We start from the raw sequence: 67,439 nt of genomic DNA on the forward strand, positions 1-67,439 counted from the left end.
AATATGCTTTAGTACAATGGTTGAACGATGGTAGTTTTCAAAAGAAGATTTTATGACATGTTTAAGTTACAAGTATTTGTATTATGTTTTAAAGCATATGTGATCTTAATGTTGTTGAGCATGCGTTAGCAAATGATATTCTTATGAAAACTATGATTTATGAGATCAAGCTTTCAGTAAGCATGTTTTATGAAAATGTTTTCCTATCAGGTATTTTCAGCTCAATACTAAAGTACAAGGAAAAGGTATCCGAGCTGTACTACCTAGTTTCAGTTATGTTATGATTCTGATGCTGAAGTACATAGAGAAGGTATTAGAATAATTCACTCAGTTCAGTGATAAGCAGTGGTACCCTGCCTTAGTTATGATCCTTGACGTCAGGATCCAGTTTGCTCTACGTGCACATATGACAGTTAATCTGTTCAGAAGGATTAAACAAAAGGTTTCTTTCCTAGCATTGCCTGTAAGGTGCTGAACAAAAGGGTTTTCACCCCAATCTAGGTTTATGTTTGAGAGATCGAACAAAAGTGTTCTCTCTTAAACATGATACCCAACGATAAGATTGAACCACGAGGGTTCTTTCCTGGTATTGGCTAAAAGGTATTGAACAGAAGGGTTCTCACCCCAGGCCAGGCTAATGTTTGGGAGATTGAACAAAAAGGTTCTCTCTTAAATAGGATAGTCGATGTTGAGAAATCGAGCAAAAGGGTTCTCTCTCAACCGGGAATTAGTTTAGCTATGTTTTCAAATACAATGGTTTTAAAAGTTTTATGTACACGTTGCTTGGCATGTTTTAGTTCCAGTATTATGTTTTCTAGCTTTCAGTTTAAGCATGAGATTTATGTTTTTATTAAGTCACTCACTAGGCGAGTAGCTCATTCTTTCAAATGTTTTTCTTTTCCCAAGTAGTGGTCATCTCCCTAGAGGTTAGCTGTCATCCTATTTTGCCACTCAAGGACTCCAGTTAAAAGTCCAAAGTCTAGAGAGAAGTTTTAAGTGTTTACTCTGTAAATGTCTGTACATATGTGTTGCTCATATTAGGGACTAGTAAAGTTTATTAGGACCGTTGAACATTGCATGTGTTAATATGATGTAATTATGTTGTTGTTGATCCCTGGTGTTCTGAGGTTATTTTTCAAGTTTCATTAGTTTGGTGAATGTCATATATGTATTCCAAGGATCTAAGAAGGTTAAGGATGTTAGTTAGGCAGTAAGTTCCATAAAAGGGTTGGTAAATACTGTCGTCACATTCACTTCTGGATTAAGAAGGGTAACCTAAGAGGGGGTGTGACACGATCGTTTAGTCAGTTACTAAGCGATAAAGCTTGTAGACCTAAATGATCGTCTAGCACGCTTTAAAGGATATGCAAGCGTATGATCGTCTAGCACGCTTTAAAGGATATGCAAGCGTATGATCGTCTATCTGATGCGTGCAACTTGGTAACCGATTTACCTTACGATGCTAAGCGATCGTTTAGTCAGTTACTAAGCGATGAAGCTTGCTGATCTAAACGATCATCTAGCTCGTGTGCACATTAAATGATACTCAACAATCGTGTGCCCGATCGTCTTCTCTTCTCGATACGACAAACTCATGATCGCGTACCCTATCGTTCAACCGATGTGTTCAACCATGATCTCATAGTCCTTCATCTTCACGATGCGATGGACAGCGATCACATAGAACCTTTTCTGCACGATGCGATCAACTCTAGATCATCTCCTTCCTCGAAGAGCCACAACTTTTGCCCAGAACTTCGACGAACGACTAAATACATCAAACACTTTGAATAGAGACTCGATTACGATTATATATGCCCAAAAATGCAGGGGCCTTTACATACAACCGCAAATGTAAAAGGAATTTAAACAGACCGAGCCAATTCATCCCGAAAACATCCATTAATCTGGCACATCCACAACAGTATTAACACTTTAAAATAGCGTAGAAATGCACCCACCATGAATAAAAACGTTATTTCGTTGCAACAAATGAAATTGGAGTATCAGAAACCTGGCTCTGATACCAATTGAAGGATCTCATACCGAGAGTTCCATTAGTGGGTTTAGATCGCTTCGATTTCACAGTGACCAGAACCTAAACGATATACATTCTATACTAACAGTTATGCATATTAAACTCATCAACAGCATGCCTAGAATACGATAAAACATAGAGAAAGGTGTTCATACCAAAGGAAGACGGTCTTCGTTTGTATGAACCCATAGCAGCGGAAAACTCCCATCGCTCTACCAGCACCCGACGAGTTTCTCAACTGTTACTGCACGATCAGAACATACACGAACAAGGCTTCAGGGACAACACCACTACAAGGGAAACCCGGGTATCCTCGACATCAAAAATCCAAAGAGTGGGCTCTGGTGAATTTGGTATAGGACGGAGGAGAAGATTTCGTGTAGACGATAAGCGCGTACGAGAAGAACTCTGCTATTGTATACCGGGGACGTTTATCGTATAGTAGAACTACACAATCATTTAGGAAAAACTGGTCGATCGTTTAGGAAAGTGTTATACGATCGTTTAGGGAATGCATGAACTAGATGATCGTTTAGACGAATGAGATTCTATCGGCCCTCGGCGATCGCTCTTTCACAGTTTCTTTTTGGGCGCGGGATATCGAATGCACGAATGAATTAATTCTCAAAATGAAAACGATTTTCATACTTCAACCCGCCGGTTACCTTAACCTTCACGGCCCTATGTTCCCACGTTCAAAAGTGAATTAATTGGTTAATTATTAAACAATTAATCAATTAATTTAATTAATAAATATAATCATATTATATTTATATCCTATAGTTTGATATCATATATCTACTATAGTATTTTTCCTCTACTTGATATAAATCATATTTATATCTAATTTCTTCCAAAATAATGTATTTCATACATTTAGCCAATTATATCATATATAATTAAAAATTCCAATTATATCATATATAATTGAACTTCCTCTTGTCAATTTGAACATTTCAAATTAACCCAAACACTGGTTCTCGACTTTATCCAAGCTACCCAGGTGACCTAAAGAACCTGTGGCTCGAAGCTCCAATGGTACGTAAATAGCTGACCAAACTCTTTAGCCACGAGATTCACCATCCGTTAACTGTCAATGATTCCACTAAAAACCAACAGCTGAACTCTTTCTACCACAAATATATTTCTGTGTCCATTGGATATAACCAATCATGAGTACGATGACCCTTCACAGATGCTCGTAAGCACAACTGGATTAATTTACCATTTTGCCTCTGTAGTTACATCTCACTCCTTAAGTACCATTGATTCCTCTAATGAACAATACAACATAGTCCACTATATGTGAACACCTCTTGGGCTAGGAGAAAGTGTGTGGCACCACAACGTGCAAGCCCCGAAATCAACCCTTAAGGGAGACATCTATCTACTTACCCCTGCCTCGGGAAAGCAGTGAATTCCATCTTGTGTAGTTAAGTTCCCAGCTCCCAAATCAGACAAATCTTCAAAATGGTAGGTTTGAATCGGCGACTTGGCCACTCGCACCCATACAAATCAAAGGACCGCCCTCAATGACAAAAGTTCCCAACTCACTCAGGATTGAGGTCATCTTACCTATGGTCATCCTAGTGAAGTGAAGTCTCTGTCATGAACGGTGTTATATAACGAGACATTAACACTTTGTGGTCAAGTCTCATACAAACTCTTTGTATAGGATGCCCCCACTCGCATGTCCCCAACACGAATGATCAGAATCAGACCATCTGTTGCAAGTCGCAACACTTATGACCATTCCACAAAGCGGGTCACGTCCGTAGCATTACCAGGATAAGGTTTCCCTCCTATATCCATATACTACAGACCATTTTGGTTATCACTCAAGACATGATCCACTTATATGTCATCACATACATGCTTGAGTCACATACAGATAACAAGAGATTTTATGTTTATTGGTTTGTGGTAAAGCAAATAAAACACGTAAATGAGCAAAACAACAAGATGTGAAGTAAACATAATATATTAACAATCACATGTGTTCATATATACTGTTGACAAACTACAGGACACGAGACTTTAAGGCATCAACCCCAACAGAATTGTCTTACTTCAGTGAAGGAATTGTTGACTGCCCCACGGTAGCAACTATTCTAAATCACTAAAGTATTATTGAAAATAAATAAAGATTTTTTGTACTTTATTATTTTTGCTAAATTAGGATTTAGATGCATAAAGGTTAATAAAATTTGTTAAAATTTTTCAGCAGTGTCAAATTCAATCATACAACTTCTAGCTTTCGATAAGTTTAACGATGAATGATATTCAAACTGAATGTCCAACATCAATACGATATTAGTTGTGGATGATTTGAGGTTTGTGTTGACATAAAAATATCCTTCGATTCTCAATACAACAGCGAATTGAAATATTCGGGACATCTATGATCGATGGGTTAGGGCTAACGAAAAAGTCTGGGCTTATATCTTAGCAAGTATATCTGATGTACTTAATAAGAAACATGAGGTAATGCGCACCGCCCATGAGATAATGGCGTCGCTTCAAGAGATGTTTGGGCAACCGTCATCCTCTGTTCGACATGAAGCCATTAAGTATGTCTATAGTACTCGCATGAAAGATGGTTCCAACACGTTCTTGATATGATAGTCTATTTTAATATTGCTAAGGCTCATGGGCCGATGATAGATGAGATAAGTCAAGTAAGTATGATATTGGAATCTCTCCCGATGATTTATCTGCTTTTCAAAACCAATATTATTATGAACAAAATCAATTATAATTTGAACGAGTTATAGACATATCGGTCTATGGTGAAACTTAAGGACAAAGAAGTAAATGTTATTTCTCGATCAAAAAAGTTTTTTAAGGGGTCGACGTCTGGACCAAGACCCACTGATAACAAGAAGTCTGCTCTTTCTTCTTCAAAAGAAAATCTGTACAAATGAAGAAGAAAGGTAAAGGGAATAAGAAAACCATTGCTAAGAAAAACAAAAATTGCTAAGAAAAACAAAAACAAAAACAAATACAAGACTCCCAAAGGAAAGTGTTTCCATTGCGAAGAGGATAGGTACCGGAAACGTAACTGTCCAAAATATTTGGCGGAAAAGAAAGTAGAAAAGGCGAAACAAGATAAATCAGATTTACCAGTAGTTTAAACATGTCTAGTGGAGAATACTCACCTAACCTGGATATTAGATTCAGATGTCGCTAATCATGTTTGCACTTTTCTACAGGAAACTAGTTCTTGGATAGAACTTTCTGAACAGGAAATGACTTTCAAGGTGGGAACTAAAGGAAATCGAATCCAAGATTTCCATGAGCAGTGAAAAATAGATCATTCCAAATTACAATCATAAATGAACATTACAAATTACAATCGTAAACAAAACATATAGTTATGCAATCAATACAAAAATTACAGCATGAACAATCAAATCAACAAAGAGAATGCTACGAATGATTGTCGACTCGTTCCCACGCTCTTTGCTCACAAACGCTCAAACACAGCAACCTCGAACGCTCGAACAACACGACCGCAACCCTGACGAACACTTCATGCTCGTCCTCAGCGATCGCCTCGATCACAAACTTCCCAAGAACACGAACGGCCTCCACAGAACCTCGACGGTGTCTAGTTGAGTACGACACCATCAAGAAGGTTACCTTGATATTCTCGGTGTGAGAATCTAGAAGGTGAGCTCTGTGTGGACTTGGAATGAGGCAGACGAATGAGGAATGAACAATCATGTACACGATTGGGCAAGTGGGAGAAAACAGAAACCTATCGCATAGGTTGATGCCCAATCGTTTAGCTAAAGCTAAGCGATCGTCTAAAAAAAGCTAAGCAATCAGTAACTCATCGTTTAGCTCAGTGTCTATCACCTGCAAAACACTACACAATCGTTTACTTCGCTCAAGCTGTCGCTTAGTAAATCTGTATTTACTTGACAAGCTTCCGTAAGATGCTTTTTTTTAGAGAGAGAATACTCAAAACAATTTTTCAACCTTTTGCAAAAACTTACTAAAATTAGGAAAACAATTTTTCTTTTATCTCACAATTACCATGAACCACCAATAACCTCCCACTCAATTGGATATTAGAGAAAAAGATTTTCCAAATAAAAGATTTGGGTGATGCTCAATATGTTCTAGGAATACAGATCTTTCGGAATCAAAAGAATAGAACCCTAGCATTATCTCAGGCATCTTATATTTACAAGATGTTGTCAAGATATAATATGCAAAATTCCAAAAAAAAAAAAAAAAAGTATGTTACCTTTTAGACATGGAATTCGTTTGTCAAATGAATTGTGTCCTAAGACACCTCAATATGTTGAGGAAATGACAAGAATTCTATATGATCTGCAGTTGGGAGTTTGATATACACAATGTTATGTACATGTCCTGATATATGCTTTGCAGTTGGAATCGTTAGCAAGTTCCCGTCCAATCCAATACACCCAGTCATTGGACTATTGTAAAAACCATCCTCAAGTATCTAAGGAGAACGAGGGACTATGTGCTTGTGTATGGACCTAAGGATTTGATCCTTACTGGATACACTGATTCTGATTTTCAAACTGGCGTGGATTCAAGGAAATCTACTTCAGGATCAGTTTTCACTCTCAATGGAGGAGCTATAGTTTGGAGAAGCATTAAGCAAAGTTGTATCGCTGACTCCACAATGGAAGCAGAATATGTAGCCGCATGTGAAGCCGCTAAAGAAGCAGTATGGCTATGTAAATTCTGGGTTGACTTGGAAGTAGTTTCAGATATGCACCTACCTATCACACTGTATTGTGACAATACTGGTGCAGTTGCCAACTCAAAAGAACCAAGGAGTCACAAACGTGGAAAACATATTGAAAGAAAGTACCATCTCATCAGAGAAATAGCACCGAGGAGACGTGATCGTCAGAAAGATAGCCTCTGAAGACAACCTTGTTGATCCATTTAGAAGGCCCTCTTGGTTAAAGTGTTTGAGGGCCACCTGGTTGGACTAGGACTTCGAGCAACGTAATCTAGGGCAAGTGGGAGAATATCTATGGTATTAGAGATGCCCTAGTTTATTGTATTTTCCCTTTATGTTTCTCAATATTGTATTGTGTATATTTATTCTCACTGGAGTCTTAGTCCAAGTGGAAGATTGTTGGGAATGTCCTAAAACTCGCAGTTCGTAAATTTTGTGTTAAACATTATATTTATCAATAAAATATTATCAAGTATCTTATTCAATAAAGTTGTTGATTTTGCATTCTATTATGAAAATCCAATAACATATCCATAGTTATAGTAGGAATACTTTAATTTTATGTGGTGACATAAACAGGATCAAGTTAATAGTATATAGCCTAAATGGTCTATAAGTATATGGATGAAATTGGGTATCTCATCCTGGTAACGCTATTGGATGCGGTCCATTTTGTATAGGTAATACAGATGACGTGATCTACGGATCATTCATGTTGAGACATGTGAGTGGAGGCATCCTATGCAATGAGTTTGCATATAGACTGGGCCACGAAATAGACACTTTTCTTTATAACGATCGTTTTCTGTTAAAACTGACTATTTTATACTTAAGTAACCTAGGATAACTCGATCTTAATCCTGAGTTAGCTATGAACTCCTGTTTATTCAGGATTATCCTTTGATCTACATGGGTGAGAGTAGTCCAACAGCACCATTCAATAAGCCTTCCATTTTGAAGATAAGACCGGATAGATAGTTGGGGACATAGCCCTGCAAGATGGAATTCACTTCTACCCATTTTAGGGTTAGTAGATAGGTTGTTATCTTAAGTGTTGATTCCAGGTCTTGAACAATCGGGGCCCCGCCTTCTCATGATAGAGAAGGACATGATTTATAAGTAGTATTATGAATCAAATTGTTCATTGGATGGTCAATGGGAACTTAAGGAACAAGATGTATTTATAGGGGTAAAACGGTAATTTTGACCCAGCTGTAATTACGAACAACCTGTGAAGGATCGACTTACTAATTATGATTTATATGGACAGAAATATATCTATAGTGAAGAGAGTGCAACTATCGAGCTACATTGGTGTGTCTTGATAGTTAACGAATAGTAATTAATTCGGTTAAAGAGTTTTAACGAATTAATTACAGATCATTGGAGCTCATCATCCGTAGGTTTATTAGGTCCCTCTACTAGCGCATTAAATTGCAATAACAAATTGAGTATTGATGTATGAAATTAGGGTTATGAATTTGAAATGTTCAAAATCATTTTTAGGGTTTTCGATTGATTGTATATGATACAATTAAAAACGTTTAGTTTAATTAAAATTAGATGGAATTGGAAAATAAATTAATAGTTAAATTATGATTTAAATATAAAATTGATTTATTGGTGAATTTTATACTTTATTAATTTAATATTTAGATATTAAATTAATATTATTTTAATTAAAAAGTTTAATTAAAAATCAATTAAAATTAGTTTTATTTAAATTAATTATTTTGAATTAATTTTATAAAACTGATTTAAAATAATTAAATAAAATGATTTAGAAATCATATTAAGTTAATGGGTTTTTCCAACTTTTGGGAAAAATCGACTAACTGCATTTGATAGAATAACACCAAAATCCAATTGAATTTGTGATAATATTCAAGGAGGAGTTCCCTTTCATGCAACCTTGTATATTTGCATGAATTCTACCTATATATAGAAGCTCCATGCATGAAGACCATTAAGCATTCTGAGTTTTACTTGCTGAAGTAAAAATCTGAAAACCCTACACATCCCTCACTTGTTCTTCATCAGTTCAACTTGATTTAAGTGTTTCCAACACACGTTCCAACTTGAGCATAGTAGAGAAGATCTCGATGGTAGTCCTCTTGAAGTTTCAATCTCTATCTTGGTGGATTTCAGCTAAATTTGTAAAGGAAATCTTCAAAGGTAATATGTGTTTCAAACCCTCTTCTGAATAACATATGAACAACATGCTTAAAACTCAAACTAAATGTAGTTTAAGTGCTTATTGATTCTAAAGTCTTTCATTGCATGATATTTCATTCCTTCAGATGTTAGCACTACGGTTAGAAGATATAGAACCTAGAAGAAGTAAGAGACAAAGAACTGAGAAAAATTTTGTTCCAAATTTTTTAACTACTTTTTTAGTTGAGATGCCAAATGATATTGATTGTTAGTTTTATATATGTATCTAATAGATGAGGATCCTAAAACTTACCAAGAAGCCTTAAGTTCTATAGACTCTAGCTTATGGAAGGAAGCCATTAAGAGTGAACTGGATTCTCTAATCATCAACCAAACTTGGAACTTAGTAGATCTTCCAAAAGAAAGTAAACCTGTTAAGTGAAAGTGAATTTTCAAAAGGAAAACAAGACCAGATGGTTCAGTTGAAAGATACAAGGCTAGATTGGTAGTAGTAAGGTATACACAAAAATAAGATATTTACTACTTTGACACGTATTCCCCTGTAACAAAAATAGTTACAATTAGATCCTTGATTGGACTAGCTACTATCCATAGACCTATAATTCACCAAATGGATGTAACAACAGCATTCCTCAATGGTGATCTAGAAGAAGAAATCTATATGGTACAATCTGAAGGCTTTACAGTTGCTAATCAGGAAAACGAAGTATGTAAACTGGAAAAATCTCTCTTAACCAAGCTCCCAAACTATGGTATGAAAAATTCAATGATACTTTGATAAATAGTAGGTTTAAAGTTAACTCCTCATATATGTGTGTTTATTCAAAGTTGTTTGGAGCTGAGTGTGTGATTATATGTTCATATGTTGATGATATGCTCATCTTTAGAACAAACACAGAGATGATACGTAATACCAATTTGTTACTATCGTCACATTTCAAAATGAAGATTTAGGGGAAGCTGACATAATATTTGGTGTTAAAATAAGAAAAACTGAAAACAATTTTTCTCTATGTCATTCATACTACATTGAAAAATTACTAAATAAATTTGACTTTTTTAATGATCCTCCTATAAGAACTCCATATGATGCTAGTGTAAGTCTTAAGAAAAATAAAGGAGATAATGTATTTCAGTCTGAATATGCAAAGATCATAGGTAGTGTTAGTTACTAATGAACTATACTAGACCTAATGTTGCATATGCTGTGAGTAGATTGAGTAGATATGCACATAATCCTGATAAGGATCATTTGAGTTCTTTTCATCATTTGCTAAGATATCTTAAGGGCACCATAGACTATTGTTTGCATTTTAACAAATTCTCTTATGTATTAGAAGGTTAGGTATCTGATAATGACGAGGCCAGTTCTACAAATGGATATGTATTCTTACTCAAAAAAGGAGCAATATCGTGAAAATCTGCAAAACAGACTTGTATAGCTAGATCAACCATGGAATCTGAATTTATTGTTCTATAACATGCAGGACAAGAGGTTGAATGGCTTAGAAGCCTACTAGGGGATGTACCATTGTAAGGGCATCAATAATAGTCTTTATACACTGTGGTTCACAGGCTGCCATAGGTATTGCCAAGAATAGTGTATATAATGGCAAATGAAGACATATACGTCTTAGATATGGAGTTCTGAAATAATTGCTAAAGGAAGGAGTTATTTCCTCGGAATATGTGAAATTTGAGAAAATTTTGGCTGATCCTTTAACCAAAGGCCTAACAAGGAAAATAATTTTAAAATCCTTAATAAACATGAGGCTTAAACCCTTATAGAGTTCCATAACCCTTTGTCTGGGTGGTCTATTGTGATAGAGTTGATGGTCCATAGCCCTTTGTTTGGACAGTCTGTTGTGATAGCCTTGATGGTTCATAGTCCATTATGTGGGTGGTCCTAGGATGGACTTGACAGATAATATTAAAACTTTTTAATGATCCAGAGCCCTTTCTTTGGGTGGTCTTGATGTGGACTTGATGGATAATGATGAAATCTTCATAGCTTAGTATTTGGGTGGTTTTTCTTTGAATGACTTGATGAAGATGGTCCTGACAAAGGCTAGATGATGAAGTCTTCATAGCTCAGTTTGAGTGGTTTGTTTCTAATAAACTTGAAGAAGCATCTAACGTGATAGTGAAGGTTTGGCCGTCTTCTATGATAGAGTTTAAAGGTTTCTTTCTAACGCTTTCACGATGACGAGGTCTATGTGTATGGCCATAATAAGCACACTCTATATCGTAGAATCAAGAGAACTAGGAGTATAACGTGTTATGGGGATCTCAACCAGTGTTGTTAAAAGTTCAAGAGGTATCTAACTATCTCCAAAAAGATTGTTGCCCTACTTCACTATGCATCAATTCAAATCGTTAGATATTGATGTTTAAGTTTGATCTCCTTTACTTGCTCAGAACAGTTTTTTTTCAAAATAATCTCTTATATTGTTTACTTGTTAACTTTTCTTTAACAGTCATTTGTAGGGGATTGTTGGAAATCACTTTTAGGTTAGGCCCATAGAAAAAGTTAAGAGGAGTAGGAGAGCTTTGTCCTACATGGGAAAATTGGCAATGTTTAGAGAATATAAATACCAAGGCATTCTAAACGTGAGTCAAAAGTGCATGCCTAGAAGATTTAAATTTAATCTTTAATTGTTCATGAAGTTTAAAAATAGTTTTTTTTCTTCAAGTATATTTAATGCTTGATTGTAATAGGGGAAGTTGCATGAATAATTATTTTATGATAAATAGTAGAGTTTATGTAAGAAGATAAAAGTATTTGCAATATAGATTTTTTATATTAAAGATTTAGGCCCAGAAAAGGAAAAGACTAAAATAGACATGGCTCATATAAAACCGTTTGGTCCACCTTATTTCGACCCTTCATCTTCTTCCGTGAAAAACAATGGAAAACACTTCTAACCCTTATTTCGAGCTCTATAATCGCGGAAAACACTTCTAACCCTTATTTCGAGCTCTATAATCGCGGAAAACACTTCCAACCTTTCGATTTCGACAGTACCGTCTTCTTCCGCTCCGACAGTGTCATCTTCTTCCCCATCGGTTCTGCTCCAAACTTCAAAAGGTACGTTGTTCTTCTTCGTTTCTTCGTTTCTTCTTTTTCCTTTCTTCATCTCTTCATCATTGATAGCAAAAATTCGAAAACGTATGGCTTCGATCTTCTTCCATTGACAGTTTATATAAGAAGATAAATAGTTATTTCAAATTAAGGCTACATGCATTCTCCATCTTTTTTAGGTGTCATTCAGTGTTTTATTATGCATTTTGGTCAGAGTGCAGTCATCACAGCGTAGTCATCATAGACTAATAGTCATCAAAATGTTGATTATGTGAAGATTATTTGTTGATATTTGTTGATAGTTGTTGATATGCTGATTGTGATTTGCTGATTTTTCAAGGAATATGTTAATAGTTTATTATTGACTGTGTTTGATTGATAATTATGTGAAGATTATTGTACTATGCTTCGTTGTGATTTGCTTATGTTTTAGTGAATATTATGCTAATTTAGTTATTTATTAGTGATAGAAGTTATTACTGATGCTTAAAGGAATATGTTGATAATTCATTGATAGTTTATTGATAGAATGTGAAGTTTATTTCTTGATATTTGTTGATATGCTGATTGGGATTTGCTAATTTTTCAGTGAATATATTGATAGTTTATTGTACTGTGTTTGATTGTGATTTGTTGATGTTTCAGTAAATATTATGCTAATTTAGTTATTTATTAGTGATAGAAGTTATCACTGATGCTTAAAGGAATATGTTGATAATTCATTGATAGTTTATTGATAGAATGTGAAATTTATTTCTTGATATTTGTTGATATGCTGATTGGGATTTGCTAATTTTTCAGTGAATATATTGATAGTTTATTGTACTGTGTTTGATTGTGATTTGTTGATGTTTCAGTAAATATTATGCTAATTTAGTTATTTATTAGTGATAGAAGTTATCACTGATGCTTAAAGGAATATGTTGATAATTCATTGATAGTTTATTGATAGAATGTGAAATTTATTTCTTGATATTTGTTGATATGCTGATTGGGATTTGCTAATTTTTCAGTGAATATATTGATAGTTTATTGTACTGTGTTTGATTGTGATTTGTTGATGTTTAAGTAAATATTATGCTAATTTAGTTATTTATTAGTGATAGAAGTTATTACTGATGCTTCAAGAATATGTTGACGGTTCATTGATAGTTTGTTGATGGATTTATCTATCAATAAACTATCATTGATGGTATCATTGATGATAATTTAGTTTCCTGTACTATGATTTGATGATTGTTTATTTATAGGAAAACTATCTATCACTTTTATTGCTATTAGTGACACTCTTTTATTGCTATTACTAATAGTGTCTATCACCGATAGTATCACTAGAGTATAACATTAAGAGAATGTAATTGATAGCATCTTTTAAGTGATATCTCTAATAGGGTACTATCAATGATATGAATGTAATTGTTCCATATGTTTTTTTTTAGGATAAATGGAGAAAGAAAATAGAAAATCATTGGAAGGATCAACATCTGGAAAAAAAACACAAGAAGATTAAGATCCACAATCTAATGATATTTTATAACTTTATTTAGAATTGTGGTTGCTTTTTTCTTACATTCAGGTTATTGTTATATATACAGGAAAATGTATTAATTGTTCTAGAAAGTGAATGGACAAACCCATTAAAAGTCAGCTCCTTCATAAGTTTAGAAGTTCTGTCTAACATAGGAAAATTAGATGAGTCATCATTCCAACTATTTAGAGAAGGTCCTTTTGGGCACTTCTTAGATATGAAAATGAAAAGGGTGTCCAACCAACTCATATCACACCTAATTAGAAGGCAATGCACAACTACCAAACAAAATATCTTGGCCTTTAATTTAAAAGGATATATTTCAGAATTCAGCCTCAAGGATTTTTGTTTAGTAACAGGTTTAAATTGTGATGATTACCCTATAGATGGTATCTATCGTGAATAGGAATCAATGGACAACACAATTAGGAACTTCTTTTTCAAGAAAAATACAAAAATTATAAGAAGAGAGCACCAACTTACTTTTAATTTGTTAGGTTCTGATGTCAATATACCCATTGATATAAAGGTCAAACTTGCACACTTGTATTTTCTAGAAGCTTCCTAATTCCTACACGAGGACATAACAAAGTTAGTTGGAAGCATCTTAAAATGTTGGATGATGAAGAAAAGTTTAGATCTTATCCATGGGGTAGGGCTTCCTTTGACATAACTGTAGAGTTTTTTAAGAAGGCTGTCATCAATAAGTCATCTTCAATTTTCCTCCAAGGATTTTCACTTGCTTTGGTACATTGGGCTTTTGAAATTATACCAAGATTATCCAACTCCACTATTGGATTTGCACGAAGAATAAAAAGTGATAGATCTAGACTTACTCAATGGGAATCTCAAGAATCTAATGATTGGCAACACATCAACAGTAATATTTTCAAAGCCACTGGTGTAAGTCTTTTATCACTGTTATTTCATTTATTTATATATATTATTAGCATGCTATCAAATGATAGAAACTATAACTGATATTTCAGCTTTTATGACATAGAAGATACCACTATCAGTGATAGCTTCTATCAATCATTTGGAACTATTGTGATTTCTTCTATCATTGATAGCATGTTATTGTAGATAGAAGCAATCAGTGATTGTTTCTATAAACATGATGTATCACTAACATCTTTATTAAACTTTTATTTTACCGTTGCTTCATTGGTTTCAACTGAACAAGAATTACAATCAAACTATTATGGTTATTTTGCGGAGCTAGAAACAAGGGAGATGGATATTGAAAAAGAAAAAGAAGGAAAACAAATGTCAACTGGGAGAAGAATTGCATCATTACAAGAAGGAATTGAATAATTAAAAAGAGGACAATAAGATATTAAGAAGGACATCCATGAAAAGCACAAGGAGATTCTTGATATGTTGGGCACATAAAAGAAGCTATCGGTAATAAACTTCCAAAAAAAGATGAAGGTGGTAAAAAGCAATCTCAAGAATCTTTTGAGAAGAACAAAGCGCCATCATCTAGTTTGGAGCTTTTAGATGCAAGTTTGGAAGTTCTAGAGGTAAAACTTGTGATTTTCTTTTTCTGTAAAGAAGTACAATAACATAAATGATATATGCATGCAGGCTAAAGTTGAAACTGCTAAGAACAAGGAGGCTCAAGAAAAGGGTGTTCAAGAGAATGACTTGCAAGAACAATTGCAAGATGATCCTGAAGATAAAGAGAAAGATCAAGAAGAAAAGGGGGATAAAGATAAAGAAGAGGAAGAGAATGTAGATAAAGAAGATATGACGAAAAAGAAGGTAAGTATTGATTGATTGATGATTTTAATTATCAGATTAGCATGCTATCAGTGATATCTGAAATCACTGATAACCAACTATCAGTGATAACACACTATCATTGATAGTTTGTTATCAGTGATAGTATAAATAATAGGAAGCTTTATTTACTTGACTGATACTTATAGCACATTGAAAGATGTCATGTTATATTTGATTCCATGATTTCAGGTTATTGAAAATACTCTTAAAAAGAATCCCAAAAAATATAGGCCAAAGGTTGTCGACAAAAATATGGAGGACAACAAGAGATAAAAAAGACAAGCAAAACCAACCAAGAAAATTTTGGAGAACGCAAAAAAACAAAAGAAAGACAAAAAGAAGGTTTCTCCAAATGTGTCAGCCAAGGTGTCTCCAAGCAAAGCTACAAGGCATTCTCCAAGGTGGAATGACGACGCTCCAAGCTTTGATCTCAAAATATCACAACTTTGATTGACAATAGATAGACTTGTTTATTGATAATAGATAGACTTCTATTTGACAATGATGATTGCTTTTTTTTTTACAATAGATAGGTTTATGTGATAGTTAGACAACGATTGTTATGGCTTTGAAAATTAGATTGCTATGGCTTTGGAAATTAGATTGTTATTGTACAAGATCAGTGATAGTTAGATTCGAAATTAGATTGAAAATTATTTTGGACAATAGACAATGATTGTTATGCTTTTGGAAATTACATTGTTATTTTACAAGATCAATGATAGTTAGATTGAATCAATATGAATCCTTCATAAATGTGATTGATATAGTTGTAACTTTCAATTTATTTTAGTGTTATTCAATAGGTTGTTCAGTTTTCTTCTATAGGTTGTTGGGTTGATCAAACTTTAAACACAAGCTGCACAGCTTCTATCACTAATAGTATAGTATCAATAATAGACATGCTACAGTGATAGAAACTATCATTAATGAATTTTCTGCAAAAATTCTTATCTTTTAGTATAGTTATTAACAAAAGAAGTTTTGATGCTTTTGAATTCATTGTATTAATTACTGACAAAAGCTATTTTGGAGCTATTTAACTACAAGTTGTTGGGTTGATCAAACTTTAAACACAAGCTGCACAGCTTCTATCACTGATAGTATGGTATCAGTAATAGGCATGCTATCAGTGATAGAATCTATCGTTGATGGATTTTCTGCAAAAATGCTTATCTTTTAGTATAGTTATTTAACAAAATAAGTTTTGATGTTTTTTAATTCATTATATTAATTGCTGACAGAAGCTATTACATATAGCTTGATATCATTTATTTTAATTGTTGTGGCTAAAAAAAAACGAAAGCTTCATTAATAAAAGCATCATATTGACTAAAGAATGGATATATCAACAACAAAGTCTGTTCCACTGACAAAACATTAGTAACGAGGTCTCTAATATATTTATGACAAACATCAATAACAAATTGTCTCACTATCTAATGGTTAAATTGATGACAACAAGAAACAACTACAATCTAATTGATAAATTGGTGAAAAACATCGACTTTCTCACTATCATTGATAAATTGATGACAAACATCAATTACAAAACAAGCTTCTTCATTAAACAACTGGTGGCAATTTGCATGTCCTACAATTATGGCCACGGCGATGACATCGACTACACTTCAAGCTTCTTTTCTTTTCACCAATTGATAATATTATTTGTTTACATGGTCGTCCAGCCAGACGTTTAACTATTGGAGGTAATACATTCACACCAACATCAATAGATCTCCAATCAGAATGATTTTCAATAGGATAAACTGATCCTTTATAAGTTGATAACAATGTACTGGAAAAATAGTAATCCGACACAAAAGCATATATATCTAAATTTAGCCCACGAATAATAGCACAAGCATGAGCACATGGAATCTCTACCAAATCCCAAACACGACAACTGCACGATTTATAGGCCAAATTTTCCAAAAAGTGATTATCTCCATCAACTACTTTGTATTCTTCATTGTTAATAGGATCAACCTGAAAAATAAAATAGTCAATGAAATGTAATCAACTAGGTGAAGTAATGGAATGTCAATGAAACTGTCAATGAAAACTAAAATATAAACGAAAATGTAAGTGATACTATCCCTACCTGATTAAATATTTCCAAGCTATCAATGAAAACAAAAAATATCAGTGAAAACAAAAACTGTCAGTGATAGCTTTTATCACTGATAACATGTTATCAATGATATTTTCTAATAGTTAAGGTATTTGTACCTTGAACCTTCTTGACTGACTGTGTTGCTCTCGCAACTCAGACTCTACCCAACTAGTCAAAACAGTCCTCATGGATAATGTTGATTGACCTTTTTCATAAAACCAATTTTGAAGTGTTTCTCTAATATAATCAAGTAATGATGCAACAGGGAACTCCCTAGGCTCTTTCAAAATATTATTCAAGCACTCTGAAATATTAGTAGCCATCATATTATATCTTCTTCTCCTAGAATGCGCACGTGCCCACTTCTCAAAATCAACTTTACTGAGATATTCTCAAATTGTAGGATATATTGATTCCATCCATTTCATATAAAACTCGAACTTATCAATTGTATAAGCTTTTGCACAACTATAATATATGTCATCAATTAAAGAATCCTTATAAATCAACTTCATATTTTGCAAAAGGTGTCGTAGACAAACACAATACTCAACATTTGGAAAAACATTCATAACACCTTTTGGAATACTAAAATGTCGATTAGAAATAATGACTAATCATTCTCATTCACCAAAAATTTTCTTTAAATTCTCAAAAAATCATCTCCAGGATGCATCATTTTCATAGTCAACAATACTAAAAGCAAGAGGAAAAATCGGATTGTTACCATCAATTGTTGAAGCCGTCAAAAGAGTCCCAACATATTTACATTTCAAGAACGTCCCATCAACTGATATATTAGGACTACAATGCTTCCAACCCTCAATTGATGCTCTAATAGCCATATAATAATACTTAAAATGCTCATTTATGTCAGCTTCATAGGCAGTGAATGTACCTAAAAGAAGAAAATAAATAACTAAGCCAGATTACAAAAGATATATAATTGATTGATGTCTACCACCAATAACTTCTATTACTGGGTGCAGTCCATCACCAATAGCTTCCATTATTTTCATGTTATGGAAGATATCAGTGATAGACTCCAATCAGTGATAGAAGCTATCATTGATAGATCAAACAAGAAACCTGGATTCTTTTCTTTTAACTTCATCAAAAACTTTGGAATCAAAGCATATGATTCGCGTGCATCGCCTTTCAAAGACTTCATTATTTGCTCTTTTACCCTTCATGCTTTATAATAGCTAATAGTTACTCCAAATTCCTTATGGACTTTATTCACAATATCACTAGGAGTTGAGGTATGAGAAGAACTAAATCTAAAATCATTTCTCAAACATTCAACTATTAAGGACGAAGAAGCTTGCCTATAACAAGTTTGAATACTTTTTATAGAACAATCATGAATATCAATAAACTTCCTAAGCATCCACAAAACACTCCGCTTGTAACAGGATGCCCTCACATACTACTGACAACCATCTTGAACACATCGAAACACAATTGCTCTTGAATTTGACGTTATAGTCTTAAATTCAAAATTCTTCTTAACCGCTATCAAGTAAAAATAATTTGATAAAATCTCTTTACTAGCAAACACATCTTTTTCTTTCAAATCACGAGTAATATGTATATCCATAATCACTTGGAAATCACCATCATCAATCATAGGTTTAAAAGAAGGAACAGTAGACAAATAATTCTCAGCTCCACTAGAAACAACATTAGAAGACACTTCCAAACATGAACTACTGGCATGAGCAACCAAAAGATGTCGTGTATTGTGTTCCTTAACTAAAGCCAAAAACCAAGTTATATCCTTATCTTTACGAATTTGAACTACATTTTGAACCTCATTCATAACAAAATCTAATAAAACTGAAAGTTCTATAGAAGAAGTAGACACATCCAAACAAATCTCCTTAACTATTAAACCCATAAAATCTTCAAAAACTATTATATTATCTACTAAAACTCCAGTAGATTTGTAATTCACATAACAGTGTTTTCATTCCATATTCCACTATGAAAAACAATTATTGGAATAACCATGTTTTAAAATTCCTGCAAAAGTAAAACAAAAACTCTTTAACAACAATATCAATAGTTCTAATATCTATCAAAAGCAAATATAAATCTATCAATATAGTTGATACCAGTCTAAAACTAGGCATGTCTTTCAATGGATATCAATAAAAAAAATAATGAACGAATAAAAAATTATAGCAATCACATATATTCTATCAGTGATAGACATTATCAATGATAGCCACTGATATCTTCCAATTGATTACAGTAGCTTTTAAACCCTAAGTTAATACATTGTAGCAGAAAAATCATAAATGATAAACAAAAAGCCAAGGTAGCTGTAATATCAAACATCAAAATACACTGATATATTTATAGAAAGAATATACAGTATCAAATGAGACAGTGAAGAATGCAAGCCCTAACTTAATTAATCAATCAAAACTCAAAATATCAAAGAAAAAGTAAACAACACAATGAACAAAGCAAAGTTTCATGAAAGCACACAAACTCCGCTCACAATCCTTTATGTTCACAGTGAGCTGAAGAAATCATTAGATTCTTGAGAAAAAGAGAAAGAAAAGACTAAATGACTTGAAGAAATCGAGGGGAAAATTGAAAAACAGAATCGAAAAAACAATAACGCTAAAAGAAAAAAAAAACTCTCAATCAAAGATAAAAAAGAAAAACGAACTCACGAATTGGAATTGATCGAAGTATCACGAATCTTCACGAATGGGATTTTATGGAGACTAATTCATCGACTGATGTTTCACCGTGAAAGAAAAAGGAAAGTATTCACGAATGACAATGTGAAAAAGGAAATTTAATAAAGGGAAAGAGAAGGTAAATTTGGAATTCCAAAAAAAATAATAGCTTGACTGGTCAATATTTGCTATATTAGCAAATATTTGAAATGTGGTATATATGATCGTTTTTTTTTTTCATTAGTATTATTCGATACAAATTTCCATTGTAATATAATAGAAAATGACGTTCGCTCTTAAAATATTATTGAAATTTTTTCGTACAAACCACCGATTCCAAAGAAGAATTTTTGGATGTATCCGTTTAAAGAAAATACTTTCACAATTTTTTTTTTTTTTTTTTTTTTTTTTTTTTTGGAATCGAAGAGAAAAGCGTATATTTCTAGCAACTTATTCCAGATGTGTATAAAAATTAGAGAGTAATATTGAGGTGCAATCCAAACTCCACTCATCTTATATATTCATATTTATGTAATATTTGTTATAACTAACATACACCAAATTAACTTATGTCACATGTTTTGTCAACCGTCATCAAAGTTTAAATTTAATCTTTAATTCTTCATGAAGTTTAAAATTAAAATAGTTTTTTTCTCTTCAAGTAAAGTTAACTATTAGTTGTGATATAATGGAAAATTACGATCGCTGCTAAGGTTCTGTTTGGTAACCATTTTATTTTTTTGTTTTTTTATTTTTGTTTCTAAAAACTAAGCATATATCATCAACCTTTCTTATCATGATTTACATCTTTTTAAATACAATGATTGAATTCTTAACCAAATTTTAAAAACAAAAACAATATTTTGAAAGTTACTTTTTTTTAGTTCTCAAAATTTGGTTTTTTAAACCATTGGTGATTAGTAGATAACAAAGGAAGAAATTTGGAGATGGAAGTAGTGTCTATAGAAACAAAAAATAAAATTATTACCAAATGGGACCTAAATATTTTTCGAAAAATTGCCCTACATACATACAAACTATTGGTTCCTCTGAGGAATATTTAATATTTTTTTATTCGTTTAAAGAAAAAACTCTTGCAACTTTATTTTAAATACTCTTGCAACTTTATTTTTCTCGGATCCAAGAAAAAAAAACATATATATTTCTAGCAACTTAATCTAAACATAAAAATGAGTAATATTCTTGTGCAATCCATCTCCATACATCTGTGACTACGAATCACAAAGGAAACAAAATATTAAAAGAAAAAAAACAAAAAAGAAAAGAAAGCATTTAAATAGCTTGCATGAAGATTAGTTCAGCCTGGAGTATATCTAAGTAAAGAAAGAGAAACAAAATATTTGGTTAAAAACATGGTATTAGGTATACAAAGCACGAAGTCCAGCATTATCATCATCATTCAAGCCCTTGGTACTACGAGGGTCCATATAAGGCCACATGATGACTTGTTCAATGGAGCTATGACCAAGCCCAAGAACATGTCCAAGCTCATGAAGTGCAATCGTTTCAACATTAAACTCATTAGCCACCACTCCCGGCGACCAACTCTCGTCCCATCAAAGTGCAATTTCCCATCAGTTGGTGCAAAAGCATAGCCAAAATCTCCCTAGGTCCATCAAAAGGATTCTCCTCTCCATGCTCTCCTCTTTGAAAGCTTATATTAATATCAGCCATTTGATCCTCCACAACTTCTGAGAATGTAAATTGTGAGTTAGATGCTCATATGGCCAAAGCCTGAGTCACTGATGGCACTAAGTTCATCGGTAATTGTTACTAAATATGTAGATTAGATGGAATTTGGTATTTGGCCATTTTAGATTGTCTGGGAAGAATGTGTAATGAGAACTCATTTTGAGATTATCATCAAGATTCTTATTCATCAGATTATTGGAGTTGAAGAAATCCAGTACTTCACATTGAGGTTTGGAGATTTGAACTAACATTTCTTCATCCAACAACTTCACTCATGTTGATGTTGAACTGTTTTTTTAATGATTTAATGGAGAATTTTAAGGCCTCTCAAAAATATCTATATAGAAATTATTGGTGTTCGTGTTGTGTAATAATTAGTAACCGTAATGTTGAAGGTATGTTTTGGTATTGTGGATTTCTTTGACGTCGTCACCTTTACAACATCCTTGGAGATGTTGAGGAAATGAGATTGGATTGTGTTTGGAGATTACGTGAGATGCAATGATGGCGAGAATAAGGAAGAGTACTAGGAGAGACTTGAACGCCATTATTTTTCTAAGGAAATTTTTTTAGTGATGTGTAATGATATTGATGTGGAAGGGAGGGATTTGGAGGGCTTTTTATAGTGAAATTATGCATGAAGAAGGAAAGCCAAACATTGAGTGTTTGTTGATGCATGCATGTGAAAATTTGGAATTCATTAGAAAACCCACCTTTTTTTTTCCTTTTCTTTTTAAGGAGAAAAACCTACTTTTTTTCCCCTTTTGTGGGATAAATAACGTTCCTTTGTTTCTTTGTTTTTCTTTTAGGAATAAAATTACCCTACATTCTTTTTGGGATAAAAATCTACCTTTTCTTCTAATCTATATTAATTGGAGCACGTTTTTTCATGGAAACATAATTAGGTTGACAATGCTTTCAAGCTTTCATTAACATCTTAATTATAATTTAATTTGGAGATATTCATGTAAAAGAGAGACAAATATCTTCTCTCTCTTTATGAATGTTTTTTTTTTTTTATAATATTGTTTACAATACTAAAAAAAACAGAAATTATTATCATTTTAATAGGATTGTTTTTCCTCTTTTCTCAGTTGTAACCTAACTGAGGAAAAACTAAATTAATTGCAACTATTATTGTTGTTATTAAAATGCATTTCTGTAGTATTTTTCTTCTCTTAGCTTGAATAGTTAAAAATCAACTCGTTCCAAATCTTCCCTTCTTTGAGTTAACTTTTTTTATAAAAAATGTGTCATTTGATATGCTTGTGAGAAAGAGTATATATAATGAGAGAAGAGTTATCTGTAACATGTTACTGTACATAAATGTTATAACAATTTCAAGACAATTAGTAAAGTCCAGATAAAAATACTAAAAGACAGAACTCAATGTCTGATAACTCAATTCGATGTAATACCACCTCTGACTTGACCTTGGAGAGAGTGTCCAAGAAGGATAATTTCACTAATATAAAGTCAAATGATTTTAACGTTGTACTTATCTATAAATAAATAGAAATTACAGTGAGAAATACACATAATTTAACTTAATGAATGATCATTTAAGTGTGAGACTCTCTCTCAACAAGAACTTCTATCTTTTCGCTTAAATATGAAGATCCCACTTCACTTGGAAAAATCTAGACTCCTTCTAAATATGAAAATCCCTTCTCCAAATGTAGTAGAACGTATCAAGATGATCTACAGACCATCTCAAGATCATATAATATAAAAAAATTCACAATCACAAGGATTGCCATTCATAGAAAACACCTTTCCTTACCACCTAAAAAGTACGGCTCAAAAGAATATAAATATAAGTACATACTTAATCCTACATTCCAAACTTAATCTACTAGTTATTACATTTAGTTAAATTCCAATTAGCTATTCTAGTTGGAATTAGCATGCAATTAGCGGAAGCAAATAGAATCATTAAGCAATCTAATTCATCAATTTTAGCATTTATGTACGCATGTTCATAATAGAAAATAGGGTTTCAAGATATACCTTTGAAGACCTTCTTCAACAACTTCAATTCAGCTTAATTCTTGACTCCAAAACTGTAGTAAACCACCACTTGATCTTCCCTAGCATTCTCTTGGTTCTAGATTGAATTGTGGAATTCAAAATGAGTTGGAATTTTAGGAATTTAAAGGAGAAGTCACTAGTTTTTCTTAGTTTTGTTGAACCACCTTTTTTGTCTATATATTTCAAGAAAAAACAATTGCATGGTCATCTCTCAACTGATTGAGCTGAGTTTTTATCTCTTCTTTCATATAATCTAATTGCATACAAGATTGACAACACCTCCTTGAAGATTTTGGTGGAATTTGAGTGTCCAAAGTGGGATAACCCCACTAAGAACAATTTTCATTTTCAAATTAAACAAACCAATTTTATTTAAAATTGATTACAATCAATTTATTGAATTTTCATTAAAATTCAATTTTAATTTAATTTTCTAAAAAATTAAATTAATACAAAATTGGTTTTCAAAATTTGAATTTTTCAATTTTTTTAAATAAAATAAATTCAAATAATTTGTTTAATTAATTAAAATAATTCAATATCCAATACTAAATTATTAAAAAACCATTTCCAAAAGCGTGAATCTATATTCATATAATTAATATTTAAATAAAATTTAAATATCATCCAATTCTCCAATTTCGTTTAATTCGATAATTAAATATTTAATTATACCACATATAATTAATAATTCCCTCAAATCGAATTTGAATGTTTCAAATTCTCTCATCATGCTATTCTAAAGTTTAATCTATTTGTAAGCTAGTAGGGACCTAATGGACCTACAGATTATAGGCTCCAACGATCCGAGATTAATCAACTAAACTCTTTAACCTAATTAACCAATATTCGTTTACTACCAGGTCACTCCACTAAAGCCTAGTAGTTGCACTCCCCTTACTATATGTGTAATTGTGTCCACTTAATATAACAGTAAGTCAACCTTTTCCAGGTTGTTCGTAATAATGGTTAGGTCAAAAGCTATTTTACCCCCAAGATTACATCTTGTTCCTTAAGTCTCACTGATCCTCTAATAAGATTTTTTATCCAATTTCTAAACCGAGTCCCTCTCGATCCAATGAGAGGGTGGGACCTTTGTTCAAGACCCAAAGTCTACAGCACTTAAGGAAACAACTTCTCTACTATCCCTAAACACGGGTAGGATAGAATTCCGTCTTCCACTCTATGTCCCCAACTATCTACCCGATCTTATTCATGAAATGGAAGGCTTATTCAGTCGACGTTGTTGAGTCAACCCTCACTCATGAAAATATAAAGATAATCTCGAATAAACTGGAGTTCATAGTTAGCAAAGGATTAAGATCAAGTTACCTAGGTCATCGCTTTGAAATAGCCCGTCTTAAACAGTAAACAACATTATAGAGTAAGAGTGACTTTATTTATTGGTTCGATCTTATACAAACTCTTTGCATAGGACGCCTCCACTCGCATGTCACCACATGAACGAATTAGGATCACTTCATTTATAGCACTTTACAACAATTGTAACATCTCCAAAGTAGGGCGCATCCAATAATGTCTCCAGAATAAGGTACCCAACCTTATCCGTGTACTATAGACCATTTTGGCTATTTACTCGAACTTGATCCATTCTTTATGTCTCCACATAAAGTTCAAGTATTCATATTAGCTATGATCTTAGTTTATTGAATTTAGGTTATTTCTAAAACAAAATGAGCAATTCAATTATTTAATAACAACTTTACTGAATCTAACTTCAATGACATCTATATTGATTAACAGAGTAAGTTTATTGCTTACAAACCACGGGTTTTAGGACATAAACCCTAACAATTCTCTTGAAAATTGTCAGAAATAGCCTCCTTAAGTTTTCATATCATTTAAAACTAGCATCTTTTTTGAAAATTCGTTAAAATAGTTTTTCTCGGTTCATCTCGGTCGAGATCAACCACCAAGATTTATTTTAAAAAATTAATTTTTTTTCCTCTTATCGGTTGTTTTGGGCATTTCCAGTGAAATCTTACGCAATATTTCAACCAACATTATACTAATTTTTTCTAATATTATGTAATCTTTCTAAATTTGATATCGATTCTTACCTAATGTTTTAAATCTTTAGCTCAAATATCAAATTTTGCAAGAATATTAAGTAAGATTTGAAAAATATAAAGAATCTTGGTATTATTTCGAGTAAGATTAACATCGAGATTCTATATATTTGGGCTTTTTCGATGAAATTTGTGGTAAATTAACACCAAGATTCTTTATATTTCTCAAATCTTACTTAATTTTCACAAAATTTGATCCGTTTCAATGGATTATAGTGGAAACAAAATTTTGTGAAACATTTGAAAAATTATGTAAGATTGGATAAAAATTAGAGAAAATTTGAAAAATATAAGATTTGAAAAGATTAAATAATATTTGAAAAAATAGTAGAATCTCGGTTTAAATATTGTGCGATATTTCATCGAGAAAACCCAAAACAATCAATAAGAGAAAAAAGTTAATTTTTTAAACTAAATTTCGGTAGTTTTTATTTCCACCGAAATATATAAAAAAAAAAACTAATTTAACGAGTTATCAAAAAACATACTAATTTTGAAAAATGAAACTTAAAAAGGTATTATATATTTCTAAGAATTCCACCATTCTCTTTCCCCCAATACAATTCACTTTTCTTTCCCTTTTGTCCTTTACTTCAAAAATAAATAAACAAACCAACCAATATCTTCTCTCACTTTCCCAACTTTTTCTACTTTTCTTTCTTTACTCTTATATAACATTATCATTTTAGTTTCAACAGTGACGTCACTACTCATTCATCAATAAAACATTGAGACTGTTTGAAGCGTTGAGATGATATAGAATATGAGAAGTTCTGATGTCTAGAGAGTTCTGATGTATGGAGAGTTCTGATTGAGTATGAACGATCGAATATGATCGAATATGTTTAAGTACTAAGATGATATATGATGCACGGAAGGAAAATGACGGTGAGATACGAAACACATTCCAAAAATAGGCCCACAAACAATTAAAATCAGTGAGATAGGATAATGGGCCTCCAAAGATGATATAGAATGTGGAGATATACCATCTCATGTTCAATCCCAAAACAGTTATTTCTTACTCACAAAACACACACTTTCTCTCTCTCTTCACTTCGTGACTTCTTCTTCTTCCTCGTATGCTTTGTTCTTCTTTTTTCATTCTCTCATTCTTTTTTCCACACGAACCCACATTAGGAAAGGAATTAATGCTCCTCTTACCAATTCCTTTTCAATAATGTTAATTTCATCTTCCACATGAAGGTTCTTATCTAAGGAAGAAGAAAATAAGAATATATTCAATAATGTTTTCGTTTCTCATTTCTTTTTTTAAAATTAGAAACAAATATGTTTGATAACTGTGTCATTTTTCTTTTAAAAAAAGAAACAAAAATAAAAGCTTTTTTTATAATCATTTATTATTTCTTATTTCTTGTACATTTTTCTCTTACCTTTTATTTTTATAGTTTAAATATAACTTAATTATGTAAAATAAAAAGTATATAGCATGTGTTGGACTTTGACATAATATTAGAAGTGTAGTTGTCCAACATGAAAATGTTCCAGGAAGTCAAACTCCAAACACTATATAAGGAGCCTATGTCTTTGGTTAAGGTGTCCTATTTAAAAATATTTTAAGCTTATATATGCTAACTCTAATTAAATTCCTCCTTGTATTCTCTAGTTTGAGAGTGAGAAAAGGGTGTGAGTAGTCAAGCTAGCTTTGCAAGAATGTTTTCGCAATTGTGATCGGGGATAGAATTATTTTGTGTCATTGTAACAATTTCTCACATACTGAATTTCTTTTTGGTAGGCCGTAGTTTTTCTTCTAGTTTGGAGTTTTCAACGTAAATCCTTGTGTTTCCTATTTTTATTATTTTCATTTATTTTCTCTGTTATTTTTCTGCTTATTTCTACGGTAGAAGCGTGAGATTTTTTCCAATAGCATGCAGTAAAAATATATATATATATATATATATATCAAATATTTGCATTATCAAATACTTATAAGTTCCGATGCAAAATTAATAAAAATAATGCAACTGCTTCAATCACTCATATGTTGCTAAAATTTGATTTATATTATCATCTTTCACTCAAGTCATTTATCTTAAATGATGCCGACTCAAATCCAACTCAATTATATTAGTATGTAAATATTATGGTTGTAAAATATTAAAGTGAACCTAAATGGATATTTATTAAACAAAATACAAATTGAAATTTTGAAATTTAAAAATCTAAGTAATATATAAATCTAAATATTGGAAAATTAAATTAGCATATAAATATAAAAGCATTAATAAAGAAAAGAAATAAATATAGGAAAAGAAATATAGAAAAGAAATATCCTTCGAAAAATAAATAAAAGAAATAAATGTATAAAAAAGAGGAGGAATATATAAAAACTAAAAGAATATAGAATAGGACAAGGTTTAAAATGTCGATTTCGACGGAAATATCGAGGTCTTAATTTAACAAAAATTTCAATAAAAATATTGATAAATCGTCGATTTAGATGGATAATTATGGAAGAATTATAAAAATGAAAATGCAAAAAAATAAATTTAAATTAATAAATAAACATTTTATGATTTGTAAATAAGTTAACATTTTAATTATTTATATTATATTTACATCAGTGACATTTTATTGCTTATTTTTTACGTTTCATAGATTGTTCTACAATACAATGAAAATATCGATTCACCCTCATGTCGATATCAAACCTATGAAAAAGTAGAAATATTACATGTGATGGAAATTTAATACTATGGAATAGAATTTTCTTACTTAATGTTGAGATATTTAGGCCTAATTTATGTAGTTAGGCTATAAATAGGTTATCGTCCTTTCTATAAATTCCCTATGTAAATCTCAAGTTAATATACAGAAATTGTTCATTCATATATTTATCGTCGTGGTTCCGTCCGAGATCCATCAAAATCCATGCAATGAGACCCCTCTCTGTTCGCACACACCCAACCTCTGCCCACTCGCGCCTTGTCCCTAGCCCAAATCCATCATCATTGCTGCCTCCCAACTCCGTTTTGAAGGAAATTGGACACGAGGATTTCCATGAGCAGCGAAAGGATCTTTCCAAATTACAATCGTATATGAACTTTACAATTACAATCACAATCACAAACAGAAACATACGGTTATGCTAAAATAGAAATTACAGCATGCTTTATGATAGATCAAGGGAAGAATCAACAAACCTTTGCAGACTCATCTTCGAGTTCCTTGATCACAAACGCTCGATCACAGCAATACAGCAACACACGAACGTTCGTTCAACACGACCGCTACATTGCATGAACACCAAGCGCTCGAACTAAACGATCACCAAGGTTACGAACACCGCGAACGGCCTCCAAAGAACCTCGATAGTGTCGAGTTGAGTATGACACCACCAAGAAGGCTACCTTGGTATTCTTGGTGTAAGAATCCAGAGGGTGAGCTCTGTGTGGACTTGGATTGAGGCAGAAAAACCAGAGAACCACAATCGTGTAAACGATTGAGCAACTGGGAGATGGAACAACCTATCGTATAGGTCGATGCCCAATCGTTTAGGAAAAACTATGTGATCATCTAGCAAAAGCTATGCGATCTGTTAGCTTGTCTATCGTGTACTAACACTCAATCGTTTAGCTTAACTCTAAGTTGTCGCTTAGTAAATCTGATTTACTTAACAACTATCCGTGAGAATTTTTCGAGATTGGAAATCTCAAAACAACAATTTTGCAAATATTTTTAAAATTAGGAAAACATTTTTCCTTTTATCTCACGGTTACCATGAAACCACCAATAACCTCCCACTCAATTGGTTATTAGAGAAAAAGAGATAATTATCCAATAATTAATATTATTATAAATATAAATGATAACTAACTTACCATAATATATTTATAACCTATAGTTTTAATATTTCATCTCATGAGACATATAAACCATAACACTTTTTCTATTCCATGGTACTTAATGTAAATCTCATTTACATTTATTCTCCACGTGATGTACCTCATACACCATACCAATCATATCATATATAATCGAATTACCTCTTTTCAATTTGAACATTTCAAATCAACACCGAGAACTGATCCTCAACTAGAATCCATTGAGCTACCAAGGGGACCTTATGGACCTGTAGCTCGAAGCTCCAACGGTACATGAATAACTTACTAAACTCTTTAGTCATGGAATCCACTATCCGTTAACTGCCAAGCACTCCACTAAAGACCGATAGTTGAACTCTCCTTACCACAGATATATTATGTGTCCATCTTAACCAATCAACAGTGCGACAACCCTTCACAGATCGCTCGTAAATATAGCTCGACCAATAATCGTTATGCCTCTGTAGTTACATCTAACTCCTTAAGTACCACTGATCCCTCTAATGAACATAAGTCATAGTCCTACTATGACTGAGTCCTCTCTTCCAAAGAGAAGTTGTGTCCACTATGTTCAAGCCCAGGAATCAGCCCTTAAGGGAGAAATCTCTCTACTTACCCCTGCTTCAGGGAATGAGTGAATTCCATCTTGTGTATTAAGTTCCCAACTCCCAAATCAGACAAGTCCCCAAAAGGTAGGCATGTTGAGTTGGCAATCTGGCCACTCTCATCCATACTAATCAAAGGACCGCCCTCAAAAGCAGAAGTTCTCAAAATACTCAAGATTGAGGTCATGTCACCTATGGTCATTTAGATGATATGTAAGTCTCCAGTATCAACGACGTTATATACAAAGTCTTATCGTATACAGAGGAAGACATGAGGTAGATGATCAAGTTGACGATCGATTAAGTGGGAGATATGAAGTTTGTCTATCGTATAGACGATGTACTCGATCATTTAGATAATGAAAGCCTATCGTATAGACTTTGTACTTGATCGTGTAGCAACAATCAACGAGTAAATATCGTATAGTCAACTCTTAACGATCGTATATGCTCTCAACAGCTATCGATTAGTAAAAATTCTTTTTACTTGATAACCTTTTTCTATGAGATTCGTCCGAGAGAATCAAAACCACAAAATTTGGAAAAAAAAATTCCTTTTTATCTCACGGTTACCATAAAACTTCCAATAACCTCCCACTCAAATCGGTTATTAGAGAAAAAGAATTAATTATCATATAATTAATATATTATAAATAAATATGATAACCAAGTTATCGTATTATATTTATACCTATAGTTTTAATATTTCATCATATGAAACAATAAACCATAGTTCTTTTTTTATTTTGTGGTACTTAATATAAATCATATTTATATTAATTCCTCCATTTAATGTATCTAATACATCATATCAATTATATCACATATAATTGAATTTCTTCTTATTAATTTGAACATTTCAAACTAACCTAAAATCTGATTCTCAACTTGAATCCATTGAGCTATCAAGGGGACCTCATGGACCTGTAGTTTAAAGCTCCAATGGTACGTGAATAACTTACTAAACTCTTTAATCATGAGATCCACCATCCGCTAACTGTTGGTCACTTCACTAAAGACCAACAATTGCACTCTTCGCATTACAGATATATTTTTGTGTCCATACGACCAATCAGCAGTGTGATAACCCTTCACAAATCGCTCGTAAGTACAGCTGAGCCAATTTACCATTTTTTCCCTGTAGTTACATCTAACTCCTTAAGTACCATTTATTCCTCTAATGAACAATAAGTCATAGTCCTACTATGACTGAATCCTCTCTTCCAAAGAGCGGGTGTGGCCACTATGTTCAAGACCCGAAATCAGTCCTTAAAGGAGCAATTTATCTACTTACCTCTGCTTTGGGGAAGGAGTGAATTTCGTCTTATGTAGCTAAGTTCCCAACTCCTCAATCAAACGAATTTCCAAAAAGATAGACTTGTTGAGTTGGCAATCTGGCCACTCTCACCCATGCTAATCAAAGGACCGCCTTCATAGGCAAGAGTTCCCAACTCACTCAGGATTAAAGTCATGTCACCTATGGTCATTTTAGTGAAATGTAAGTCTTATTTATCAACGGTATAATAAAAAGAGACTAATCATCTCGTGGTCCAGTCTTATACAAACTCTTTGTATAAGACACTCCCGCTTGCATGTGTCCACATGAATGGTCAGGATCAAACCATATGTAGCACTTTACAACACTTGTAAATATCTACAAAACGGGCTGTATCCGTAGTGTCACTAGGATAAGGTATCCCTCCTTTATCTTTATACTACAGACCATTTAGGTTATTACTTAAGGCATGATCCACTTGTATGTCTCACATACATGCTTAAATTACATGAAATAACTACGGATCTTAGTTTATTAGATATGAGTAAATGTAAATAAAATAACATTTATTTTATTAATAATAATATGTACAAAATGTTTATAAACTACAAGACCACCAAGAGAATTAGGACACCAATCCCAACAGGTCAGAGTGTGACAATAGTGGTCGTCAATGGTACGATGGGTGGAGCTATTGAAAATATTGGAGGTAAGGAGAGTTAGGGTGAGTTGGTAAAAATAACCAACTTAATTCCACCAATATTTAAAGTTGAGCCAAAGATTGAGTTCGTAACTTTTACCAATCCAATTCAATTCATGTTAGTAAGCCATACCCCTAAAGAGTTCGAAAGAAAAAAATAAGTGGAGAGATAGAAGGATTTGAGAAAAGAGTTGGAAGTTTTTAAAGAGAGAGAATTTGTTTTAAAAATGTTGAGATAGAGTTCTGATATACAGAAAAGTTTAAAAGATTTATTAGTAGTTTCATTATACGTCCTTTCAACCAACATTATTAGTGTTAATATATTTTTTTATGACAAGTCTTTTCAATCTTATTTTTATTGTAATTTCAAATGGTTGCTAATATATATATGTGTGTGGGTGTGTGATGGGCGGCCTAAATAGATTTTAGTTTTTTCTTCCTTTTTTTTTTTTCCTTTTGGTATTTCATGAGTTATTGCATTAGGGTACTATTAGTGACACAAAAATTTTTTTAGTTTTATATAGTTTCCTTTTACTTTTAAGTTATTTTAAATTTACAATATTGCATATTTAATTCGCTCTGATTTTTTTAGTTTCATATTTTTGTTGCGTGCTCTATTTCTATTTCTGTTTATCTATTTTTTTAGTATTATATTTAACTTTTATAGGATAATGTTGTGAAGAGTAGTTCATATATCTTATAAGATCTTGGTTTTTTCGATATGAGATTCTCAACATGTCTCCTCAATATGGTGTCTCTGTTTGGACTTTATAGGTTTGATATCATATTTGATAGTATGGGTTCCATCTCAAAACTATGTTGTGAGGAATAGCTCATCTATTTTATAAACGAATGTGAGATCACTTGGGTTTTCCAATGTAGGATTCTCGACATTAATCTTGTTATGTTCCAAAATATATTATTCCAATATTCCTATAAATCTTTGCTTGTATTTTCTCAAATAACGTCGATGACGGAATCTAGGAAGTTTTAGAGTCTGAAACTTTTGAAATTTTCAAGGTGATGAACTGATTCTTTGAGAGTCCGAGATTAATTTTTAATATATTTTCATTAGATATATAATATGTTCTTTTATGTTTATTTAACTTGTTATTATGGTTCTTCTATTATATTGTTGTTATTATTATTTTGCTAACATAATGTTCATATTAAATTGATTTCGATTTCTAATTAAATATCTCTTAAGTTTTTTAAAAAATATATATAATAAAATTCTTTTAAAGTCATTTAAATATTTCCTTAAATTACATTTTCTTTTTTTTTTTTTTTTGTGTTTTAACATTTTAAAAACTAATATATTATTTCAAGAAGTTTTCTAACAACTTGGTTTCTCTAATCATTTTTCACTAAAAAGAGTTCCTACAAAAGAATCTAGAAATATGAGTCTCATTTTTTAGATTCTGGAGGGAATATAATCTCTCAGAATCCGAGATTTGATCCCAAGAAAAAAAGAGTTCAATTAATATTTTTTATAAAAAAAAAAAAACTTCATTTATTAAAAGACTATCCTATGATGGATTTGAGAAATTGCGATATTTTCTCAATTTCTTGAGATGAGAAATTTTTCTTCAATTCTAACATAGCCTAGTTGATGGAATTTTTTTCACTTATTTTATGGGATCATGACTCAAAATATTGGAGCACTGAGGGGTAAAATAAGATATTATTTTAAAAATGAATTTCTTTAAAGATTTCAATTCAAGATTTAAAATTTGGCCCCATAATCTAAACAATTATTGTGGGTGCTAATAGTTTCCCCTTACACAAACAACTCATAAACCTAACTCTAATTTTTCACGTACCAGTTTTATTCATTTTTATTTTTAAAAAATTGTTTACTTTATTTTGGAATCCAATCACACTGTAAAAAGGATTAGTGACAACTCCTTTTTCTTTTTCTCTTTTTAAATTAACCCTTTTTGAAAACGTTGAGCACTCCTCGTCACTTCGAGCACGTGGTGTCATTGGCAAATGTAATTGATTAATTAATAATAATGAAAGATATTCAAAGCTTTATATTGAAAAGTATACTTTAATGATGGTTACCCTTTTATTTTTGTTTCAATTTTGATGTTCATTGTACATTTGTTAAAATAACTTTGATCATATTAAAAATCACTTCTAAACATGTACGTATTTAGTCATCCGTAAAATCAAACTTAATTAATTATGTTTGAATACATATTTTTAAATTTAATTTTGATACCATCAAACTTGATTTTAAATAATTAAAAGCATGTATTTCATAGTGATTTTAAACATAACAAAAGTATTTTCGTTTTTATCATTTCAAAATAAGTCCCAAACATGTCACCTATCGAGCATAAGAGAATCTAATTCTCGGGACGGAGTTAGGGGGTTCTAAATGTTTATTTTCTTTGAAATATATGGATGTGTGGTTTCGAGCATTGTTATAAAATAGATGTATTATATATGTTTGATATTAGTTTTCAAAATACTTGAGTTGATTTTGTTTGTTAACTCATGTAACATGATTTGTCAACGGTCATCAAAGTTTAAATTTAATCTTTAATTGTCCGTGAAATTTAAAAATAGTTCCAAGATCACTCCTAAAATATCATTGAAATTTAGCCCCACAAATTGTTGGTTCCTCAGAAGAATCTTTAATGTATTTGTTTAAAGAAAATACTCTCATCCCACTACAACAATTTGGATTTTTCATGACACAAGAAGAAAGACATATTTAGGAAAAAAAACATGTGTAGCAATATATTCTAAAAAAGTATAAAAAGATAGTAATATTTAGATGCAATCCAAACTTCATCCATCTTCATGCATCTCTTTCAATCACAAAGGAAATAAAATGTTAAAAAAAAATCTAAAAAAAAGAAATCACTTGAATGGTTTCCATAAATATGGATGCAGTTCATAATGCATCTGAGTAAAGACAGATAGATCTTAACCATACAAAGTACGAAGTCCAACAATATCATCATCATTCAAGCCTTTTATAGTACCAGGATTCATATAGGGCCACATGATGGCTTGTTGAATAGAGCTATGGCCAAGTCCAAGAACATGTCCAAGCTCATGAAGTGCCACAGTCATTACATTAAGCTCATTATCAACCACCCCCGCCGACCAACTCTCGTCTCCATCGAAGTGCAATCTCCCATCAGTTGGTGCAGAAGCATGATCAAACATTCCCCCTGGTCCATCAAAAGGATTTCCATCTCCATGCTCTCCTCTTTGAAAGCTAATATTAATGTCAGCTATTTGGCCATCCACAACTTCTGAAAATGTAAATTGTGAGTTTAAAGCCCATGTAGCCATAGCCTCAGTCACTGATGGCACCAAGTTTAACGGGTAATTGTTAGTAAATGTGTAGGTTAGATGGAATTTGGTATTTGGCCATTTTGGGTTGTTTGGGAAGAAAGTGTAATGAGACGACATTTTGAGATCATCCTTGGGATTCTTATTCGGGTTGGACATGGAGAAATCTGGTACCCCACATCGAGGTCTGGAGATTTGAACTAATGTTTCTTCGTCCAAAACTCCACTCATGTTGAGGTTAAACCGTTTTTGGTATGATTTAATGGCGGATTCTAAGGCATCGTTGAATATGTCATTTTTTAGTTTGTTGGTGTGGAAGTCGGTACTCGTGTTGTGTAATAAGTAACCGTAATGTTGAAGGTATGTTTTGATATTGTGGATTCCTTTGACATTGTCACCTTTACGACATCCATGGAGATGTTGAGGAAATGAAATTGAGTTTTGTTTAGAGATTACATGAGGTGCAGTGGTGGTGAGAAAAAGGAAGAGGAGTTGGAGAGACTTGAACGCCATGGCTATGAAAAGTTTAGTAATGTTATTGATGTGGAAGGAAGAGATTTGGAGGGCTTTTAATAGAGAAATTTTGCATGAAGAAAAAAGGCAAGAAATTGAGTGTTTGTTGATGCATGCATGTAAAATATTGAAATTCATTTTTTAAAAAAAGAAAAACCTACTTTTCCCTTTTGTGGGATAAATAACTTACTTATGTTTTCTTTGTTTTTTTTAAGGGTCAAAATCCTGCCTTTTTGGGATAAAAACCTACCTTTTCTTTTAATCTATATTAATTGGAGGACATTGTGTCATGGAAATGCACATAATTAAGAGCCGATTCATGATATTTCTTTTTTTTTAAGAATTAGAAACAAAAAGATGTTCCATAACTATTTTTGTTTCATGTTTTTTTGAAAAAAAATAGAAATAAAAATTTGTTTGACAACTATTTTTTGTTTCTCGTTTCTCATTTTTCCTTTTACCTTTCTTCTTTCTTTATGTTGATGGCCACCACCTCCAACCATCGCTGCCACCCAACTCCGCCACCTCCAACTATAACCACTAGTGGCAACTGGTGACCACTGCTACTAGTCAACTCTGGCCACCATCACCACCTTCGACCACACCACTAATGGCCAACTCCAACCACCCCCACGAACTCCTATGTGATCATTTTTTGTTACTTGTTTCTGGTATTTTTTTTCTAACATTTTCTCTTATTGTATAGTTTAAATATAATTTAATCATGTAAAATAAATAGATAAATACATAAAAATCCCGATGCAAAGTCAATAACTATCATAGAATTATTATCATCATTCATATGTTGCTAAAATTTGATCTGGAATATTATTTCTCACTCAAATCATTTGTTTTAAATTATGTTGACTCAAATCTGACTCAATTATATTATTATGTAAATGTCGTGGTTGTAAAATATCACAGTTGACCTAATTGAATGTATTTGTAAACAAAATTTATATATTACAAAATTCTAACCGGTGCATATTGCAAAATTTAAAATTCAAAATTCAAAAAATATTTAAATTTATTGAAAATTTGAAATTTGAAAATCAAAATTTAAGTATTGAAATTAAATTAAACATATAAAGAAAAAAGTTAATAAAGAAAAAATATAAAAGAAAGAAAGAAAGGTAAGAAAAAAAAAGTAAGAAAGAAAGAAAGAAATGTAAAAGAGATATAGCCAAATTAATATAGAAAATAATGAAATACAAAAGAAATTAAAAAAAAAAAAAAAAAAAAAGAGTAAAATATGTTTTTGGTCCCTAGGTTTGATATTTGATTTCTATTTGGTTCTTAGGTTTCAAAATGTTACACATTTAGTTATTAAGTTTTGAATTTCGTTTCAATTTAGTTTTTATATTTCAAAATATTGCAATTTTACCCTTGATATTTGGATTTTGTTTGAATTTGGTCCCTAGATTTCAATATTTTACATTTTTAACCTCAATTTTTAAATAAATTATTCACTTTCAAGCATTGACGTCAATATCTATTAATTAAATTTTATAAGTGATGAAAAATAGTGAAAACTTAATCAATTATAATTTATTTAATTATTTTAAATTTATTAACACACATTAATACTGAAGATGTAAATGAGTATTTAGAGAAAATTTGAAGTTAAAAATATAAATTTTGAAATCTAGGGATCAAATTTAAAAAAAAAAAATTCAAATGTCAAGGGAATTGCAACGTTTTGAAACTCATAGACTATATTGAAACTAAATTTAAAACTTAAAGAATAAATTTTGAAATCTAAGAATCAAATAGAAATTAGACTTCAACCCTAGAGACCAATGGTATTTTTCTCAAAAAAAAATTAAATTAAATTAAATTATATTCCCTGATAATCGAACCTAGGACAGATAAGCACATGTAAAAGGCATGGGCGCCTCACTACCAAACAACTAAGCCAACCGTTTATGTCATAATAGAAACAAAACTAAATAAAATGAAAAAGAAACGGGGAAAAACTACTTTTGGCATGTAGTTCTTAAACTTGACCCATTTCTTGTAACTTTTCTTAAATTGTAGAAACAATAAATAGAAACAGTTATCAAATATGTCAGTTTTTTAAAAAAGGATGAAAAACAGAAACAAAAAATAAGAAATAAGAACATTATCAAACAGACGCTAAATTGATGATTTTTCAGGAATATATGTATATAGACACACACTTTGACAAAATATAACATAATCTTATCATTTAATTCAGAGATATTCTTGTAGAAGAGATATGCTTTCTCTCATTTAATGGAAACTAGTCAAAGAAATATGTACAACGCACATAAAATTTTGTAGTGTTAATTAAAAGAAAAATCAATAGGAGGTTTTTACCATATAAAATAAATATTATACTTTTTTTTGGTTACCATAAATTTATAAAATTTAGATAATATAATAATTTTTATTTTAATGTTTGTTGAGCAATTTTTCAACCATGCAAAATCGCAAGTGTACAGTGTTAAGTTTTAATATAGTGATTGAATTCAAATATCCTTACACGATTGAGCCATTAATTTAGTTAAGTTATCAAACTACTTTTACCTCATTTTATCTAGAGAAATAAATATTTAAAGATGACTTATTTAATTTATCACTACTATTTATTTAAATTATCACTAATCTTATTCCGAATTAAGTGGAGACAATAATTAGAGATAAAGTTTAAGATAGAATTCATGAAATAGAATAATAAACTCAACCAATTAAACACTACTTTTATCATGCAACAAACATAAGCCAAGAAGATACCATTGTTATTAACTTCCTCTCTTGAGGTCAATTAATTGTCCTGCTTATAATTAAAATTTAACATTCCTATATGATTTTCAAAGACAAGCAAGGCATTATGAATCTTCTGGAAGTATCCCCAATTAATCTTGTTGTCACTACAAGTAAACTATTCCTGTAGTCACTCAAGAACTAGGCTTCCCTTTAAAAGTAATCAATAGTAACTTTTATTAGAAAATTCACTCTCATGCAAGGTTTCACTAATAATCATACATTTGTCGTTTTAATCTAAATTTCACTCTCTCGAGCTAAAACTTAAATCAAAAGAACAATCAGTCTTTGATAAGAGATCAGAAGATTAAAACCATTAAACGCACAAACACATGAATGAATGATAAGTCTTTTAATTAAATTAAAAATAAAATGGTTTACTTAAGATTCAACACAAACATGTTACTTCTTAGGTCAAAAAGGTAAAAGTACTTAAAAGGCTCTACCGAGTTCAGATAATTCTCATGCTTTGAGTTTTTTTGTTTCCCTTTTTTTATTATTAAATACTAATAAGATTACGAATGAAAAGTCCCCAGGGCTACCAGAGAAGAATAATCCTGCAATTACAAAGATGTGACCCACTCGAAAAAATTATATAAACATAATATTTGAGAACCCGCAAAACCTCTCAGGCCAGAGCTATTAAATCTGTACGAGGCACATGTTGAAAATAGAGGAAAATCTAGAAAAATATTCTTCTTTTTAAAATTATTTAGAAAAGTATGATTGCTTCAAAAGAATTTAGAAAAATATTCTTTTTTTTTTTTTTTATTTCAGTATGTCAAGTTTTGAAAACTCAACAAAGGAAATCGAGTGTTCAAAACTCGACAAGGGTAAGTCGAGTTTTGAACACTCGACTTCTTCTCATTTTATTATTTTTTTATTTTCTCCCTTTTTCATATTATTTTAATATTCGACCTCCATTTTTCATTTTATTATTTATTATATTCGACCTCATTTTGTTATTATTTTCGACCACCATTTTCTTCACTTAACTCTAAGAAATATCATAGAAAATAATATCTCATTAACGTTTTCTTCCATAATTTAAAAATAATAAAATTCTAAAATATTCATATTAATACAACTATTATCTCATTTATTTGAAAATAACTAAAAAAATCAATGTGTCCCACAAGGCAGACGTCATCAACTTCGAGCTGGTTGTCGTCGTCCACTTTGAACTTGAGGTTGCTCTGGTTCCTCTTAATGTTGCTCTGGTACTTCTGCAGACACTTCATAATATAAATATTCATTATTCTTTCCACAACTGCAACCATGTCCATACACGTATGAGGATGATGGACCAACCTCTGAATCATAATATCCTGAACCAAATGTTGACATCCTCATCATCAAACTAACATAATCAGTTTGGCTCTATGTTTGCATCATAGAGAACAATTCTTCCACATTGTGGACAACCTCATCAAACACATCTTTTTCTTCTTGAGCAAGTCCTCTACGTCTAGGAACTGGTGAAGGAACAATAGGTGTATCATACATATAATGTATCTCCTCCATATAGCTCTCGTTGTCACTACATATAGCAAGAACTTGGTTTGGATCATTTGCAATATCACGGAATCTACTGTTGTTTGATCTCTGTGAATTATAAAAAAATTACACAATATTTAAAATAAATTTAAATTAAAAATAATTAGATAATATTTATTTATGTACCAGATGACCCAGTAACGCAGCGCCTTGTAATGTTATTCTACCAGTTGATGTAGTTTTTAGTGACATCCCTATCAAACTGTCCAATAGAAACCCCCATTGCAACAAACCTTGCACGATAGTGCCATCGCACTGCCAAATGTGCAACTTTTTCGGACCAATCTCCAATTCTTAAGTCGATGTCATGCAATAGGGATTCAATATTACAAGGGGATGAGACATCCTGCTAAAAACCGAATTGTTTCATTACCTTGTCAGGGAGATGTCACTCAACGTGAAAACATATGAGAGGACATATCGTTCTCTATATGTTTTGACCGGTTCTACAGAAATTGGGCAAAGTGTCTATAATAACTTTGTAAGACTCCCAAATAATTTGAAACACAAAATATTATATTGATAAATATTAAAGACAAATACAATAAAAATTTGTATAAAACATTCAATTTGGTTCAGTATTAATGTACCTGATCAAGTTGAAGCAGATCAAATATGTATCTATACTAGCTGACTACATGTGTGGTTGTCCTAGTCACACAAAATTTGTCAAATTTGTCTCTCCACCTAAATTTTTAAATTAATAATTTAGATTCTGAATTAACTAGATTAGTCATATAAAAATTAAATTGAATTAAAATAACATACCGAGAACTGTAGGCTTGTCCAGTGATAACGGACAGAAATGCACGTTATCATAGTGCTAAGTTCTTAAACAATGTTGGCTTGCGTTGATAAAACATGTTAAATTGCATCCATTAAGCATCAATTTCATAATATTGTGGTCGCATGCGTTCATTGCATTAGAACAGTTGATTTGTGTATTTTTGTGCAAAATATGCGATGACGCAAGGTGAAAATTGCGATCATAGGAAATCATTGGTCAAGCGCAGCATTACTGCAAGGCTTTACGGTGATCGTGTTCGCAAATATTCGCCCGAAAAGGATTGTCGCAAATAGGTCAGTGCAACATGGTGGGCGTATCTGGGTAAAAGTCTAATTAATCGCGATGGGACAATCGAATCCGAATTAAGTTGACAGCCGATTAACGATAACAAGTACATTCAGCTTTTCAGTGACAAATATTCGATGCATCAGTCAAGTGAATTAAAGTTGTCCCATCCATGCAACCATGAGAGAGAAGCCGCCGTTCACCCTGGATGTTCTATAAATACCAAGGGCGGCCTTCAGAAAAGTGGTTCAGCAATTCGAAATTTAATAATTCAGTTCGCATGTCTTTGTTCATAGTTTTCCTTTCGTTTTAAGGCGGACGCGAGAGAGGAATGTGGTGTTGATAGATCGTTCCAGTAAGCTTGGGAGAGCGCCAGAAGCTGCCAGAACGGAGAGAGGGCCAACGCCTGCGGAAGCAGGAATATTTTTGGAACCGGATAGAGATTGACAGTGTAAAAGTCTCGGTCAGCAAAGAATTGCTACCAAGCTCTCTACCTTTATCTTCCATTGTTATTTTGTACTCAAACTCATTTATAAAAATGGAATTTCCTTCTCTACATCTGTTCACTCTCTGTTATTTACGCATGAGTAGCTAAATCTGCTGAATGGGTTGAGAAGCATTTAGCTAGGACAACTAGAGAATCCTTATTCTATGTGATTATCTTGTATTATGTATGCTTCATTCGTCCATTAGAGATATACGGGAGGGTGGTCTAAGGATAGGATCTAGGCTTGGGAAGGTTAGGTTAGAATCTAGGCTCGGGAGAGTCATATTAGAACGCATAATCAAGAGATAGAAGCTTAGGAATAAGCATTATTTGTTATCAACGCATCGCATGCATCCTAGAGATAGGATATGATTGTATGCAGTCACCTTGCCTTTATGCATTTTGCATCATCACATAGGAAAAGAGTAAAGACTTAGGGATAAGCTCTATGGACACTTTTGCATTCAACACATGCGTCCTAAGCTTAGGAGCATCGCATTTTCATTGGAAAATAACTTCTTGTGCATAGTTGTAGCATGATCGCATATTCTGACGCATTCCCCAGTAACGCTAGCTAAAGATCTTCTCAACCCATTCATCCGCATACTCAGTGTATCAATCACACAACTGACTTTTCTCAAGCATTTTTGTACTTTTCATTAACGCAATCAACAACAAATCAACAATTAATTGACTTACCAGTTACCACAAAATTTTCATAAAAATTACCATCGCAATCTATTTTCACAAGTCCCTGAGTTCGACCCTGGATTTACCAGGAAACTCAGTGGAATTTACACTTAGATTCCGCTAAGGAAAATTGAATGCACAATGCAATTTCACCATCACATATCATCCATAATTCACTTCGTAAAATCAAGCATCAAGTTTTTGGCGCCGTTGTCGGGGACTTCGGCAAAATAGCGTGCTAACGATAATTTTTCTGATTTCTTTACAGACTTTCAATCTCTGTCGAATTACGACCCGGAGATTGAGAGGACATTCAGAAGAAGATTAAGAGACTGCCAACAACAACAAGAAAGAACACCAAGAATGGTAGAACAACCAGACGCAAGGACTGCTAACACGAATAATATAATGACCAACCCCATCCTTCTGGAGAATGACCATAATAGACCCATCTGGGACTATGTGTCGCCTAACCTCTATGATTTCTCTCCAGGAATCATGAGGCCGGTGTTAGATGGATCGAGGCTTGAAATGAAGTCGGTAATGCTGTAGATGATTCAGGCTGTTAGGCAATTTGGAGGAAGGCGTGGCGAAAACCTGCAAGCCTACCTCTGGAGCTTTATAGAAATCTACAACACTTTTGTGTTACCGAATATCTTAACCTAGGAAGTTCGACTCACTCTGTTTCCATTTTCCTTATGCAATCAAGTAAGAAAATGGGCATATTCTCTCAAACCAGGGGAGATAACATCGTAGGAACAGGTGGTGGAAAAGTTTATGAAGAAGTATTTCCCACCAACCGAGAATGCTAGGAGAAGAAAATTAATAACAAATTTTGAACAGGAAGATGACAAATCGCTTAGCGATGCCTGGGCGAGGTTTAAGCGGTTGGTAAGAGACTGTCCACATAATGGCTTAACAGACTGGCTACAAATGGAGATTTTCTACCAAAGACTGAATCCCTCAGCCGCTGGTGGTCTGCTCGACAAAACATATGAGGAGGCAAAGAGTATACTTGATCGCATTTCCAAAAATCACGAGGATTGGCGGGAAAGCGATCAAAGATTAAGAATAAAAGATAATGACACAAACAACGGGGCCATCGCATCCCTGCAAAATCAAATGACTGTGATGATGAGTTTGATACAAGGCATCACAATTAATAACACGGGAGCGAAGAAAGTGCAGGTCAGCACAATTACTCAAACGACCGCAAGTTGTGTCATTTGCGGAGATACTCACCCGATGGAAGAATGCCCAACAAACCCACAGTCGGTATGCTTCATGAGAAATAATCCCTATTCCGATACATAAAACCCCAGGTGGCAAAACCACCCAAATTTTGCGTGGAAAAATCAACAACAAAGTTTTCAACTTGTGGCACAAAAATGAGGGTCACCCGGGTTTTTCCCGCAAAACAACCGTCCAGCGCATAGCCAAGCTAGCAGCTCACAAACACCGCAATCTTCGTCCTTGGAGAGCTTGTTGAACCAATACATTGAGAAAAACGAATCAATGCTTCATAATCAAGCTACATTCATTAGAAATTTCAAAATTCAAATGGGAAAAATTGCGAGCGAGAAAAATAGACCGCAAAGAGCGTTGCCAAGCTCAACTAAGCTTCCTCACAATGCTGGAGGTCACGGGAAGGAACAATGCTTAACAGTCTCCTTGCTAAGCGACAACATGACTGCGAAAGTAGGGGAGAAGCCCATTGCGACCAACTTGAATGCGGTGACAACAGATGACCCGTTGACCTATAGTTTGGAGAAGCCCGAGAAAATAGACCCCGAAGTTGGGTCCACCCTTAAGCCTCTAGATCTTGAGACAGAAGAAGTTCAACCACCAGTAACTCTGCAAAGATTGAAAGAGGAACAAAATGAGGAAGAAAAGATCGTAATAGTGGCTGCAACGCAAAATGCTTTGATTCCACCTAAAACGGGCGACCCAGGAATCTTCACGATACCATGCTCTATCAGAAAGGCCTATAGTGGCCAAGCACTAAGCGATCTTGGGGCAAGTATAAACATAATGCTGCTATCAATCTTCAAACAATTGAATGCCGGCACACTTATGCCCACAAAGGAAACTCTCCTGCTCACTAACAGATCCCGAATACACCCTGAAGGAGAGTTGAAAAATGCCGCAATTTCAATCGATAAATTCATCCTGCCGATAGACTTCCTCATTTTGCATTATAAAGCAGACAAAGATGCGCCCATCATATTGGGACGACCTTTCCTTTCAACCGGTCGCGCTCAAATTGATGTGCACAAGGGAAAAATTGTAATGAGCATTCATGGGAAAAAAAACTCCGTATTAAGGCAGTAAAGATCCCAGAGGACAAAGAAAAGAGAGAAAAGCCACCACGGACATGAACAAACCAACCTGGAATAAGTGATCCCTGAGTATTATATGATTCAACCTCATCAGGGACGCAATCTTTTTAAATATCCTTTTTTTGCATCAATTACTTCATGAACTTTTATCATCTCATTATTTATTATCGCAATTACCTTTTTGTTACCAGCATCGTTCTTACTTCTCTAAAAAAAAAAAGGGAGATTGCTATAACGATTTTTGTTTTATTTAAAATAATTTGACCCCCTCTCTATTTGTTTACAACGATTAAGGCACAGGATTGCGCAGATGTTACGTGAAGCAGCAAATTATCTCACTTCGTCACCGCAATCCAAAAAAGATAGATCGCCACAAAGATGGATGAGTCAATACACAATGTGAGCGACAGCGCAAATTTGAGGGTGTATTCTTCCTTATCTTTATTTCAAATTTTGCTCTATCGCATCGTATGTTAGTTTTAAAAGTTTTATCACTGCATCCTCTTTGATTACTGCAATCATTTGACATAGATAAATTTAGTAAGTTACCACATGTTGTTTCTTTGCCAAGTATGATTTCAATGATGAGCAACATGCTTCTATTTCTTTCGTATATACTAGAGTCATCTTAACTTTAAGATAGTCACCTCATAAAATATTTCTAGAAGTTAGGGGTTTGCTAGCTTTCTTTCAAACTTTCTTTACGAAACTTTCTAAGAACATCGCATGACTTATTTTAATCTTTTGGTAATGAAGACATTGCCGCATTTTAAATCTGGGAGTGAGATATTTATTTTCGACCTTGCTATTTTGAAAAAAAAAAAAGAGAAAATATTTTGAGAATAACAACTCCACTGTCAACGCAATAGAAAACCTACGTTGATAATGGCTAAGTTGTGAAAGGCACTTACCTGTAGTTGGATGTCTGCATGACACACGTAGGGGCAAGCCAAAACGAAAGTAAGTCATCAGGATCAACGCATAAATAAATGACCGCAACTCCGCTGCCAAGTATGTATAAGTTTAGTCTGAGGAATAGTGCATTGCTCGTAGTTGGATGTCCGCATGACACACATGGGGGCAAGCCAAAACGAAGGCAAGGCACTTGGATCAGCACAAGGTCAGAAAAAAATAATAATGTCAAGAAATATGCAAGGATAAAATCATTTGACACCCAGTGAAAATTTTTCTTTTTGAAATAAATCATGCAATGTTCCGGAAATTAGTAAAGTCTTTTTGAAGGTTAAGCTTGCAGTCCTTAGGTCTTAGAAATATTTTAAGGAGAGACTTGAATAAGACTTAAGGAAACTTTGGTACATAGGATTTGAACGAAGTATCCTTAAGAAATCTAGGAAAAGAACATTGCGGTTGACTTACTAAAGGAAATCTTTAGCTTATGCTTGAGAACAAGCATTGTTTAAATTTGGGGGTATGATAACGGGCAGAAATGCACGTTATCATAGTGCTAAGTTCTTAAACAATGTTGGTTTGCGTTGATAAAACATGTTAAATTGTGTCCATTAAGCATCAATTTCATAATATTGCAGTCGCATGCGTTCATTGCATTAGAACAGTTGATTTGTGTATTTTTGTGCAGAATATGCGATGACACAAAGCGGAAATTGCGATCATAAGAAATCATTGGTCGAGCGCAGCATTACCGCAAAGCTTTTCGGTGATCGTGTTCGCAGATATTCCCCGAGAATGAGTGCCGCAACCTGGTCAGCGCAACATGGTGGGCGCATCTGGGTAAAAGGTTAATTAATCGCGATGGGACAGAAAGCTGATGACAGTCAAATCCGAATTAAGTTAATAGCCGATTAACGATAACAAGTACATTCAGCTTTTTGGTGACAAATATTCGGCGCATCAGTTAGGAGAATTAAAGTCGTCTCATTCGTGCAATCATGAGAGAGAAGCCGTCGTTCACCCTTGATGTTCTATAAATACCAAGGGCAACCTTCAGAAAAGGGGTTCAGCAATTCGAAATTTCATACTTCAGTACACATGTCTTTGTTCATAGTTTTCCTTTCGTTTTAAGGCAGATGCGAGAGAGGAAGGTGGTGCTGATAGATCGTTCCGGTAAGCTTGAGAGAGTGTCGAAATCTGCTAGAATAGAGGGAGGGTCGACGGTTGCGGAAGCAGGAATATCTTTGGAACCAAATAGAGATTGACAGTGTAAAAGCCTCGGTCAGCAAGGAATTACTACCAGGCTCTCTACCTTTTATCTTCCATTGTTATTTTGTACTCAAACTCATTGATAAAAATGAAATTTCCTTCTCTATATCTGTTCACTCTCTGTTATTTATGCATGAGTAGCTAAATCTGCTGAATGGGTTGAGAAACATTTAACTAGCACAACTAGGAAATCTTAATTCTATGCGATTATCTTGTATTATGTATGCTTCATTCGTCCATTAGAGATACTCGGGAGGGTAGTCTAAGGACAGAATCTAGGCTTGGGAAGGTCAGGTTAGAATCTAGGCTCAGGAGAGTCAGATTAGAACGCATAATCAAGAGATGGGAGCTTAGGAATAAGCTATATTTGTTATCAACGCATCGCATGCATCCTAGAGATAAGATATGATTGTATGCGGTCACCTTGCCTTTATGCATTTTGTATCATCGCATAGGAAAAGAGTAGAGACTTAGGGATAATCTCTATGGACACTTTTACATTCAATACATGCGTCTTAGACTTAGAAGCATTACATTTGTATTAGAAAATGATTTGCTATGTATGGTTGTAGCATGATCGCATAGTCTGACGCATTCCCCAGTAATGCTAGCTAAAGATTTTCTCAACCCGTTCATCTGCATACTCAGTGTATAAATCACACAACTGACTTTTCTCAAATCCGTCGCATTTGTTTATTTTTCATTAACACATAATTAATTGAGTTACCGATTACCGCAAAGTTTTCATAAAAATTACCATCGCATCTATTTTCACAAGTCCCTGAGTTCGACCCTGGAATTACCAAGAAACTCAGTGGAATTTACACTTGGATTCCGCTGAGGAAACTTGAGTACACAACGCAATTTCACCATCGCATATCATCCATAATTCACTTCATAAAATCAAGCATCATCCAGCTAACTGAGCGTCATTTACATGTTAGAGCTATGAAGCCATTTTTGGAAATCGTTCCCAAGCCCATAGTTGCAAAAGTATGAGAGGCCCAGCGATCTCGAGAACTTTAGGTTTTGTTACTTTGCACAGCTATCTATAAAACAATGTCAAACATGCTCCACCCCAAGAATACCGTCCCACATCATAGAAGCTAGCTAATAGTGGTAGGAACATCAAGTGAACAAAATGACTGGATTTGTCAGAAAACAAACTTCCAACCATAATTTGCAGTATATATGCTCGCGTATATCTTATGACAGTTTCCTCATTTGCATCATCGGCGAGCTCGTGGAATTATGTCTCTACTATATCAAACTTAACCTCGATCCTTTAATTTTATCGATAGGTGGGGTACACTGAGGTACAGTTGACAAATTTGTAACTAGTCGTCATACATCACTCCGGAAATTGACTCACTGTCAATAGGTAACCCAAACAACACTTCTATATTTTGTAGAGTGTTAGTGCACCCTCCAAAGGACATATAAAATGTATACATCTCAGGCCTCCATCTCTCAATCAATGTTGTGATGAGATGTTAATCCAGCTGAATGAACGAAGTAATGGTGGTATTCGAGGGTGGAGTGGGATAGTGCGCTAAACCACTGCCTCTCGACGTTTACAAGGTATTTCTCCAGTGGTACGATCTTGCCACGCAATTGATAATCGATTAATCGATTGATCGTATAGAACATCGAGATCAATAGATCCTAGATTTACAACCATAATTAAAAAGAAAAAAAATTATTTATTTCTCAAGTAAATAATGTACAACTTAATTTTTTTAAAAAAAATATACAAATTAATAAATTGTAATAAAAAAAATTAACTATACAATAAAATTATTATTTACAAGAAAAAAAATATCAATAATAAAAATCTCTAACTGTCTGGAGCCTGTCTTAGTAACGAAGGACACTTCTTTCGACTATGACCTAACTGATTACAAAACACACATCGTAGTCGAGCGCTTGGTTCTATCCAATCAATCTCGTTATGGCATCGTGAACTCTTTAGTCTACCAAGTTTCCTCAACGACGATGGGTTAGCATATAAGACAGACATATGTGTGATCCAGTAATCTTCATGCGGTACAGATTGAAATTGAGGAGAGTAACATGTAGCATACATTGACAGTTTATAGTAGTCCTCAATAAAATCTTCGTAGTTCATGTTAAAATGTGAGCAAACTGCCATAAAATGCGAGCACAGAATGTCGAAGGCTTGCCACTTGTTACATGAACAGTACCGTTCGGACCCATTTATCCTCAATATTTAAACATTTTCTCCTTTATCATTGAGGTTGTGACGTTTGGTCTTCATATGAAATACACCTTCATATCAATCGTATAACTCTATTTCATGTTTACTAAATCTTGCAGCCTATTTATTAATTTTTTTCGTGTGTGTATCTGAATTTTTACTCCACTTAGTATTATAAATATGCCTGAAACAAATTGTTAATAACATATATATTAAAAAAAATTAATATAACTGGGTGTATTTATCTTGACGCTCCAAAGCAGCTTATATTTCTTCTCTTCTTTTTTTCAAATAATTTACGCACTTAAAGGCCATTATTTGAGCAAGAGCATTTATCGGCAACATTCGAGCTCCTTTGAAGACGGCATTTATGCACTCTGATAGATTTTTCATCATCCACCCATATTTGTACCCTCCATTGTGTGCTTGAGTCCATTGTTCTATACCAATGTTGTAAAAAAAACTCAAACAACTCCGATTTATTACTTTAATGTCCTTAATAGCTTTATTAAACTTTTGAATTTGAAATTGACACCAGCACAATAAACATATTTTTTTAATGTTTTAATTTTTTTTTTTATCGAAGTTGCGTAAGCAGAAACGATGGTAACATTTTGGCCTCATCCAACCATTTGCTGGATTGTTCACTGTTGCGATGATACCAACATGTCGATTTGAAATTAAATACACGTCTTTATGTGTTACAATTTCTCTCAGGTATTTTAGGAACCATCCCAATGAGTCTGCAGACTCCTTATCTGCAACGGCGAATACAAGTGGAAGAAAATGCCCATTTGAATCAACTGATGTAACAATCAGAAATTTTTCTCGATATTTACCATACAAGTGGGTACCGTCTATCTAAATCACCGATCAACATTTATTAAAAGCTTTTATAAAAGGACTAAATGCCTAAAATATAGAAGTTAGGATAACATGACCTTCAGTTGGCATTTCTTTCACTCTCCACTCCACACGTATTCCGAGATTGGTCTGTTTAACTATATACAGCCACCTGGGTAATAATTTGTATGGCTCGCCCCAATCATCAAACACTTTAGCCAACATCTTTCTTTTGCCCTCCCACACCCTATGGTAAGGAACATGATATCCAAATTTTGATTTTATGTCACATTTGTGCCACACTTATAGATGGTTTTTCTTTTACGGCATCACAAAACTCTAGTGCAATCATCGATGAATCTAACTGTACATAACTTTGACTAAGTTATGAGTAGAAACATGTATGTTAATCAACATACTTAGTGATCTCAAACAAGCCATGCAACTTTTTCTTTGTTGCACGAAGTCTCCATTTGCAACATTCTTCCCACTCATAAGAAATATGTTAAAAAAATCATAATAATTTTGTATTAAACTATAAAGTTATTACTAAAAAAATCAAATATCATAAAAAATATGTTAAAAAACTTATTAATATTTTTATATTAAATCATAAACTAAACTTTCTTATTAAAAAATCACTAAAAAAAAACCTAAACTTTTTTTAAACTATTTTTTCAAAGTTAGTACAAAAAAAAAATCGAATATCATAAGAAATATATTTAAAAAATCACTGAAAAAATCACTAAACTTTTTAAAACTATTTTATCAAAGTCATTACTAAAAAAATCAAATATCATAAGAAATATGTTAAAAAATCACAATAATTTTGTACAAAAAAAAATCGAATATCATAAGAAATATATTTAAAAAATCACTGAAAAAATCACTAAACTTTTTAAAACTATTTTATCAAAGTCATTACTAAAAAAATCAAATATCATAAGACATATGTTAAAAAATCACAATAATTTTGTATGAAACTATAAACTAAACTTTCTTATAAAAAAAAATCACTGAAAAAATGACTAAACCTTTTAGAACTATTTTTTCAAAATTAGTACTAAAAAAATCAAATATCATAATAAATATGTTAAAAAAATCACAATAATTTTGTACTAAACTATAAACTAAACTTTTGTATTAAACTAAAAATACTAAAGCAATCTATTAGTAAAAAAACCAAATAGTATAAAAAAAATATAAAACTCATTAAATTAATAACTTTTTTTTTTTTGTTGAAAACAAACAAAATACTAAAGTTTTTAACTAAAAACAATACTAAAAAATAGAATATCATATAAAAAAACAAATAAACAAGATTACGTCTTTTTCTATTAAAAAACAATAAACAAAAAATTTATAGAAAACTATAATTAGAAAAGTCATATTGTACGAACAAAATATAATGTCTACTAACATTATTATATCAATATTGTAGATCTAATATCTTCAAAAACAACAATAATTCCTTAACTATTTAAAATGCAAAAGAAAACATTAACATTGTAGATCTTACATAATATAAATAATAAAAAAATACTAACATTATTATATCAATATTAGTAAATTTCGACTATTAAAAAACTATTATTCAATTGAGAATAACATGGTAGATCTATAATATTAACATGGTAGATTAAAATAAATATGTAGATCTAAAATAAAAATAAAAAAAAATAAAAAAAAACTAGTAATAAATAAAAGATAAACATGTAGATCTAAAAGTTATTAACATCAATATATAAAGAATTATAATAATATATTTAGAATAAATAAATATTAAAAACAAAAAAAATAGTAATAAATAAAATTTAAACTCACAAACTCAATAGTAGATTTTTTTTTCAAAGTGACAACATTCACTTTTTTTTTTTTTTTGTTATTTGTTATCCGTCAACAACTACAAAAAAAAAAACCATATTAGAACTTATAACTTATATTTTTAATTAAAAAAATAGTAATTTAGTTGATCAAACGTATACCTTTTTCTTGAATCTTTGTTTCTCGAACAACAATAAAAACTATAAAAAAATAATAATAATAATATAATAATAGAAACAAAATTTATAATTATTCTTAAAAGAACAAAAATCTCTAGTAAAATAAAATAACAAACCTGTATAGTTTAAGGGTAAAGTGTGGAGACCAATGATCCACACAAAATAGAAGATGAGAATTAAGAAATAAGAAAGAGTAAGGAGAATGAAGTAAGTAGTTGAGAAAATGGGTGAAGAGAGTAAGACAATGAAAAAATAAGTGGATGAAAGTTGTGAAAATGGGTGAAGAGAGTAAGGCAGTGAAAAATGAGTGAGATGAAAAAATGGGTGGGACGTGGGGTTAAATAGCCGTAGGTTGAGTGTTCAAAACTCGACCCATGGATTTAATAAGAGGAAGTAGTTAAGGATGCAGAGGCAGCTTTAAATTGCAATATTGGGTCAAGGCGCGCGGTAGGCGAGCAGGCATGAGAAAGCGGCATGAAATGACGGAACACAGCAGCAGCTGATCAAGGGTTGAAGTCTCAACCTATGTAGGTCGAATTTTGAACCTTCGATCTGTGAATGGGAAGGTCGAGATTTCAATCCTCGATTTCCTCTGTGTTGAAATTTTTTTTTCTCACCTTTAAATCTTAAAACTACCATAAATCTCTAAATACTTTCCAAACTATAATATTTCACTAATATTTTTTCTAATCTACCATATTTAATTAAAAGATCCGGATTTTCATTAAACCTTCCCACTTTTGGCTTTTTTTCTCCAAATATTTTTATTTTCTCTCTCTGTTTTTAATTCATTTTTAGTTTTTTTTTTTTCTTTATCTTCTATTTTTTATCTTCTGTTTTTTATTTATTATTTTTCTCATCTCTTCTTCTTTTTTTAAATTTATTATTTCAAATTTTTTCTGTCACTTTTCTTTTTGTTTTTAATATTTTTATATGTTTTTTCCTTAATATATGTATTATCTTATACTTTGAATTATTTGTCTTTCTATTTTTGTTTTTTTATTTTCTTATTTCATACAATTTTTATATGTTTTTCATCTGGTTCTTTTTTTTCTTCTATGAATGAAACTTAAATTATATTGTTCAAAATTATTTTAGAATATTGACTTAAAATAATAAACTAACTAACAACTAATGGTGTAAAATTAACTAGAGTAAATTAATTATTGAAAATTAAATTTGATTGAAATTAATATTTTATTATTGCATAAAATTTTTTATTTATTAGCCTTTTAAAAAAATATAATTAATTAACTAATAATAGTATAAGTTAATTTTTAAACTAAATAATATTTAACACTTTTACTTCTAATTTTAATTTATAATTATAATTATTTTTAAATTAACATTATTGTTTAAGTATTTAAAATCAATTATTTTATATCGGTTTCTTTTGGATATGTATAAGGCTTATAATTAACATTAATCAATTAGCTAATTAACTCTTTAATTAAGAAAACTATAGGAAAAAATGGAAATAAATATTTTAATTAATTACCAATATTATTTTTATTAAAAATTGATAATATAAATTACAATCCAAAAAATTTAATTGATAATAAATATATTAAATTGGAGGATGAGAAGGTAAATTTAATTAAATTCTAATGGTTTAAAATTGATGTGATAACTTAAAGTAATAAAAACAAATTAACAAATAAAAATTAATTATTGAAATTGATTTTGATTAATTTTATACTTTATAATTGTATAAAGAAAGTATAATACTTTTTCATACATTTTATTCTCATTTTATATATAATCAAATACTATCTTTAATTTCTAGATATCTTATTTCTATATTAATTTTAAGATATTCTATTTCTAGATATCTTATTTTGATGCGTTATTATTTTTCAGACATTTATGTAATTATAATTAAACTTTTACGAAACGACAGCTCAGGTAGTACAAATCTATCTAGAAGCGGATGAAATAAACGCTACAAAGGCCGAAAATTCAGCATCTCTCAACAAACGGTCCAACTTAGTCCATAAGCTTTCTGCACTCATTTTGCTCGATGCTCGTGTGTGATAAGACCTCGAATTCTTTAGCTGAATTGTGTTTCGTGTATAAATTCAATTTGGGATTTGGGATTTATTTTTATTATCATCTTCATCTCTCCCAATCCACACCCATTTAATCCGAATTCTTCTTCTTTTTAGTTGAAGATGGCCAGTGGAATCTTCCATGGTCTGTTTTACCATCTGTTTTTTGTGTATTTGGCATCTTCTTCTGTGGGATCGCAGAACTTTGTGCAGGGTCGGTTGCTTCTAATTTCAAAACCCGACCCGGATAATGCTGCGGCCACTGCTCGTTGGTTGGTTTCTCAGAATTCATGGGGAATCTTAAGGTATAATCTGCATCTAAGAATCTAAGTTCATTCTTTTTGATATATATCCAATCTGGGGCTTCGGCCTTTTGCTGGTTAATTGAATTGATTCGAGTTGATTGACTGTTAATTTGTAAGGGGCATTTGGGCTTTACCGGATAGAGGGGGCATTTGATGAGGAAATTAATGTTTTGTTATTTGCTGAACTTCTTCATTGTTTTTATTTTTTTTGTGCAGCACCATCTCAAGTGATTTTGGGGGAGCGCCTTTTGGGTAAGCATTATCTTCTTACTCATTTTCTTATTCTATTGAGCTGTCCTCGATTCTTAGCTGTTTTGATCAAAGAATTCATTAACGTCTTTCTGAGCTATGGATGTAAGCAAAAAAAAAACTTTGTGATTGTGTTCTGATATTAAGGGCATGTTTGGAATGACATAGAAATGCTTTAATCCAAACAGACTGTAACTTAATAAGTGAACTTGGTTTTGGAATCGAGCATTGCAGAAACTGTTTTAACAAATTCGAAAATTAAGTCCATTACTAGAATCAATTTGTTCAATCCCCTGTATTTGAGTGTCTTGATGAGAATGGTTTCAAAATTAAGGAAGTGTATGATAGGAATGTTATTTAGTTAGAAATGGGAATATTAGTAGATATTAAGGGTATGTTAGTAATTACTTAAAGGTGTTTGTTATGAAAGTTTGGTTATAAATATAGTGAGTGAGAAAGGAGGAGGCAGACACTATTTTGGTATCATAGCGGTGAACATTGGGAGATGATGGGAAGATCGAAGGAAGAATAGTAGCTTTGGAAGAGAAAATTGCTGATTCGCCGAAGTGGGTGAGAAGCAATCAGCGATAGAGGCAAAAGTAGTTGCTCAAGGAACCAAAACATTTGACGAAAGACGATCAATTATGAATAACTGCTGATAAAAAAAGACATTGATGTTTGAATATCTTTGAGGTCGAGAATGTGTTCCAAGCGGCAAAGGCGAGAGTTTCACAAAGAGATCGCTGGCGATTGTGGCGATTGTGGAAGATGAAAACTTACGATATAAACCCAAGCATTCGAGATACTTGGACCCTCCCTCTCGAGATATATTTCAAGCAAATCACTCATCAAAATAATGCCTACCTCCTCCTTTCTCACTCAATGTATTTATAATCAAACTTCCCTAACAAACTCCTTTAACTAATTAGTAACGTACCTTTAATACCTACTAATATTCCCTTTTCTATCTTAATAGCATTCCTATTGCTATCTATTAAAAAGTTATCTCATAATGCTATAGTTCACTCTAAACATAAGTCCATTTCATGTTACTTCGAGGTGTGAGGCTATGTTTTTATCTCCAATAGGATTTGGAATCAATTTCACATATCAATTTCAATGATTCTCTGCATTGGAGGATTCATTCTGATTTCAAAATTGCATAGATTAGTTGCTAGTTGCTTCAATGAGCAAGAAGCATACACTCTTCTACGATTGTCCTGTTACATTTCTTCAGCTTCACATCTAAAGTTTTGAACATCCTTGTTGTGTTATGTCTATTATTTCGGTTACCTTTGATTCCTTCTTCAGAACTAATCACTGTCCTCCAATATCTGTATGCGACTCATTTGAAGCACTTTTCTATTGATTACGATAAGGCTAAACTTAAGTATTATACAATTGAGAATACCAGACTTGCAGGAAAGAAGAATATACAAGACTAAGCTAATATTCGTCTCCTGCAGGAATGTGGTTTCGTTTAGTGACGGGCCACCCAACGAAGGTCGAGGCATTCCATATTTCTACTTAACTACTCTTGACCCAACTGCAAAGTATGCAATCTCTGATGAGAGGGCTTCATTCACACTCAGTGAGTACCCTATTGGAACTTGTGGCAAGACAGATCCAGAAAACCCGACTTGCGCAAAAATTACATTGATCGGGAAGGTAAAATTGTTAGTTTTACATTCTCCAGCTTATCTTCTAACCATGCTAATATTCATCTTGTGTAACTTTAAGTCACTGTTTGGCCTACAGCTGAAGCAGGTTGAGCCTAATTCCAAAGAAGTAGAGTTTGCTAAAACTTCTTTGTTCTCAAAGCATGGAGAGATGAAAAGTAAGTAAACTCAAACCATAATCTCCTTGTTCATTAACATCACATTTATTTTTCTTGTTCATGTTCTTGACAGACTGGCCCAAGGATCACGACTTTCGGTTCTACAAATTAGTAATAGAAAACATATTCTTGATCAATTGGTTCGGTGGACCTAAGCCTCTTACAGTTGATCAATATCTTCATTTGAAACCGTGAGTATTGATATCGAAACACCAGCATCGTCAATCCTAAACCAAGTTTAGTAAAGTTCAGTTTCTGTTGTTTCAGTCATTTCGATTTTCAACTGCTCAAAATTAGGTCTGATGATATTTTTCTCCTTTTTTTGCCTATTCTTTCTTCTTCAGGAATGAGCTCACATCCATTAGTTGAATTTGTACAATCTGATCTTCCTTGATCATATCAGCTTCCTGGGTTTGAACTATTGAAAGTTTGTACAGATTATTGCTTGTGGGGATGGGAATTATGGGAAGAATACAGATGCATTCATTCGTTGTCCAGATTCTAAAGTTGCTGATGGGTTTTAAATCGTGTATTATTGAGTAAATCTGTAACAAGAAGTTTGATAAATGTGTTCTGATATTAGCACACATTTCTATTTCTTTAATTAATTGCTGTGAATATTTCTAATATTACGAAGTACCATACTCCTTTGTTCAAACTATAAATTTGTTTTCGTTAATATTTATTGATCCAACAATGATGTCAATAGGTCTCATTTTCCTCGTAATGCACGCACACTTCCTACTAATCTTCATACACCTTTACTGACTCTGAGCTACTCCATTCTTTAGCACAATAGAGATATAGATTCGAATCATAAATCTCTTGATTGATAGTCATATGGTAATTGAGCTAGGTTCGTTTTAACTATTGAATTCATCATAAGATGTTATAAAAATTAAACATCTATGTTTGTTCTATGGATCATTCCTCTCCTATTATAAAAAAAATTGACCATCTTTGTAACTTCATTGCTATTTTACAAATAAATGGTTAAATTACGTGATTAGTTCATAAATTTTGAGATTTATGTTTAGTTGGTTCATTGAACTCTTAAAAGTTACTAATAATAGGTTACAATAAACTTTAAATTTCGTGTCTAATAAGTTTTTGATAAATTTGAAAATTTTAAAAATTGATCCATCTATTAGATATAAATTTAAATTTTATGCATTTGGGAATTCTAAATTTTAATTATGTATATAGTAGACTCGTGAATTTGGGGGGAAATGTCAAGAATTTCACTCCTGAAATTTAGAGAATAGGTATGTTTGGTTCTTAAATTTTCGAAAATATTCTTCTTTATCTTTTGTCTCCTATCTTTAAAAAACAGGCTTAAAAGTTTCTAAAATATTCTTCTATATTATTTTAAATAATTATATCAAATTTTAAAAATAACATTTTTTTTTTTTTTGAAAAGGTTATCTCTGGTCTAAAATTATGATTTTAATTTAAAGTTTCATATAATTATTTAAAAAAAGACGCACACATCATATTGATGGACCATATGTATCTAATCTTAAAAAGTTTTTAAAAATTTCGAAATTAAATACATATTTTTGATAATTCAGGAATAAAAAGGACTTTTTTTTTTCAAATTTAAAAGTTTGGGAACTAAATTTATAAGGACTAACCAGAGCATCAACAATTTTTAAAGTTTCATTTGAAGATATAATAAACTGATTTTAGGTTTTGAAAAATAACAAAATGATTAAATAACTAATTAATTACTAATTTGTGAATGTCATAAATATCCCCATCTTCGTTAGATTGTATTCTCTTTTAAAAAATAACCAAACCTCTAACAAAAAAGATTCTTTCCTTTAAATTAGGTTATAACTAACTAACAAAATCTCAATTAAATAGTAAAAAAAAGATAATGCAGAACAAAATCAAAGGCCGGAAAAAAGAAACACATTGAAAAATAAATAAAAAATTTTAATATATAAAATGGATCATATCTCTCTCGATTGTTTTCCCGTAGTTTACTAATTAGAACATACCACGAATAGGTATTATAACTATTAAACAATAATAGTTGTTGTATGACAACATATGTGAACATGATTACTATGTACTTATCATCTATAATTGAAGCTCTATATAAATACTCGCAAAATAAATGGTAGATGGACGATACTTAGTTCAAAATCGTAAATAATAAACACAAATTCCCAGTCAAATATAACAAATCCTCAACAAGTTCTAAAAATTTTAGTGATATGAACCGATCAAGCATCAAATTATCATTTGATTTCAGAGCCTAGACATTTTAAATCAGGTATATCATATGAGTATAATCTTTATTTGATCAAGTTTTATAATTGCATTTTCAATTTTGCTTTTTGTTTGTGTTAGTTGAGGAAAAAATTACATCGATATTTTTGTTGGAGTTTGACTTCGATTGAAGAAAAAATACAGTCAATTTTGATGTTTTGAGTTTTAGGATTTTCTTTGAATGAAACTTCTTTAGTAGATGATAGGGTTTCATCATCAGTTTTGTAATTCTTGAAAATCAAGGTTGCATGCCAAAAACATTTAGATAAGTCCAATCCTCTTGCTTATGGAGTGTTCAAACTCAGATTAAGGAACTATTTCTCCTTATCTCTCAGTCTTCGATCAAAAGGTAATTTAAATCTAATCCTTTCTTTTGGGATTAATGTCAAATTGGTTGGAGGTTTTTAGAATTGATATTAGTGGTTCAACATTTGGGTTCCTAATTTTTAAATTCTAGTGTTTTTATATCATTTGGGTATATGTTTCATGCAATTTCTTCCTTTGTTGACTTTATTTCATAATTAGGAATTTGTTTATATATATATATATATATAATCATATTAATCTTAGAAAAGAGATGCTTCTTTATCATGTTCATTGACGAAGTCTTTGGCTAAAGATTTATACTTCTCAAAAAAAGAATACCAAGATAGCTATCCAAACGCTTAACACATGCAATTCTAATTATATTCATTAAGGAGTCCAAGCGAAAGCTAGATTCTTTTTTTGGGACCAAGTTACTATTATTTCTTTTTCTCCCTTTGTGTTAAGTTTATTTATTTTTTTTAATAAATGGTTTCCCACAAAAGGATTTTTTTTTTTTAATGAGCGCGCCACAATGAATTTATCTCCTATTTTTTTATGAGGATGAGGAAATGACCATTGCATTGGGATCAGGCATGCCTTTACTTTAGTTCTTAGAAAGATAGAGCATTTTAAGGCTTGAACTTGATAGCATTTGAACTGAATTCTTTCTGGTTAAAGAATCTCTTTCTAGTTGCTCTAGAACAATTAGGAGGCGTCTTTGGGCTCACAGAACTTGCTTTCAAATTGAGGGAAAAACCGTTCTCGGCGTGACCATCCAGTTGAATCTCATTACACTCCCGTGTGGTTATGGGGGTGGGCCTACTTTCCACTTTGTTACCGGTTAAACCATCATGTTCGACTAAAAAATCAATGTCAAAGACTCTGTCTAGTAACCATCCCCAAAATCTCTTTTTAGGGTCTTTATTAAGATAGTGGTGGGTTACACACTCCTGGGAAGTCTCTCGGCTTTCTTAAACATAGCACCATAGGAGAAGACATTTGATTCTATATATATATTGGAAAAGAAAACCTGTGCTGAGTTTGATACTGTTAGGTTGAGGAATTGCATTGAAAAAGTAAAAATAAAAAAAATAATAAAACGTAGGAAAAAAAAAGAGAAATCGAAAAAAAAAAAGTTGGAAAAAAATTGGGTGAAAAAAAATTGAAAAGACAGTGGTGGTGGTATTAGAAAAAAGTGAAGAAGAAAAATCTGAAGGTGTGGATGCCCGTGTGAAATTAAAAAAAAAAAAAAAAAAAAAAAAAGGAAAAAAAAAAGAGAATCGAGAAGATTTCTAGCGGTAGATTGATGAATTTGTGAAAGGAGCTAGGTCAAATAAGCACGTCAAGTAGGTATGTCAATTAAACGACTGAATTTTCATGAGTTTTAAGCTGCTGAAATTCATAAGTATTAGTTATTTGAAGGCAATGTTCCATCAAAGAAGGTGTGTTGAAATTTGTTGTAGAGATACAAAGCTTATAGAGGCTATACGAAAAGATTTTGTAGAACTATGTAATTCTATAAGAAAATTTATTCCGAAAATAATCCAATTAGAATGGAGTTTGATGTGCTAAGTCTCTAAGGAACGTACAATCAAACCAAAACACGGTCAATACCCAAAGAAGAAGAAGAAGAAGATGCAAATTTTCCAAGAGCACAAGAAAAAGAATCAAATAGAGAGATTCCTGGGGAGGAAGAAACAAGAGTCATTGAGAGTAAAAGAGATAAACAATTCTCAACCAAAATTAGAGAAAGAGACTGAGGAGGTAGAAACACTAGTAGAAGAGAATATGACAGAAGAGACACTAGTAGGAGAATGTGAAAGAAGAATTTGACAATAGTATGCAAAATAATGAAAATGAAGGAAAGATTGAGGGAGTGAGTCCGAGTTTGAAAGTACGTGAAGATGAAATTATCTCCTCAAAATCACTCATCTTTGAGTCTATACACAAGAGAGCTTGTTATCACCAATGTGGAGTTAATCTTAGAATATTATCTAGTTCTACTTATTTTGACTTTTTGTAGGACTTTGAAGTACTGATGAAGGAGCAATGTTTCTCGCATGAGATGTTCAACATAAAGACATTAGTTAGAAAAGAATTCTCCAAACTTGTTTATGTACTCTTCAATGGTCAACAGTTCAAGAATCAAAAGAGAATTATATCATTAACATCTTACAACTACGAAGTTTCTCTACAAGGTGATCACTTAAATTCGAGGACGAATCCTTTTAAAAGAGGAGAGGATGATATGAACCGATCAAGCAATAAATTATTAATTAGTTTGTATTTAATAACTTTGATGTATTTTAATATTTTATCTTTTTTATGACATTTAAGTAGGAATAATTTTATTATTTTACTATGAGACATTAGGATTTCTTTTATTGGAAGAATATTTAAAGTCTAGCCATTAGGTTTTTAAGGGAGTTTTTGGGATTTGAAATTTGGGATGATAATTTTTCTGTGTTGATGACGGAGATTCATCATCAACTTTACAATTCTTGATCTAGGGTTGCATGCTTGAGTATTCAGGTAAGTCTGATCATCTTATTTGTAGACTATTCAAACCTTGAGTAGAAATTAACTCTCCTTATTTCTTGGTCTTCAATCAAAAGGTAATCCAATTCTAGTTTTCCCATTAAATTGGCACCAATTGACTAGGGGTTTTAGAATTTGATATTAGGGGTTCAATAATTGGGTTCCTAATTTTCAATTTCTAGGGTTTTTATACCATTTCGATAAAGTGATATTTGAAAATAACAAAACATTAAAAGAAGAAGAAGAAGAAGAAGAAATGATAAATGGAAAATTAGAGTAGAGTGTGTAGGATCAATATGATAATCCTAGAGGGGGATGAATAAGGTTTATTAAACTAATGAAAAAAATTTCCTAAATGTAGGCCCAATTAAGCAAATTAATACACTTTTACTAATAAGTAATTTAAACAACAATTTTACACATATACTAATAACTTGTAGAAACACAAGTTGTTCTCTCAAAGTTGGAATAATTAGGATTTTTAGTGATGTAAATGTATTCATTGCAAAGGAAAATGCATGAAATTCTACATATGTGATAAACTCGTATAAAAGTATCCTTTTAAGTAAAAGCTGCTTCACTAACGCACTTTAATGCAAGAATCAGAAAAATCTACCAAGTGTTGCAGACGAGGCTAACCCAAAGGGTATGTGTCTGAGACTACCCGACGCATGAAGAATTCATTTGGCTCGTGCATGTTACATCTAATCATAACTTGTGGGCATGGGCATCTGACTAATGACGTCTAATTAAATCAGAGTGGCAGTGGTTATCTCAGGGTATGGAATTTAATGCAATTAAATCACCAAGTTGTTGAGAGATTGCCTATATAAGGAGAAGTCACTTGCAAGAAGAAGAGTTAGACAGTTAGAATTTAGATAACAGACAACCAATAGTTATAACTTTTTCACCTCTGTCGTTTGCAAGCAAGGAGTAGGAGGGACGACCACCATTTTTCCACAGTTGATAAAGAAGTGCTGCCAAAGAGAAGCTCGAGAGAGATATCTTCTTCAACTCTTCCACCAAGTTGGTCATAGCAAGCATTAAAGATAAGCCAAAAAGGATAAGAGATTGAACTATGTGGCTTGACTTCTTCCTTTTTACTTTGCATTTTCTGTTGGAGTTAATGTCCTAAATCGAGTGTATCTTGTAGTTTGTAAAGATAAATTATATATCCAATAAAATAAGAGGCATTTTCATAATGTTTAGACTGCATTAGATCAATCCAATAGACTAAGATCCAAGGTTATTTTATGAAACTTAAACATATATGTGGAGAGATACAGGTGGATCACGTTTAAGTGATAACCTAAACGGTCTGCAGTAGATGGATAAGGCTGGGTACCTGATCCTGGTGACACTATGAATACGACCTAGTTTGTAGATGTTACAGTTGTTGTAGTGCGAGCAAGGGTATTCTATACCACTATTTCTAGAAGAGACTTACATTTCACTAGGATGACCATGGGTGACTTGATCTTAATCCTTAGTTGTGAATTCCTGTCTATGAGGGAAATCCTTTGATTTGTATGGGTGAAAGTTGTCTTGTTAGTCGACTCAACAAGCCTACTATTTTGGAGACTTGTAGATAAATTACTCCCTTAACAGCTGATTCTGAATCTTGAACATTAAGACCTTAATCTCTCACTAGCCCGAGAGGTGTTAGTTTATAGTTGTATAAACTGTTTATTCATTAGAGGGATCAATAGTATTTAAGGAGTTAGATGTAACTATAGGAGTAAAACGATATTTTGACCCAACTATAGTTATGAGTGATTTGTAAAGGGTCAACTCATTGTTGATTGGTTATATTTGTGGACACAGAAATAAATCTACAAAGCGAAGAGTGTAGCTATCGGTCTTTAGTAGAGTGACCGATGGTTCATGAAAATTGATTAATTTAATTAAAGAGTTTAATTAATTAATCTTATATCATTGGAGCTTATAATCTGTAGGTTCATAAGATCCCATTGTTATCTCACTAAAGGATATATAAGAGGAATGGTTTGAATTGTTCAAATCAATTGCATATTAATAAGATTAATTATAGATGCGATCTATAATTAAGAGAGAGAAATATTTGAATAAGATTCAAATATTAAAGAGATGTATATGTATAAACTGCTTTCTCACTACAAGATTTCTTATCTTTTCCGATGAAATTTCTCCCGATGCCTTTAAAAACATTGAGAGAAAGCAATTTTCCCGACGGTTTTTAAATTGTCGGGGAAAAAAGGCTATCTCGATGATTGTTTGAAAAAACCGTGGGGATATGTTGGAAATAATCGGTGCTTTTTATTAAAAAAAAAAAAAAGGCTATCCCGACGGTTGTTCGAAAAACCGTCGAGATAGGTTGGAAAAAATCGGTGCTTTAAAAAAGGTTATCCCAACGGTTGTTTGAAAAACCGTTGGGATAGGTTGGAAAAAATCAATGCTTAAAAAAAAAAAAAAAACTTAATTTCTCTGTCAATCTATGTGCGCCGCCTCGCTCACAACTCCCCTCTCCCCACCCCCCCCCCCCCCCCCCCCCCCTTTCCTCTCCCCTTTTCGCGAACCCATTCCCACGCGATCCGCCACCCCACTCTGCCCACCGAAAACCCCACATTGTTCTTCCACACTGTGTGCCCCCTTCTCCGTCACTACACAGGCTATCGCGCCAATCATCCAACAAAATCTTCAGATCCTTGTGAGAAGCGACACTACACACGCCCCCCTTCTCTGTCACTATAACGCCCCCTTCGCTCCCACAACCAGTGGTTGGCTTCCAAACCAAACACCGTCATCTGCCACTGTCAACAAGGAACTTCTTTAGTTTTTTTTTTTTTTTTTTTTGTCGTTGGTTAGATTTCTTCTCCATATGTTATTTGTCAGTTTTCGATTCATTGGAATTTTCTTTGATGTTCTATGCAACAGAGTCTGAAACAATAATCTGTGCTAAGATAACCAACATCATGTTCTTCTCAAAGTGAAGCTTTTTGTATTTCCATTTTTGTTTGTTTCCTTTGTTTCTGTGGCCAATTTTTGGGCATTAGGTTCTATTGAGGACAACTTAAATTTTCATGAAATGAAGAACTACCTCTCAATTCTTGTACTCTTTACTAATTGTCATATGTTTTTATGATACTAGCATGTTTGACTCCTAACTAAGCTTAGTATTTGACATATTTTGTACAACATTTTTTTCCTTATTTTTGTAAAAATCAACAAGTTGATATAATTGATATCCTAAATTTAGGTTTCTATCTAACGTACATACTTATGTACTTATAATTTATAAATGTACCTCTCTTTCCTCATCTTCTCTATTGGTTAAAGAAGAATGACACTAGTTCTTTTCGTTAATTTATTCATGTTGTAAACCAACTAGTTTCATTTAAATATATAATTATGTTTAAGTTTAAGTTGGGTTTTAAGTTCTATATTGAGTTTGAGATTGAAATATATAAATATGAGTTGGTTTGTTTCAATTTGGTAATGTTATTAGTTGAATTTTAAGTTCTATATTCATTTTGAGGTTAGTATAAAATTATTTAAATTTGTATTTTGTAGGTATCTCGAGATTGATGTTGAAGATGTATCTCCCAATGAGCTAAGCTTGGTTGTAGAATTGTGTTTTATAAGTACTTTATAGATATTGTGTAATGTTATGTTGGGGTTACAAATTTGTGGATATTACGTATGGGATTGATGTCCTAAATCTCTCTTGTATTCTTGCAGTTTGTAAACATTGTATAAACAAATTGTTATTAGTAAAATAATTGTTGTTTTATGAGCATATACTCAATCCAATAAACTAAGATCCTAGATTATTTTATGTAATTTAAATATGTATGTAGAGACATACAGGTGGATCATATTTAAATGATAACCTAAATGGTCTGTAGTAGATGGATAAGGTTGGGTACTTGACACTATGGATACGGCCCGTTTTATAGATGTTACAAGCATTGTAAAGTGCTATAAATGATCTGATCCTGATCATTCATGTGAAGACATGTGAGTGGGGATATCCTATACAAAGAGTTTGTATAAGATCGGACCACGAATTGACTAGTCTTATTATATAACACTGTTAATAGTAGAGACTTACATTTTACTAGGATGATTGTAGGTGACATGACCTGAATCTTGAGTGAGTTGTGAATACCTACCCATGAAGGAAGTCCTTTGATTTGTATGGGTGAGGGTGGGCAGATCGTCGACTCAATACGCCTACCATTTTGGGGATTCGTCTGATCAGTTAATTGGGAACACAATTACACAAGACGGAATTTACTCATTCCCTGATGTTGGGGTAAGTAGAAAAATTACTCCCATAAGGGCTGATTCCGAGGCTTGAACAATGTGGCCACACCCCCTCTTGGCCCGAAAGGGATTTGGTCATAGTTGGACTATGACTTATTATTCATTTAGTGGTACTTAATATGCTAGATGTAACTACAGGGGCAAAACGGTAATTTTGGACCATTTGTACTTATGAATAATTTGTGAAGGGTCATTGTGTTGTTGACTGGTTATACCCAATGGATATAGAAATATATATATAGTGTGAAATGTGCAACTGTCGGTCTTTAGTGGAGTAACAGTTAATGGATGTTGGGTAATTTAATTAAAGAGTTTAATTAATTATTCAAGTACCATTGAAGTTTCAATCTATGGGTCCATAAAGTCCACTATGTAGCTCAACAAAGATTATTGAGAATTAATTTTAGATTAATTTTAATTATTCAAATTAATTTAAGGAATTAATTTTATATGATATAACTAATTAAATTAATTATATGTGATATAATTAATATAATGTATTCTGTACATTATAACATAAAAGTTACTTTGAGAGGAATTAAATATTTGAATATGATTCAAATACTAATTATATGAATGAATTTCATATAATTAAATTTAATATAAATATGATTTATGTTAAATACCATAAATGATAGAGAAGAATTAAATATCTGAATATGATTCAAATATTAATTATATGGATGAGACTCATATAACTGTTAGTATAAATGTGATTTATATTAAATACAATGCATTGTTGAGAGAAAATAAAACTATAAGTTATATTATATTCGATACAATATAAAAATTACAGGTTATGTGTTATATTTGATATAACATACATACATACTTATATATAAAAATTAAATTAAATTAATTCTAATTTTAATTTAATTAAAGGGAGGGAGTTACAACTTCCTCCTCTTAATTCTCTCAACCAAAACGTGAGGATGGGGACAGTTTATTTTTTATCTTCTTCCTCAACTCTCTGATGGTAAGATATATTCGCTTGGTAGTTTCCAATCACTTAGAAGAAAAGTATTATTCTTTCTCCTCAGATCTCTCTCTCTTCCAAAATCTAAGAGCTCACAACTCTTGAATTCTCAATCCCAAGAGAATATAGATGGTTCTCAAGTGGAGGTGCCATTTGGGTTGCCGTATTTTGAAGATCAAGATCT

At 32.2% G+C, this 67,439-nt stretch overlaps 3 protein-coding genes across 6 annotated transcripts; 1 reads left to right on the top strand and 2 right to left on the bottom strand.

Annotated features, from left to right (window-relative positions):
- Positions 1–16,906: 16,906 nt before the first annotated feature.
- LOC120079095 (uncharacterized) lies at positions 16,907–17,779 on the bottom strand. Its single transcript, XM_039033282.2, has 3 exons — positions 17,580–17,779; positions 17,445–17,463; positions 16,907–17,329 (listed from the first exon to the last, which is right to left on the bottom strand). The coding sequence occupies exons 1-3, from the start codon at positions 17,777–17,779 to the stop codon at positions 16,907–16,909; spliced, it is 642 nt and encodes a 213-aa protein (XP_038889210.2).
- A 17,573-nt stretch (positions 17,780–35,352) lies between these two features.
- On the bottom strand, positions 35,353–36,240 carry LOC120079096 (metalloendoproteinase 1-like). The gene has a single exon (XM_039033283.2). It carries the CDS (start codon positions 36,238–36,240, stop codon positions 35,353–35,355), a length of 888 nt encoding a protein of 295 aa, XP_038889211.2.
- Positions 36,241–54,312: 18,072 nt separating this feature from the next.
- On the top strand, positions 54,313–57,518 carry LOC120079464 (Pyridoxamine 5'-phosphate oxidase family protein). Of its 4 annotated transcripts, none has more exons than XM_039033660.2 (6): positions 54,313–54,767; positions 54,984–55,019; positions 56,483–56,684; positions 56,775–56,853; positions 56,927–57,044; positions 57,198–57,518. In XM_039033660.2, exons 1-6 carry the CDS (start codon positions 54,586–54,588, stop codon positions 57,220–57,222), a joined length of 642 nt encoding a protein of 213 aa, XP_038889588.1. In that variant the 5' UTR covers positions 54,313–54,585; the 3' UTR covers positions 57,223–57,518. The 4 variants fall into 4 exon arrangements, with proteins under 4 accessions (XP_038889588.1, XP_090171049.1, XP_038889587.1 ...); XM_090314923.1 differs by having other exon boundaries at positions 54,318–54,767; positions 56,927–57,089; XM_039033659.2 differs by having other exon boundaries at positions 54,322–54,767; positions 56,483–56,853; positions 56,927–57,089.
- The last annotated feature ends 9,921 nt before the right edge of the window (positions 57,519–67,439 follow it).

This window comes from Benincasa hispida, chromosome 6, assembly GCF_027475165.1.
Source record: "Benincasa hispida cultivar pf3 chromosome 6, pf3_genome.v1.1, whole genome shotgun sequence".
Classification (NCBI taxonomy): Eukaryota; Viridiplantae; Streptophyta; class Magnoliopsida; order Cucurbitales; family Cucurbitaceae; genus Benincasa; species Benincasa hispida.

What these genes read in the sequence shown, in the direction of transcription:
- LOC120079464 (XM_039033658.2), top strand. Translation starts at nt 54,586, where the DNA reads ATGGCCAGTGGAATCTTCCATGGTCTGTTTTACCATCTGTTTTTTGTG. An exon ending in AATTCATGGGGAATCTTAAG is followed by an intron (nt 54,768 to 54,983) that starts GTATAATCTGCA and finishes TTTTTTGTGCAG; the next exon opens with CACCATCTCAAGTGATTTTG. An exon ending in AAAGCATGGAGAGATGAAAA is followed by an intron (nt 56,854 to 56,926) that starts GTAAGTAAACTC and finishes TGTTCTTGACAG; the next exon opens with ACTGGCCCAAGGATCACGAC.
- LOC120079095 (XM_039033282.2), bottom strand. Translation starts at nt 17,779, where the DNA reads ATGGCTACTAATATTTCAGAGTGCTTGAATAATATTTTGAAAGAGCCT.
- LOC120079096 (XM_039033283.2), bottom strand. Translation starts at nt 36,240, where the DNA reads ATGGCGTTCAAGTCTCTCCAACTCCTCTTCCTTTTTCTCACCACCACT.